The sequence below is a fragment of the Vigna umbellata genome, chromosome 4, assembly GCF_029865625.1.
Source record: "Vigna umbellata cultivar VRB3 chromosome 4, Vumbellata_1.0, whole genome shotgun sequence".
In the NCBI taxonomy this organism is placed as follows: Eukaryota; Viridiplantae; Streptophyta; class Magnoliopsida; order Fabales; family Fabaceae; genus Vigna; species Vigna umbellata.
In genome coordinates, this window is record NC_142168.1 from 9,430,324 (window position 1) to 9,497,614 (window position 67,291).

General features: G+C 32.0%; 8 protein-coding genes across 9 annotated transcripts in view; 2 read left to right on the top strand and 6 right to left on the bottom strand.

Annotated features, from left to right (window-relative positions):
- LOC148199207 (uncharacterized) overlaps window positions 1-20 on the bottom strand; it is a 3,285-nt gene extending 3,265 nt beyond the window's left edge. The window contains exon 1 of the mRNA XM_088113772.1: window positions 1-20. This exon is cut by the window's left edge and continues 115 nt beyond it. The gene's annotated coding sequence lies outside the window, so the exon portion shown is untranslated.
- A 3,359-nt stretch (window positions 21-3,379) lies between these two features.
- LOC148199208 (uncharacterized) lies at window positions 3,380-3,820 on the bottom strand. Its single transcript, XM_088112599.1, has one exon. It carries the CDS (start codon window positions 3,818-3,820, stop codon window positions 3,380-3,382), a length of 441 nt encoding a protein of 146 aa, XP_087968725.1.
- A 4,223-nt stretch (window positions 3,821-8,043) lies between these two features.
- On the bottom strand, window positions 8,044-11,224 carry LOC124822324 (uncharacterized). The gene is made up of 2 exons (XM_047294316.2): window positions 8,748-11,224; window positions 8,044-8,517 (listed from the first exon to the last, which is right to left on the bottom strand). Exons 1-2 carry the CDS (start codon window positions 11,053-11,055, stop codon window positions 8,141-8,143), a joined length of 2,685 nt encoding a protein of 894 aa, XP_047150272.2. The 5' UTR covers window positions 11,056-11,224; the 3' UTR covers window positions 8,044-8,140.
- A 7,789-nt stretch (window positions 11,225-19,013) lies between these two features.
- Window positions 19,014-22,167, bottom strand: LOC148199209 (uncharacterized). The gene is made up of 2 exons (XM_088114312.1): window positions 19,628-22,167; window positions 19,014-19,469 (listed from the first exon to the last, which is right to left on the bottom strand). Exons 1-2 carry the CDS (start codon window positions 22,095-22,097, stop codon window positions 19,093-19,095), a joined length of 2,847 nt encoding a protein of 948 aa, XP_087970438.1. The 5' UTR covers window positions 22,098-22,167; the 3' UTR covers window positions 19,014-19,092.
- Window positions 22,168-26,346: 4,179 nt separating this feature from the next.
- Window positions 26,347-28,765, bottom strand: LOC124837281 (MDIS1-interacting receptor like kinase 2-like). Its single transcript, XM_047312605.2, has 2 exons — window positions 27,027-28,765; window positions 26,347-26,867 (listed from the first exon to the last, which is right to left on the bottom strand). Exons 1-2 carry the CDS (start codon window positions 28,690-28,692, stop codon window positions 26,491-26,493), a joined length of 2,043 nt encoding a protein of 680 aa, XP_047168561.2. The 5' UTR covers window positions 28,693-28,765; the 3' UTR covers window positions 26,347-26,490.
- A 6,243-nt stretch (window positions 28,766-35,008) lies between these two features.
- On the top strand, window positions 35,009-39,173 carry LOC124837283 (GDSL esterase/lipase At5g33370-like). The gene is made up of 5 exons (XM_047312607.2): window positions 35,009-35,513; window positions 35,753-35,880; window positions 37,693-37,935; window positions 38,444-38,696; window positions 38,800-39,173. The coding sequence occupies exons 1-5, from the start codon at window positions 35,264-35,266 to the stop codon at window positions 39,036-39,038; spliced, it is 1,113 nt and encodes a 370-aa protein (XP_047168563.1). The 5' UTR covers window positions 35,009-35,263; the 3' UTR covers window positions 39,039-39,173.
- A 13,145-nt stretch (window positions 39,174-52,318) lies between these two features.
- LOC124837284 (beta-glucuronosyltransferase GlcAT14B-like) lies at window positions 52,319-55,356 on the bottom strand. Its single transcript, XM_047312608.2, has 4 exons — window positions 54,623-55,356; window positions 54,458-54,533; window positions 53,537-53,652; window positions 52,319-53,019 (listed from the first exon to the last, which is right to left on the bottom strand). Exons 1-4 carry the CDS (start codon window positions 55,209-55,211, stop codon window positions 52,505-52,507), a joined length of 1,296 nt encoding a protein of 431 aa, XP_047168564.2. The 5' UTR covers window positions 55,212-55,356; the 3' UTR covers window positions 52,319-52,504.
- Window positions 55,357-58,328: 2,972 nt separating this feature from the next.
- On the top strand, window positions 58,329-59,770 carry LOC124837282 (uncharacterized). Of its 2 annotated transcripts, XM_088114340.1 has the most exons (3): window positions 58,329-58,899; window positions 58,988-59,270; window positions 59,419-59,770. In XM_088114340.1, the coding sequence occupies exons 1-3, from the start codon at window positions 58,339-58,341 to the stop codon at window positions 59,421-59,423; spliced, it is 849 nt and encodes a 282-aa protein (XP_087970466.1). In that variant the 5' UTR covers window positions 58,329-58,338; the 3' UTR covers window positions 59,424-59,770. The 2 variants fall into 2 exon arrangements, with proteins under 2 accessions (XP_087970466.1, XP_047168562.2); XM_047312606.2 differs by having other exon boundaries at window positions 58,988-59,770.
- The last annotated feature ends 7,521 nt before the right edge of the window (window positions 59,771-67,291 follow it).

Sequence of the window (67,291 nt, forward strand, 5' to 3'; positions counted from 1 at the left end):
TTAAAATATTTCTTTCTTATACTTTTTAGTTATTGTGAAATTTTGAAATAAATTATAATAATAAATACAATAAAAGTAATATTAAGTAAACGATATTATAGTAATTCACTGTATATATATATACTAATTAAGATAAAATGTAATTATAGTCTGTATTAGTATGACTTCAATTTCTTTTTATATTTCACAAAACTTATTTGTTAGTTACGGTTTTAGTAAATTTAAAAAAAAAATCTATAAATAGGTTTAATAGATAGGTTGGGAAAATCTGGGTGTAGAGTAAAAGTTTGAGAGTATGAAGAGTTTGTATAATACTAACTGTCATGAATGGAATATTGATGAAAAGTTGATTCGGATGCATGTACTACTATTATGTTTTGATGGTTCAAAGAATTCCACAATGTTTTGTCAAAAGGACGGTGCGAACGCTTTGATCACTTTATTTTGGCTGACTTAAGAGTCGACTTTGAATATTTGAAGGCTACCATTTCTGCGTTGTTGCCTCTCACACAAACACGCGTAGGAATGTTTAGAAATGGTTGTTGCATATAAAGTATTATTAGAGATATCCACTACCTTATTTAGTTTTTATAGACATATTTATACATATTTTTTAATATTTTTTTTATTCTTTTGGTGAAGCACAAGATATCTTTTGTATTTTGCATCAATTGAATAATTATTTTTGTGTTCTTTAATATGGTATCACTAGTTATTTTATGATTTTTTTATCATGACTATTATGGATAATATGAATCCTTTCATTATTCTTTGAGGATTGTTTCACATCTTTTCTCATCCATCATCTTGCAAATCTACAATAAGAGACTGTCTCTGTGTTGCCATTATTGCACCAAGCTTCGCTGGGTTTTGGAATCTCTCGCTGAAATTCGCCCTTTGCATTCATGTACCTGTAGCGACATTCGTATTTGGTTTGATTTCAATAGAATGGAGTGCATCGTTCAAATTCTAATGACATTGTAGAACTATATACATTACCAGCGAAAGATTATATTTAAATTTTTATATCACAAATAAAGTTAATTTGACCCATCATTTAGTAAGCATATTCTAAACTTGATTTGGGTCCAAATTGTAATTGTAAAAAATAATTCAACAATTTAATTTTACTTCACCAAATATATTATATATGTAATCTCTAATTTTATAAATATCTAATAATACAATATTTGAGGTAAAAAATGATGCATGCAAAACAAGTCCCCGCTGTTAGATATTTCAGTTATGCTTACATGTTTATTCTTCATTGCAATGCAGTTGTGCCTCATATATAGTAGTAAGAAGGTCATTATTAGAAAAATGGTGATAAAAAGCATTATGACCAACTAATTTTGCCTTGCTTTCTTGTCATGAATTCAAGAAGGCTGGAATCTGTATTTGGTTTGAATATATGAAATGTTGTTGTATTCAAATTGTTGAAGGAAAGGTCCACATAATAGATACTAAGAAGAGGTAGAGGAATTGCTCCAATAAGATTATTGTAGCTTAGATCCAAACTTTTCAAGAATGGCAGATATATCCAACTGAGAAATCATATATATATATATATATATATATATATATATAGAATTTTAAAATGTTTGAATCTACTAAAAATCAAGAGTGGAATATTTACGACATAATGATTTGTACGCATGTAATTATTGTTTGTGCAAAGAATTCGAGTGTCTTGCCCCATTGACGGTGCAAACGCATTTGTCCTATTATTATTGCTTGACTTCAAAGTCAACTTTGGAGATTTTAATGCAACCATTTCTACGTTGCTGGGTTTGCTCTATCAAACGTTCCATGGATAGGAATGTTTAGAAATCATTGTCACCAATAACGTCTTTATTGGAGATATTTTAGTTAATTGTTATATGGAGATTTATAATTTTGTTATATATTTTAAGAACATTTCGTTAGTTGTTACTCATGAAGTTTTTTTTTTCATTTTTTTATTGCGAGAAAAGAAGTCTCATATCCGAAATAAAATTTATTTTGGTACTTATTTTTCATGATATAATTGGAGTGGAAGGTTTTTTCTATAAGGTATATAATATCTTCTTTTATTTTTTTCTATTATTTCATTGTTCTAGTGCTTGAGAAAGGACAATTGTGTGCATATGCTATTGAAGAAAAAAACCTATCAAAAGCCAAAACAAATTAGTTCCAATGTGTCAGAATTTTACATTTAATAATGACAAATGCGGTTTTGTTTTGGGTTTGAATTAAGGAGGTCTTGTCCAAATAAGCTGTGAAGATAGTGAAAGAAGCTGAAGAGCGTGAAAGGCTCTTTAAAATATAATAAAGTTGAAGAGTAGATCTTTTTCCAGTTTTAATTTAGGATTATGTTAACAATTTTTTTAATTTAGGATTATGTTAACAATTTTTTTAATTTAGGATTATGTTAACAATTTTTTTATAACAATTTTTTTAACCAATCACAAACTATATTGTTATAAAAAATTTATCAAAAAAAGTTGTTAAACAAATATTTTTCTTTAATTTACCCTCACTTTGGAAGCTGTTTGTTACTTTGATTCTGAAGTAACCGTCCGCGTTACAAAATCTCTCAGCTCCGTAATAACTAAGTTTACCTGAAAACAAATATGTTTTTTTCTACAAAACTTACATGTCATAAAATTCAACCATGTTTAAAACAAATATTTAAATGATTTATTTGTTCTAATTTACCAAGTATGAAAAAATAACTATTTCTTAATAAATAAACTATTATAATATTATCAAATGTTAATTATTATTTTTTATGAACAGAAATAAACGAGATAAAAAATGAGATCTTTATTGCTGAGGGAATGTTACGAGGGTAGATGAGTGGTTGGAGAAGGATTAACATAGAAATGATGAATTGGTCAGAACCGGTATCCAGAATAGACTTGTGGTAAAGGGCAGAAAAGCATAAATATTTTGTAATTTGTTTTTTAAATAAAATAATAAGACACAATTAAGTGAAAATAACCGCATGTATCATTGAAAAATTGGCTTCTTATACGGTGGATAAATGTAACTTGCATACCAAAAGATTTTGTTTAGAAAAAAGTAGTTCTTATTGTCCTTTCTCTTTAAATGTAAGTTGACAATATAATGTTATTTTGTCTAAAATAATGTGTTAAAAGCTATGAAAGTGTTCATTTTTAGTAATATCAATATAATTTGTATTGTAATTATAATTATTAACAATGCATATTATTATTAATTTTTTTAATACCATTATTATTAACATTAGTATTAATAATATTATTTTAGGCTTAAATGCTTACTTCGTCCTCATGTTAAGAGGTGAATTTCTGTTTAGTACCCGGTTTTAAAAATGAAGACATTGGGTCCTTATGTTATGAAAAATGTTTTAAAAATGTTAGATGTCGACCTTTACGAAAGATTTCACCAGCTCTGTTGCACGATGGAAGTACCGCAACAACTGTTCCTCTTTAACCTGGAAATCGTCGTTCATCTGTCCCACGACTAATTGGGAATTCGTCCGGCATGTGATCCTTCTAGCCTCCATGTCTCTGGCCAGTTCTAGGCCGGCTACCAAGGCTTCGTACTCGGCCTGATTGTTGGAGACCTTAAACTTGAATATCAAGGAATGCTCCAACAATAATCCGTTCGGGACCTCCAACACAATGCTGGCCCCACTGATCGATCTACCGAACGCCCCGTCGAAGTATAGGCTCCACTCGTCCTGGTTTGTGTGAGGCAATTCTGCCGCGAAATCAGCTAAGTGTTGGCCCTTGATCGACCCCCTAGGTTCGTATCGCAGGTCGAATTCCGACAACTCTACTTCCTGCGCCACCATGCGCCCCGCTAGATCGAGCTTATGAGGATTTTTGAGATGGGAAAGTCAATTCTGACGATCACTTTGTGCCTTTGGAAATATCGCCGGAAGCTTCGAGACGCGTTCAACAAAGCCAACCCCACCTTCTCCACCTGCTGATAGCGAGTCTTTGCATCCAGGAGGGTGCGGCCAACAAAGTACACCAGCCTTGGCTGGGGCCGTTCTTGTGTTAACATCGCGCTGATGGCCGACTGTGATACTCCCAAGAAGATATGCAAGTCTTCTCCTGGCACGGGACGGTTCATTACTGGCGGGTCAAACAGGATGGTCTTGACATCCTAGAACGCTTGCTCGCACTCGACATCCCATATGGAGTCGGCTCCCTTCTTCATCTTCCGAAGGACGGGTTTGACCAACTCGGTCAATTTTGGGATGAATCGTGACAACGCTGTAAGCCGACCGACGAGCCTTTGGACTTCTTTAAGAGTGGTCGGGCTTTGCATCTGCAACACCGCGTCGCACTTGTCAGGATTAGCCTCAATCCCTCTAGATGTAAGCATGAAGCCTAGGAACTTTCCAGTGGCCACCCCAAATGTGCATTTGGCCGGGTTCAGGCGCATCCCGAACTTCCTGACTTGACGAAAGACCTCCTCCAGGTTCCGCACGTGACTAACACCGTCCGCCGAGCGGACGACCATGTCGTCCACATACACGTCCATGCATCTGCCGATTTTCTCCCTAAAGATCCGGTCCATCAATCGCTGGTAGGTTGCCTCCACATTCTTCAAGCTAAAGGGCATTACCTCGTAGCAGAAGTTTGCCCTCTCAGCGATGAAGGCCGTCTTCTCCCGGTCGGGTTCGTACATCGGAATCTGATTATACCCGGAATAGGCGTCTAGGAAACTTAACATCTGATGTTCCGAGGTGTCGTCCACCAATGGTCTATGCTTGGCAGGGGGTGAGAGTCCTTGGGGCAGGCCTTGTTCAAATCGATGTAGTCGGTGCACATGCGCCACTTCCCACTGGTCTTTTTCACCTTACCACGTTGGCCAGCCAAGTGGTGTAGATGACCTCTTTAACAAAACCTGCCTCCTTCAGCTTCCCCACCTCCTCTTTGACGGCTTTCCTCTTCTCTTCGCCCATCCGCCGCTTCTTTTGTGCCACCGGGCGGGCCTCCTTGAACAGCGCCAATTTATGGGACATGACCGAGGGGTGGATCCCTGGCATGTTGGCTGATGTCCAGGCGAACAAGTCTCTGTTCTTCCATAGAAGCGACCTAAGTTCCTCCTCTACCTCGGGCTCCAAGCCCCGTGCCATGGTAGTCGTTTGGGAAGAATCCTTCCCTATTTGGATGGGTTGGGTCTCTCCCATCGGCTCCAGCCGGTCCTCCGTGTTCGTCCTCGGATCGAGGTCGGCCATCGCCACTTCAGAATTGGTCGCTCTCCTCTTCCCTTGTCGGGTATACATCTTTAGCCCGGCGGCAGCATAGCATTCTCTGGCCATTTTCTGATCCGTCTGAACGGTGCATAGGGTTCCCTTCTCGGAAGGATACTTCATTGTGAGGTGGGGTGTGGACACGATTACTCCAAAAGCGTTAAGGCAGGGCTGACCAAGCAACACGTTGTACAAAGTGTTGGCTTCAACCAGCAAGTATCAAACTCGCTTTTCCTCGCTAGACCGCCCGGTCCCCAATCTTGTGCGCAGCTCCACATACCCTCGGGTGTCTACCCTTTCTCCCGCAAAGCCCACTATCTGCCCGTTGTAGGGAACGATGAGGTCTTTCAAAATATCCACCTGCTGGAAAGTTTTCCAATAGAGAATATTCACTAGCTCCCCTAGTCCACACAGACTTTGCTGACACCGTAGTGGGCAATTTCAGCCGTTATCACCATCGAATCGTCTTGGTCAGAATTGGGAGCGTGGAAGTCGTCGTCCGAAAACATGATGGACGACATCGTGCGGCGGGACATGTCTACGGAGTGCACAGACTACAGAGCTCGTATATGACGTTTCCGTGCAGATGAGGATGACCCTCCCCAGCGAAGCCTCCGTTGATGGTGTTAATGTGCCCTCTTAGAGGACGCTAGCGGCTCCTACTACGGCTCTTGCTCTGTCGCCACTTTGAGCGCGGGCGCTCAGCCTGATCATTTCTAGACCTATCGAGTCTGTAAGCTTGTCTAAGGGTGGGCCGCTCTGCAGGTGCCTGAGGACGGTCAACCCGAATGTACTTTTTGAGCTGTCCCGCCCGGATCAACTCTTCAATCTTGTCTTTCAGGGTCACACACTCCTCGGTGGTATGACCCATATTTTTGTGGTAAGCGTAGTGTCTGCTCCCGTTCGCGCCTGATGGGGTAGGGCGCTTCACGGGTTCTGGGAGCAAATCCGTGCTTAGCACCTCCCAGAGGATCTTCTCTCTGGGGGCATTTAAGGGGGTGTATTGCTGGAAATGGGGTCCTCATTACGACTCCTTCTGTCTGAGGCCGCCCGGCTTTCCCGTCAAATTACCCGACTTTCCATCGTCCGCCCTTTCCCCCCTAAGCTCCTGGCTCTCCTTTTTATACGAAAACTTCATCTCCTCCACCCTAATCTCGTCCGCTGCCCTTTCCCGCAACTCTTCCATGGTTTTGGGGGTCCGTTGGCAGACGTTGTCTTTAAACGGTCCCGGCTTGAGGGCAGGGAGGATGTAATGTAAGGCCAACTCCGGGCTCAACGATTTTACCCATCGCATGGTCTTCTGATAGCGGTCCATAAACGCTCTCAGCGTTTCTTCCTTGCCTTGCTTCAGGGTGACCGATTCGAAGACGGTCAGGTCCTGAGTTCTACTTGCGGCAAACTACCGAATGAACAGGCGCTTCAAGCCGGCAAAATTCTCTATGGAATTGGGCGGGAGAGAGTTGAACCATTCAAGTGCTTCTTCCTCTGATGATAGCAAAAATGTCCGACACCAGATGACGTCATTGCTTGTCCTGAACGCCATCGCGTTCGAGAAGGTCTTGATGTGGGCCTTGGGATCCGTGGTCCCATCGTACATGTTGAATTGCGGCGCGATGAATTGTTCCAATATCTGAACATCCATGATTGGTTGGGCAAAGGGGAGCAATAGTGTAGACGAGGGCTCGGGCTTCACTACCATCCGTCTATCCTCCGCGACACTTTCCGCATGCATTGATTTGACTTTACTCCCTTCGGCCTCGAACTCCGTCGGCCTCCAGGTTTTATCGCGTCCGCTGTTGTGCTCAGTGTGATCCTCTGCGACGGCCTTCCCTTTCTCCTTCGCCCCGTTTGTCCTCACCTTCCTTCCTGGCAATCTCCCGGGCTATCTGGGCCTCACACTCGGTCTTAACGGCCGTGAGCTCGTCCTCATGACGCTGTTGCATCTCGTCCATCTTCTGTTGTAGCATTTTGATCATCTCAATGGGGTGGTCCATACTCATGTTTCTCGTGGTCACCATTGCGTTTAAGAAGTAACTCGGCCCCACGGTGGGCGCCAAATGTTTAGGTTGTAGGGGCTGAGTCGTTCAATGCCTCCACATCCTTCTCTTCTCAACTCTCGGATGTCCGACTCTCACTCCTTACTCCTCGATTTCCTCCTTTGCGTGCGGGTGGGAGACTTGCGAAAGATTCTCCGATGCCAAAGTCAGTTTGAGAGCAATGGCGTTTTTCGATAGAACAGTAATAAACGTGCAATAAATGCAACCTATCTACCACTCACTCTGGATCTGTATTTATAGTTTTTGCTATGGGCTTAGGATTAGTGAAAAGTTAATCACGACCCAAAATTCAGCCCAATAGCTTTTAACCACTACTTACCTTAAACTTGATTAATTAACGATGTGGTCGGCCGGTCTCCCAAAATTTGGCCTTCCGATCAGTCGGTCCCTATAGGCGATCTGGTTAGTGGGCAGTCTCGCATGAGTTGTAGTGTATCCGGATGGAGAGCGGCAAGGTCGCGTGATTATGAACATGAGGTCGTCCGGCCTGTTCGACGGCCGGTCCCTCCAGAGCGAGTAGAAGGATAGCGTGGCTGGCCCGTCGTGGCTATGTGGACGCCCGGTCTGTTTGAAGTCTGGTCCCCAGTGGTACAGTTTCTATTTCAAAATTTTAACATTTGTATTGTATTTACGAGAAAATGTTATCATTTTCTTTACAGTTTTTACTAAATAATGTCATTTTACTTTTTGGTGACATGTTTGAAAGAGTGTTACAATCCATATCAAACATAAAGCCAGTCTAAAAGAATATAATTTGAAAATGTTTTCTAATTATTAATGTGATAACAACTACAAAATTTTCATTGAAAGTTGTTATAATGTAAATTTCTCTTTAATGATTTCATAAAGTTTACAATTTCAAAGAGTGTCTGAATTCTTGACTCATGAGTTGTTGCAACGAAATTTGATGTAAAGGAATGTTTAATGGTTTGAGTTGACTAAGGAAACATTGAGAGATGTGTTTCATTGTTGGACGAGAACAAGGATTGGGATTTAAGCATGCAAAAGTCACAATGGCAACAACAACTATGTCTTGTAAAACTGAGAATGTTGGGTGTGAGAGGCGTTGATCCAATATATCACATAATTTGATGTCATCATGAATACAAGTTGATTGAAGTGATGAGAGTATTTCCTTAGGATGTTTTCCCATCAAAGTTTCCAGTGCCACCACTCCGTAGCTATACACATCACACTTTTCATTCACAACCATTGTATACGCGAGCTCTGCATTTTTGCAACATAGCATTGAAAGATCAGAAGAAAAATAATTGAAAATACAAGTGCAGAAAACTACTCCATTTGTTTGTTATATGGATCTTGATTATGCTTGATATGCATCAAACAATAAATAAATAAAAGTAGAGGAACATATAAACAATTTACCAGGTGCTATTAGGCTTGATATGCATCAAACAATAAATAAATAGAAGTAGAGGAACATATAAACAATTTACCAGGTGCTATGTATCCAATGGTTCCAGCAACTATAGTTCGATTGGATGAATCAAAGTTTAGAAATCGGGCAGTGCCAAAGTCGGAAACAATGGGCTCCCACTTGGAGTTAAGCAAGACGTTGCTTGCTGATATGTCTCTATGCACTATTGGAGGGACACAATCATGATGGAGATATGAGAGAGCATGTGCAGTTCCTTTCACTGTGTTAACCCTCTTTTTCCAGTCAAATTCTATTGCTTCCATGTCATAACGCAACACAGAAAGCAAGCTTCCTTTCTCCATGTACTCATAAATCAAAAACATTATTCTTTTGTGCAAGCAGAATCCATGGAGCTTGACTATATGTCGGTGCTTTATTTCCGATAATACTTTGGCTTCGTTTCTGAAACTCTCATCAAAAGTGGGGACCTCTGCTTCAAAGCCATGGAGTTTCTTCACCGCAACAATCTTTCCACTTGGTAATTGAGCCTTGTAGACACTTCCATACGCACCTGTTCCGATACAATATTTAAGATCAAAGTCTTCAGTTACTGTAATGATGTCTTCGTAGGCTATGCTTCCGTCGTAGTTCCATATGCAGAACATGTCCCCATTCTTAGATGTTTCAGTTATCTTTGCATGTTTGTTCTTGATTGCAATGCGGCTGTGCCCCAGATATAAAAGTAGTAAGAAGGCCATGATTAGAAATATGGTGATGGAAAGAATTATGACCAGCTGCCTTCGTTTCTTCTGGTTGACTGAACAAGGCTGAAATTGGTATTTGATTTGTATATTTGTATTGTTGCTGCATACATCCTTGTTCCCAATTAGCGCATATGGATTTACACCACTTGGAATAGGACCACTCAAATTATTGAAGGAAAGGTTCATGTCATAGATACTATCAAGAGGCATAGGAATCGCTCCGGAAAGACAATTGTAGCTTAGATCCAGACCATACAAGAATGGAAAATGTCCAACTAAGAAAGGTTCGAGGGAACCAGTTAGTAGATTGTGTGAAATGTCAATATTTTGAAGGTGCATGATGTTTGAAAGTGAAATGGGAAAGGTTCCATTGATTTTGTTGTTAGAGATTATTAGGGTCAATAGATTGGTTAGATATCCTAGTGACGAAGGTATTTGACCTTGAAGAGAATTGTGGGATAAATCAAGATAAGTGAGTTTTGAAAGATTTTCTAGTGATGGAGGTATTTTACCTTGAAGAGAATTGTGGGATAAATCAAGATGATGGAGATTGGAAAGATGTCCTAATGGAGGTATTTCTCTTTGAAGATAATTGTAAGATAAATCAATGTAAGTGAGTTGGGAAATATTTCCTATTGTTGGAGGTATTTTATCTTGAAGATAATTGTGGGATAAATAAAGATAAGTGAGTTTTGAAAGATTTCCTAGTGATAAAGGTATTTGACCTTGAAGAGAATTGTGGGATAAATCAAGATAAGTGAGTTTTGAAAGATTTCTTATTGTAAGAGGTGTTTGACCTTGAAGAGAATTCCGGGCTAAATTAAGATAATTGAGTTTTGAAAGATGTCCTATTGATGGAAGTATTTCACCTTCAAGAGAATTCCCCATTAAATTAAGATAAGTGAGGTTTGAAAGATTTTTTATTGATAGAGGTATTTCCCCTTGAAGTGAATTGAAGGCTAAATCAAAATAAGTAAGTTTTAGAAGATTTTTTACCGATGGAGGTATTTGACTTTGAAGATAATTGAAGGATAAATTAAGAAAAGTGAGTTTTGAAAGATTTCCTATTGTAAGAGGTATTTCACCTTGAAGAAAATTGTAAGAGAAATCTAGATGACGGAGATTTGACATATTTCCAATTTCAGATGGAATAGTACCTTTTAGAATATAGGAGAGCTCAAGATGTTCCAAATTCTTGAAAGCAGGGAGGTTTAGTGTTGCTAATTCAATCGGTTGTTTGGAATACTTATATGTTATACGAGTTACACTTCCAGCATCATTGCAATGTATACCATCAATCTTTGAACATATATGAAGTGACTGTGAATGCGACAGATTCCACCATCCGCTATTGATTACAGCGCTTGCTTCCAACTGAAGCTGCGAAGGTGTAGACGCGCATCCCAACTCAAAAACAGAGCCCATAAAAACAAAAACATAGATAAGAAGATGGAAATTGGAAACCAAAAGCTGCATGGTTTGGAAATAGAGGTAATAAATAGAAGGTATATTTATGAGAAACTCAAGTTTCACTAAATTATGTTCACTCAATACCATGCTACCTATCTGCTCATTCTTATAATACTGTGATAAGCCTTTTGCCCCGCCATTGACGCCATGCATGCAGGCATGTGTGACGGCATTGCTTGACTTGTAGAGTCTAATACGGAACCATTAGTGCAAACAATTCCACAACGTTTTACCCCATTGACGGTACCAACGCTTTAGTTACGTTATTTTGCAGACCTAAGAGTCAACTTCGAATATTTGAATGCATCCATTTCTGCGTTGTTGCCTTTGCTCACCCAAACACGTTCCACGGATAGGAATGTTTATAAATGGTTGTCGCACATAAACTATTATTAGAGATATCCACTGCTTTATTCATTTAGTTCTTAGTATTACAGATACTTTTATACACACTTTTTAATATTTGTTTTATTTTTTTGGTAATTTTTTTTATTTATACAGGAGACTCTCTGTTAGCCATTATTACACTAAAAAATGTTTCGAAATGTTTTAATATCATTTTTATTTTAGAGTTTTGTCTCTTTGTAATAAAGTAAAAGAAAAATAAAATTTTATATCACAAATAAACTTAATTTGACCCATCATTAACTAAGCATATTCTAAACTTGATTTGAGTCCAAATTCTAATTGTAGAAAATAGTTAACAATTTAATTTTAATTCACCAAAAACATATTATATATGTAATCTCTAATCCTATAAATATCTATTTTTCGGGTATTGGATGTTACGGATAGATTTATATATTTATTTTTCGGGTCTTCACTTATTCTTCTTATATTATTCATCCATTCCAATAAAACAAATTATTCAATTTCATTCTTATTTTATCATTTTCATTTTATTCTCTTTATTTTCTTTACTCTTTATTAATTTTGGTTTCTGGTGGTATCAATTAGTGGATATTCTCACAAAGCTATTACATCCTAAACCTTCTGTAAACACCAATTCTATTTCTGTCAACATATTAATACATTAATACTTGTATAAATAGTTTGTATTTGACTCCGTTTGTAAATAACAATTCTACTTCTGTCCATATATTATACTTTCTACATCGCAAATTATATAATTCTAAATCAATATATATCTCAAGATGTCACCGTTATAAAAAGTAAAACATAAAACAAAATCGATTTTGTTATGTAATTAATGTAAACAAAATTTAATTATTATAAATAAGCCAATATGATACATGCTCAAATAGAGTATGGGATGATAATGGAGGGCGTGAAGGTTTCAATATCTATATTTTCAAAATAAAAATTCAATCTCTATTACCTTTATCTTTAGGCATAAAGTTTTTGTTTCATTTTTATAATAACGGGTATAGTTAAACTTCCATTCTTATCTGTCTCTTTATTGTTCAAAATATTAACTAAATAATTTTTTCAAAAAATAAAAAATATATCAAATAAATTATCAAGTATTCAATACAAAAATATACAAACTTTCTCTCTAATATAAAATATTAAGAAAGAAATTAAAATTGTATAAATATGAAATAAAAGTAACAAATAACTAATTAAATAAAGATTAAATAATAACAAAAAAGAGTAAAAAATTATGAAATCTATTTTTTCTATAAATAAATTACGAAATTAATAACCAAGATTAAGTTAATACAAGTTTTTTAATTATCTAAAACATTAAAAGTGTTTTTAGTAATTTAAAAGAAGATGGACATAAGAACAATGATAGATAATGGAACGAGTATAGGAACAGGGACAAAACAAATATAAATATATTTGTTTGTGTTCCGTATCTAATTTAAAAAATTAAATATTAGTTATATCTATATCTATATACGGTCAATTTAAAAGTTATTCGTTTATTAACTTCATTTCTTGTCCCTAATGTAGTCTCAAAATACCCATATCCAAATTCTATCCATTAACCACAACAAAAATCTTACAAACCCACATTAAAAGCACACATATCAATAATAAATCCTAACAAAAATAAATATCAAACACTTATTGTGAATAATTAGTCTTCTTAACTAATGTTAGAAACTAATTTGAATTCTGACTTACAAACTAATTATGATTATTTTATTAATAATAGAAATTATTTTAAAAATTAATAATTTTTAATTTATAAAATAGTCTCTAATTTATTGATAATTACTTACTTTTGTCTCTTGCTATTTGATGATTTGCTATTATTTTATTAACTTTTTGTTGTTCCTAATGTAGTTTAAAAATATCCGTATCCAAATTCTATTCATTAACCACAACAAAAAAATAAGTACAAACCCACACCTCAAAAGCACACAACTACAAAAAATTAGATTTTTATCGGGGGTTATTTTTTTCGTTTCCAGCGATTTTAACCCCCGGAAAATATGTTACCCGCGGTTAGGAAAACCGTTGAGAAAATCTGCGTCGTTAAGTAATTACCGGTGGTTTTTTAAAAAACCGTCGCAATTAGCGGGGGTTTTGAAAAACCGCCGATAGTAGTGGGGTTTTTACTAAAACCGCCGGTAGTAGTGGATGTTTTACTAAAATCGCCGGAAATAACCGGGGTTAAGCAAAACCGCCGATAATTTGTGATGGTTTATGAAAACCGTCGGTACTTTTGAGGGTTTTTCAAAACTGCCGGAAATGTAAATAATTTAATTTTTTTATTATTCAAATTACTTTATTATCATTAATAAACCAAAATTAAATAATATGAAACCAAAATTAAATCTAAACATTAAATATAAACCAAAATATTATTATATAAATTGTAAACATTAGAAATATAATTAATGTTTCTTAAAAATTAAAATTAACATGTTATGAATAATAATTATAGTTTCGTACTTCTTCATTATTTTCATCATTTGGTACTTCTTCATTTTATCCATCATTTGGTACTTCTTCATTTTATCCATCATTTGATATGCTTCCTTTTTCAAATACCTACAATATAAAACAATAATTAGTTAATAATATTTTAAAAAAATTATTAGACGAATTTAAGAACTATTGATGGTTGAAAAATATTAAAATATGATATAATAGAAACTAAATCCAAGTATATCGATGAAAACAAAAGGTTAAGCATTATGGAAAGTAAGAGAAAAAAAAAACATAGATCTTGATCTTAATATCTTCATTTTAGCCAGATCAATAGTAAAGTTATTGTGAATAAATAATTTCACCACATTGGATACCTAACTTATTGAATGTGACAAGGAAATAGTACAACCAAAATAGTACAACCAATATAGTTCTTTCTTACTAATTAAAAATCTTTAATCTAGTCATTGGTAAAGTTATATTTTCACCTAAATATAACTGAACATTAATTATGTAAAGCTGACAATAAAATGATGAATCACTGAAACGTTATTAACAGTGTACTTACTTATGATATGCAAACATTATCCAAGGATCAAACTTCTTCATCTCACTAACAATTTAAAATTACGGAACTAGAAATTTGAACTATACTTAAACAACTAATTGCCACTAGTAGGATAAAGACAAAAGACACCGGTTAGATTTGGTTATATGCTTCGGTTTTATAACCGAGGCATATGTGAGCGAGGTAAAAAAGCCAAACTTCATGACTCGGTTACGAACCGAAATAAAACAAGATAACAATATGTCTCGGTTCTTTAAGAACCGAGGCAGTAGAGTGTTTTTTTTATTTGTTCAGATTTAGGACTCAATTCATCATACCAAACAAAACTTTCCAGCTAAAGAATCTAAGACAATCGAAAGAAAACCATACACGAATCAAACAAGAAACAACACACAATATTACAATAATGTTAAACCATTGATTGAAGAATCTAAAACAATCAAAAGAAAACCATACAGGAATCAAACAAGAAACAAAACACAATATTACAATAATGTTAAACCATTGATTGAACAGAGTTTGACAAGAAAAACCTAAAACTAATGAGAAGTTTGAAGGCGACTCGTGGCTGCAAACGCTACTGTCTAGGGCGGCGGCGACATTCGGAGGGTGAGAGGGTAGCAGCGACAAGCGCCGCGGCGGAGACGACGGAGGGCTCCAATCTGGAGCGGTGGATCTCGCCGATCTGAAGATCTACATCTGGAGCGGCGAATCTGCATCTGGAGCGTCGGATCTGGATCTGGAGCGGCTTGGCCCTTTTCTATTTCCGGTGAAGGCAGCAGTACAGAAGCAGCAACGACGGAGGCTCAGCGACGACGAAAGAGTGGAGTCGTTGGAGGAAGCACCACAGGCAGCAGCGGCGAGGCGGAGAGCAGGAGGAAGGAGAAGCACTGGCACGCGGAGAGCAGGAGGAAGGAGAAGCACGCGGAGAGCAGGAGGAAGGAGAAGCACGCGCAGAGGAAAAATAGGAGAGTAATGGAATGAGAAGCGCAGATTAGGTTAAGTCTGAATAAAGTGGAGAGGTATAGGCATCGGTTGCCTAGTCACCCGCGACATATACCTTGTGCGATAATTACAAAAATGCCACCGCACCAGTTTTAGGCATCGATTATTTTTGAACCGACGCATATACCTTGCGCGATAATTACAAAAATGCCACTACACCAGTTTTAGGCATCGGTTCTTTTTGAACCGAGGCATATACCTTGCGCGATAATTACAAAAATGCCACCGCACCAGTTTTAGGCATCAGTTCTTTTTGAACCGAGGCATATTCATTTGTGATAACTACAAAAATGCCACCGCGCCAGTTTTTGCTTCGGTTACAACTTAACCGATGCCAAATGCGCGAGTTAAAATCTTGTTTTTTTACTAGTGTGCTTTGTAGTTTACAATTGTATGCTCATTAGTAGGGGCACAAAATTTTAATACACGAAAAGTTCATTAAAAATTTTGAATCTCAGACTGAAGTAATAAATCAGTTAAAAAATAGTTTATTAGTTTTAATCCACAATGCACACTTTAACAATTTTACACTATCAATGAACTATAAAATGCCACCTTTTAGAATGGGGTTAAAAACTTTTACAGAAAGATCTTAATTATTACAATATATTATTTTAGTAGTGACAGAACACGGTAGTTTTACCAAGACAGCATACCATACTTGAATTAACTTTTGATGCACTAGAACATTCTTATATAACGATGTATATTTTACTTTGATCTCATTCAAGGTGTGCAAATGGCAAGTACCTTTAATATCGAAGAATGCTTGTTGATTGTGCTTGTGTCTCCACCAAATAACACCTCCAAACTGGAAATATAAACTGAAATTATGCATGAGATACAAGTATAAAACAGAAGAGTTCATATGTGTATTACAGAAAAAGGAAAACAATTTATACACAGTATTAGTTTCATAACATTTAAGAATTAAACACTTCTGGTTTTGGCTATATAAATAATATAATTTAAGGTATTAAATTTTTCTTATATAAATTTTATATAATTTTATTGTTGTTAAAAATAAAAGTAACTAACCATGCTGAGTTTTTCTTATACAAATTTATTGTTGTTAAAAATAAGTACTAACCATGCTGAGTTTTTATTCACATTTGCCCTGCACACACATATGAATTTATGTCAGTTAGATTATAAGGCCTAACTTGTTTGCAACTGAATAACTATCTTAACGTACCTGACTATTTGCAGCAGTATAATGTGCCCTAAGATCAAAGTGAGAGCTCACGAGGAACTTTTCTCACCATTCGGGTTAGATCTTAGGAGTTCACTAGGAGTGTGCCCTAAGATCAAGGTGAGAGTTCACAAGGAGCGTGCCCTAAGATCAAGGTGAGAGCTCACGAGAAGCGTTCCTCACCATTCGATTTATATCTTAGGAGTTCACTAGGAGCGTGCCCTAAGATCAAGGTGAGAGTTCACAAGGAGTGTTCCTCACTGTTTGGTCGACATTAGGAGTTCACTTGAAACATTGAGGTCGAAGATGCCAATGTGAGCAGTTGATAAGAGTTTTCTTAGTTCTTTTTAGAACCCTGATAACGGTTGATTTTACGTGTCTTTGTGTGTATATTTTGTGAATAATTCTTGGCTCTTGAAATGAAAAGCAAAGTCAAATTGTGTGCTATTAGAGGTAGATGAGAGAATGACACACCCTTATACACTAGTGTGCTTGAGTGAAAACACTTTTTCTAGTGAGGATTGGTTCCTTTGGTTGATCAATGAAAACATTTTTGCCATGATTGTTAATCTCTCATAAAGCATGTACATATATTCTTGTAACATTTTCATTGTGAGGACCATAGCTAAGGATTTACTACGTTACACATATTCTCTTTGGATTGATGATGAAAAAAGAACATTCAATGTTACCCGATTTGATTGTGTGACCTTGCTTCCTTGTTATTTGACCATTATTGATTAGATGTAGTTCAGTTCAGTTTAGTTTATATTATAGTTTAGTACAATTTAGTATAGTTCAGTTCAGTCCAGTTTAATAAAACAAAAAACAGTTCAGTTCAGTTTGTTAAAACTGTTTTATAGTTCAGTTCAATTTAGACAAATTAGTTTTTAGTTCAGTACAAATTTTAGTAGTGCAGTGTAGTTCAGTTCTATTTTTCCACCTATATTGTAGACGACATGGCTTCGTACCCAATTGCAAGAAGTCATTTTCATTTTCATCTTCATCTTCTTCTGCTATTGGAGACGTTCAATCCAGTTAGCAAAGTCATCAACACCCGAATTCCAACTTAATGCCCAACAATATTTTCAGCAAATGAACCTTTTACACCATCAAGCTTTCGAAGCCACAATACCCCCACGTTGACTCCTCCAATATCATACATAATTATTTCTCTCATTCCTCCCTCTTCTTTTCCTTTTCCGGATAATTGTTACATTCTTTATTTTTGTATTTTAATTAACTCTCTTTTTTTATACCTTTTATGATTTTTGTTTCTAATAATAATTTCACTTTGTTTACTGAAGTTATTGGGCTTAATTAATAATTTTATTTATTTCTTTTATCTAATCAATTTTTTATATCTTTTAAATAGAGTCAATTTGGTTTCATTTTTCGATACATTAAATTGGTTAAAGATAAAGTAAAACTTGGAAGGTAGTTAGTATTTTTTTCTCTCCTTCTTCTTTAAATGCATTTTGGTCTTCATTCTTCCATCTAAGCAACAAAGATATATGTTATGATTATATTTTATGTAAACTATAATTAATGAATTGTAGTATATTTAGGTATATGGTAAAAAAAGAAATTATGAGACTACGATTTACGATTTCCATCTGTAGTTTGTAGTTCATAATAGACTACAATTTCATTAGAAACCGTAACCTATAACTATTGTCAAAGAGAGGTATAGGTTAAGGTTTTTTTAGATAACTGTAGCCTGTAACACCACTTAAAAAATGCAAAAGGAGATAAGCTACGGTTGAATTAGATAACCGTATCCTAAAAGCTTCCTGAAAAATAAATTAAAAAAAGAACAAGCATAAGCTTCGGTTTTGAGTTGAACCGTAGTCTATAACTTTTTTTTTTCAATTTTTTTCTTCTTTGGTTTCTGCCTACATAATTTCAAAATCAAGATGTGATTATAGAAACATCCAAATACAACCAAAAAAAAAAAACAAAAATAAATAACATTTTTATAGTAAAGCAAGTACTTTACAAAGTGTTACATATAATGGTTATAAAATATACTAATTATTAAAGAGTACAAAGTATTGTACATATAACCTTACAATATATTATTATCACGTAACTTTATATACATTTCAATGATGTTAAATATTTAATGAAGTACCAATGTGTAAACGAAAGTAAAATAAGTTAAACTAATATCGTTTTGTTATAGTTTTTACAAAATAGTTTTTATTTTTTGGTGTCATATTTAATAATTCATACCAAACATAAAACAAGATTAACTTAAAAGAACATAATATGTTGTGCTTTTGTTCCGGATTGTGTGGTTCCTTAAAAGTGAGATTGTTTTTGTAGATTTTAATCATGAATTTGGTTTTATTTCCCATATGTTTGTTTAAAGTTTAATATAATTGATTATAAGATGACTAATGATAAACTTTCGGATTTCAGTACGAGATGTTAAAATTGATGATTCATAAGATGAGTTTTAAATCAAAAGAACATAATTTTAAAAAGTTTTCTAACTTTTCATGTCATAAACAACCACATAATATTTATTGAAAGTTGTTACAATTTAATTTTCCATTAAAAGATTTCAGAAAGATCATAATTTTAAACAATGCCTAAGTTCTTGACTCATGAGTTGTTGCAATGAAATATCACGTAAAGGAATGTTGAATGGTGTGAGCTGACCGAGAAAACATTGAGAGATACATTTCATTGTTGGGCGAGAGCAAGGGTTGAGATTTAAGCACACAAAAGCCACAATGGCAACAGCAACTATATCTTGCAAAATTGAAAATGATGGGGGTGAGAGGCGTTGGTCCAATATTTCTCCTAATTTGATGGCATCATCAATACAATTTGATTGAAGTGATGAGAGTATTTCCTTAGGATGTTTTCCCATCAAAGTTTCCAGCGCCACCACTCCAAAGCTATACACATCACACTTTTCATTAACATCCATTGTATAGGCAAGCTCTGCATTTTTACAAATCACATCAAAAGATCAAAACAAAAATAATTGAAAATACAAGTGTAAAAAACTACTCTATTTACTTGTTATATGTATTTTGATTAGGCCTAATCTGCACCAAATCATAAATAAATAGAAGTAGAGAAAAATATGAACAATTTACCAGGTGCTATGTATCCAATGGTTCCAGCAACTATAGTTCGATTGGATGAATTAAGGTTGAGAAAACGGGCTGTTCCAAAATCAGAAACAGTGGGCTCCCATTTAGAGTTAAGCAAGACGTTGCTTGCTGATATGTCTCTATGCACTATAGGAGGGGCACAATCATGATGGAGATATGAAAGAGCATGTGCAGTGCCTTTCACTATGTTAACCCTCTTCCTCCAATCCAAGTTAATTGCTTCCATGTCATCAAACAAGGTAGAAGACAAGCTTCCTTTCTCCATGTACTCATAAATCAAAAACATGACTCTTTTGTGAAAGCAAAATCCATGAAGCTTGATGATATGTCGATGCTTTATTTCCGACAATACTTTGGCTTCGTTTCTGAAACTTTCATCAAATTTGGGGACCTTTGCTTCAAAACCATGAAGTTTTTTCACCGCGACAATCTTGCCACTTGGAAGTTGAGCCCTATAAACACTCCCGTAGGCACCTGTTCCAATACAATAGTTGAGGTCAAAGTCTTCAGTTACTGCAACGATGTCTTCATAGGCTATTCGTTCGTCATAGTTCCATATGTAAAAATAGTCTCCATTCTTAGGTGTTTCAGTTATTCTTGCATGTTTGTTCTTGATTTCCATTTGATTTTTCCTCAAATGTAGAAGCAGCAAGAAGGTCATTATTAGAAAAATGGTGATAAAAATAGCTATGACCAACTGATTATGCTTTAGTTTCTTGGCTTGGATTGAACAAGGTTTGAATTTGTAAATGGTTTGGATATCCGAAATGTTGCTGCATACTCCCTCGTTCCCCACTAGCACAGATGGATGTAAACCATCTGGAATAGGACCCTGAAAATTATTGAAGCTTAGATCCAAACTTTTTAAGAGTGACAAATATTGAACTGTGAAGGGTTTTAGAGAACCAGCAAGTTGATTGTGTGAAATATCAAGATGTTGAAGGTTCCTAAGGTTTGAAAGGGAAATGGGCAAGGTTCCATTGATTTTGTTGTAAGATACATCTACAAAATTGAGATTTACCAGGAATGACAATTCAAAAGGGATAGGCCCCTGAATGTAGTTGTTAGAGATGATTAGGCTACTTAATTGGGTTAAATTTCCTATTGTAGGAGGTATTTCCCCATGAATAGAATTATGGGATAAATAAAGAAAAGTAAGTCTTACAAGATTTCCTATGGTAGGAGGCATCTTCCCATTAAGAGAATTGTGGGACAAATCAAGATAAGTGAGTGTAGAAAGATTTCCTACACTTGAAGGTATTTCACCTTCAAGAGAATTGTAGGATAAATTAAGATAAGTGAGTTTAGACAGATTTCCTACCATAAGAGGTGTTTTACCTTGAAGAGAATTGTATGACAAATCAAGATAAGTAAGTTTGGAAAGATTTCCAACTGTGAGTGGTGTTTCACCTTGGAGAGAATTGTCAAACAAATCAAGATAAGTGAGTTTGGAAAGATTTCCCATTGTAGGAGGTATTTCTCCATGAATATAATTGTGGGACAAATCAAGATGAGTGAGTTTGGAAAGATTTCCTATTGTAGGAGGTATCTCACCAAAAATAGAATTGTGGGACAATTCAAGATGAGTGAGTTTGGAAAGATATCCTATTGTAGGAGGTATCTCACCAAAAATAGAATTGTGAGACAATTTAAGATGAGTGAGTTTGGAAAAACTTCCTATGGTGATAGGTATTTTACCTTGAAGAGAATTGAAAGATAAATCAAGATATATGAGTTTGGAAAAATTTCCTGTTGCAATAGGGATTTCTCCATGAAAGTAATTGTGGGACAAATCAACATACGTGAGATTAGGAAGATTTTCTACTGTGAAAGGTATTTTACCTTGAAGAGAATTATTGGACAAATAAAGATGAGTGAGTTTGAAAATATTTTTTATGTGAGATATTTCACCCCAAAGAAAATTAAAGGATAAATCAAGATGAATGAGTTTGGAAAGACTTCCTATGGTGGTAGGTATTTTACCATGAAGATAATTATAAGATAAATCAAGATAAGTGAGTTTGAAAAGATTTTCTAATGTGAAAGGTATTTTACCTTGAAGAGAATTGTGAGACAAACGAAGACGACTTAGTTTAGAAATACTGCCAATTTCAGGTGGGATAGTCCCTTCTAGACTAGAGTAACAGACCTCAAGAGTTTCTAAATTCTTGAAAGCGGAAAGGTTTAGAGTTGCTAATTGAATCCGTCGCTTGGTATACAGATATGTGATACCGGTTACACTTCTAGCATCATTGCAACTTATACCATCAATCAATGAACAGATATGATTTGAATCTGAGTGCGACAGGTTCCACCATCCACTATTGATTATAGCGTTTGCTTCCAACTGAAGCTGCGATGGTGTAGACGACGCGCATCCCAACTGCAAAACAGAGCCCATAAAAAGCAAAGCATAGATAAAAAGATGGAAGTTGTAAACCAAAAAATGCATGGTTTGGAAATAGAGGTATATTTATGAGAAACTCAAGGTTCACGAAATTATGTTCACTCAATACCATGCTAGCTATCTGCTGATTTTTATACTGCGATAAGCCGTGTTGAATTCCAGAAGGCCATTGCTTGACTTAGAGACTAGTTTAAATAAATTTAAAATATTTCTTTCTTATACTTTTTAGTTATTGTGAAATTTTGAAATAAATTATAATAATAAATACAATAAAAGTAATATTAAGTAAACGATATTATAGTAATTCACTGTATATATATATATATATATATATATATATATATATATATATATATATATATATATATATTAATTAAGATAAAATGTAATTATAGTCTGTATTAGTATGACTTCAATTTCTTTTTATATTTCACAAAACTTAATTTTGTTAGTTACGGTTTTAGTAAATTTAAAAAAAAAATCTATAATTAGGTTTAATAGATAGGTTGGGAAAATCTGGGTGTAGAGTAAAAGTTTGAGAGTATGAAGAGTTTGCATAATACTAACTGTCATGAATGGAATATTGATGAAAAGTTGATTCGGATGCATGTACTACTATTATGTTTTGATGGTTCAAAGAATTCCACAACGTTTTGTCAAAAGGACGGTGCGAACGCTTTGATCACTTTATTTTGGCTGACTTAAGAGTCGACTTTGAATACTTGAAGGCCACCATTTCTGCGTTGTTGCCTCTCACACAAACACGCGTAGGAATGTTTAGAAATGGTTGTTGCATATAAAGTATTATTAGAGATATCCACTACCTTATTTAGTTAGTTGTTATAGACATATTTATACATATTTTTTAAGATTTTTTTTATTCTTTTGGTGAAGCACAAGATATCTTTTGTATTTGGCATGAATCAAATAATTATTTTTGTGTTCTTTAATATGGTATCACTAGTTATTTTATGATTTTTTATCATGACTATTATGGATAATATGAATCCTTTCATTATTCTTTGAGGATTGTTTCACATCTTTTCTCATCTACAATAAGAGACTCTCTCTGTCACCAAGCTTCTCTCAGTTTTGGAATCTCTCGCTGAAATTCGCCCTTTGCATTCATGTACACGTGGCGACATTCGTATTTGGTTTTATTTCAATAGAATGGAGTGCATCGTGCAAATTTTAATGGCATTGTAGAACTATATATACATTACCAGCGAAAGATTGTATTTAACAAGCTGATACTAATTTTTCCAACACTCTTTCTTCAAGGGCTAATTAACTTAACTTTAAATTGTGTTCTTACCATTGCAGCAACAAAAAAAATTGGTACTCAATTTGGACATAAGGAAATTAGGAATTGAAAATATAATAACAAAAACCTGGATAAAAAAATAGTAAAAGCCAAGTTTGACAAGTCTAATACACAAATTCTTGATTAGATACGAAAATGTAGGGAAAAATTCCTAGCACAGAAATATTTTAACTTTTCTTAAAACTATTTGTCCCTTTTTCTAAATTCTAAAATATTTTAATACCATTTTTAACTTAGAGTTTTGTCTCCTTTTTGTAATAAAGTAAAAGAAAAATAAAATTTTTATATCACAAATAAAGTTAATTTGACCCATCATTTAGTAAGCATGTTCTAAACTTGATTTGGGTCCAAATTGTAATTGTAAAAAATAATTCAACAATTTAATTTTACTTCGCCAAATATATTATATATGTAATCTCTAATTTTATAAATATCTAATAATACAATATTTGAGGTAAAAAATGATGCATGCAAAACAAGTCCCCGCTGATAGATATTTCAGTTATGCTTACATGTTTATTCTTCATTGCAATGCAGTTGTGCCTCATATATAGTAGTAAGAAGGTCATTATTAGAAAAATGGTGATAAAAAGCATTATGACCAACTAATTTTGCCTTGCTTTCTTGTCATGAATTGAAGAAGGATGGAATCTGTATTTGGTTTGAATATATGAAATGTTGTTGTATTCAAATTGTTGAAGGAAAGGTCCACATAATATATACTAAGAAGAGGTAGAGGAATTGCTCCAATAAGATTATTGTAGCTTAGATCCAAACTTTTCAAGAATGGCAGATATATCCAACTGAGAAATCATATATATATATAGAATTTTAAAATGTTTGAATCTATTAATTAATACTAACATACGACATAGCGGTACTTTAATATAACTTTAAATTTATTTTTATATAAGATTGCATTGTTGGTGCAAATTGTGGAGGATAAAATCACAAGTACACAAAAACTAAAATGTAGTAAGATAGGCAAGGTTGAGAAAATGGCTAAATAGAGTAAAAGTTTGAGATTATAAAGAGTTTGTATAATACTAAAAATCAAGAGTGGAATATTTACGAGATAATGATTTGTACGCATGTAATTATTGTTTGTGCAAAGAATTCGAGTGTCTTGCCCCATTGACGGTGCAAACGCATTTGTCCTATTATTATTGCTTGACTTCGAAGTCGACTTCGAAGTCAACTTTGAAGATTTTAATGCAACTATTTCTACGTTGCTGGGTCTGCTCTATCAAACGTTCCATGAATAGGAATGTTTAGAAATCGTTGTCACCAATAATGTCTTTATTGGAGATGCTTTAGTTATTTAGTTAATTGTTATTGGGAGATTTATAATTTTGTTATAATTTTGTTATGATTTTGTTATCGATGAATTTGTATTCTTTTTTTCAAGTTTTTTAGTATGAGAAAAGAAGTCGGATATAAAATTTGTTTTGGTTTATTTTTCATGATATAGCAAGGTTTTTTTTAATAATATATATAATCTCTTCTTTTATTTTTCTATTATTTCATTGTTTTAGTACTTCAAAAAAAAATAGAGAAACTATTGTCCATTATATGTTTTTTTTTTCTTTCTAATTTTAGTTAAGTTATTATGTTATTACTCTAATATCAATCAATGTATTATGTTATTACTCTAATATCAAACAATGATATCAAAGCTAGGTTCTTGATTGTAGAAGAATTTTGAGTATATCATGTGATCACAATTAGTCTTATATTACATATGAAGAAAGTTATTCTTGTTACAGGATAGAATATGATAGTTTGAAATTTCATGTCTAGAAAAGTTAAGGTAAGAAAATACTTAGTATTTTCATTAATGGCCCACCTGTTATTCTTGATAACTTATCTTTTGGTTCACGGTTTACTTTGTTTGTTTCAACAATAATAAGTCAGTTTTCATGACAATAAAATATAAAATAGAAAGGTTTAATAATGAAATAAATTTTTATTGTAAAAATTGAAGATAAGGTAATTTTAAGAAAGGATAATTGTGCATATGCAATTGAAGAAAAATCCGTGAACATCATACACCAAAGGTGAAAAGAAATTAGATACAATACTATTGCAAATTTTGCATTTAGTAATGATAAATGTGATTTTATAGTATTGAGACTCTGAAGGATATTTCTACTACAATAAAAAAAAAGTCATTTAGCTATCAAAATAACACAGTTACAAATTGTGACTGAAATAGTCACCGATTTCAATTAGTTTCAAATTAGCCACAGTGACCAAATGATTTGTCAGTGAAATTAGTTCATATGATGACTGAAATAATCATAAAATAATATTTGTGACAAAAATTCAATTACTAATTTAGTAGTTGTGAAAAGTAGAATAAATTGTTCGATTTAAACTTCAACTTCAAATTAACCACGAAATAAAGTGGTGTCCTCTCATTTATTTATTCATGCAAAAAAAATTATTTATTTATTTTAAAAATCAACTAATTTTTAAAATAATTTTAGAGATGTATATTATATATTAAATTGATTAACAAAAAGAATTTTAACTTTAGATGTAAGTGACCTTCTAGAGATTAATATGAAAATTATAAATTTAAGAAATTATTAATGTTATATAACAACTAAAACATTAGTTTATTAGATATTAAATGATAGACTTGAAATATATTTTTACTTTTACAATAAATCAATTTAAAAACAAATTGAATCGATAAAAAAGTAAAATAAATTTTTAAAAACATGTGATAGAAAAATAAATATGAATAAAAGTTAAATTAGATTGAAATACTAAAAAAGTAAATTAAGTTAAAATATATTTCTATTTTTAGGGCAAAACAGTTTAAAAATAAAACAAAAAAATAAAATAATAAAAAAACTCTTTACACATACATGACATCAAAATAAAAATAAATAAATAAATAAAAAATTAACAATGTCAAATATTATTTATTTTGGTGTCACATTTAAGAATTACTATAAGTCATAAGAACCGTAAAATGAAAACTAGTTTAATTCAAGAATATATATAATTTGAGAATGTTTTCTAACTATTAATGTAATAAACAACCACAAAATTTTCATTGAAAGTAGTTACAATCGAAATTTCTTTCAAAATATTTAAGAAAGTTCACAATTTTAAGGATTGTCTGAGTTCTTGACTTATGAGCTGCTGCAATGAAATAAGACGTAAAGGAATGTTGAACGGTGTAAGCCGACTAAGAAAACATTGAGAGATGCGTTTCATTGTTGGACGAAAGCAGGGATTGGGATTTAAACATGCAAAAGCCATAATAGCAGCAACAACTATGTGTTGTAAATCTGAAAATGTTGGGTGCGGGAGGCGTTGATCCAATATTTCACATAATTTGATGTCACTATTTGTAGAAGTTGAATCAAGTGATGAGAGTATTTCCTTAGGATGTTTTCCCATCAAAGTTTCCAGTGTCACCACTCCGAAGCTATACACATCACACTTTTCATTCACAACCATTGTATATGCAAGCTCTGCGTTTTGACAACATCAAATTAAAATATCAAAAGAAAAATAATTTAAAATACAAATGTAAAAAGCTACTCCATCTACTTGTTACATGTATTTTGATTAGGCCTCATATGCACCAAATCATAAATAAATAGGACTAGAGAAAAACATGAACAACTTACCAGGTGCTATGTATCCAATGGTTCCAACAACAATAGTTCGATTGGATGAATCAAGGTTGAGAAATCGAGCTGTGCCAAAGTCGGAAACAGTGGGCTCCCACTCAGAGTTAAGCAAGACGTTGCTTGTTGATATGTCTCTATGAACTATAGGAGGAACACAATCATGATGGAGATATGAGATAGCATGCGCAGTGCCTTTTATTGTGTTAATCCTCTTTTTCCAATCCAATTCCATTGCTTTCATGTCATCAAACAACACAGAAAACAAGCTTCCTTTCTCCATGTACTCATATATCAAAAACATTATTCTTTTGTGCAAGCAAAATCCATGGAGCTTGACTATATGTCGATGCTTTATTTTCGATAATACTTTGGCTTCGTTTCTGAAACTCTCATCAAAAGTCGGGACCTCTGCTTCAAAGCCATGGAGTTTCTTCACCGCAACAATCTTGCCACTTGGTAGTTGAGCCTTGAAAACACTTCCGTACGCACCTATTCCAATACAATATTTGAGGTCAAAGTCTTCAGTAACTATGATGATATCTTCATAGGCTATGCTTCCGTCATAGTTCCATATGCAGAACAAGTCCCCATTCTTAGATGTTTCACTTATCCTTGAATGTTTGTTCTTGATTGTAATGCGATTGTGCCTCAGATATAGAAGTAGTAAGAAGATCATGATTAGAAATATGGTGATAGTAGGAATTATGACCAGTTTCCTTCGTTTCTTCTGACTGACTGAACAAGGCTGGAATTGGTATTGGATTCGTATATTTGTAATGTTGCTGCATACACCCTTGTTCCCCATTAGCGCAAACGGATGTACACCGTTTGGAATGGGACCCTTCAAATTGTTGAAGGAAAGGTCCACATAGCGGACATTATGTAGGGACAGAGGAATCCCTCCGGTAAGACTATTGTAGCTTAGATCCAGAGTTTCCAATAATGGAAAATATCCAACTAAGAAAGGTTCAAGGGAACCGGAGAGTAGATTGTGTGAAATGTCAAGATTTTGAAGGTTTGTGAGGTTTGAAAGTGAAATAGGCAAAGCTCCATTGATTTTGTTGTAAGATAGATCAATGATAGTAAGATTCTTCAAGAATGACAATTGAAAAGGAACAGGGCCTTCAATGTAGTTGTTAGAAATGATTAGTGTGGATAGTTGAATTAGATTTCCCATTGAAGGAGGCACCTGACCAGAAATAGAATCGTAGGACAAATCGAGATAAGTGAGATTGGAAAGATTTCCTATTGTAAGAGGTATCTCTCCATGAATGGAAGTATGAGATAAATCAAGATAAGTAAGTTTGGAAAGACTATCAATTTCAGATGGAATAATACCTTCTAGACTACAGAAGGAGACCTCAAGATGTTCCAAATTCTTAAAAGCAGAAAGGTTTAGATTTGCTAATTGAATGGGTCGCTCGGAATACAGATATGTGATACGAGTTACACTTCCAAAATCATTGCAATGTATACCCTCAATCAATGAACATATATGAAGTGACTGTGAGTGCGGCAAATTCCACCATCCGCTATTGATTATAGCGTTTGCTTCCAATTGAAGCTGCGATGGTGTAGACGACGCGCATCCCAACTTCAGAACAGAGCCTATAAACACCAAAACATAAATAACAGGATGGAAATTGGAAACCAAAAACTGCATGTTTTGCAAATAGAGGTAATAGAAGGTATATTTATGAGAAACTGAGTTTCACTAAATTATGTTCACTCAATACCATGTAAGTTATCTGCTGATTCTTATACTGTGATAAGTCATAAACATGAAATTCCAAAAGACTTTTGCCCCCATTCATTGCATGCATGCATCTGCACGCCATTGCTTGACTTAGTCTACTCTGAACCCATTTCCACGTTCCATGACGGAAATGTGTTGAAATTTTTGTAACTAGATAGATCACACGTCTGTACAAACAAATTAACCATACGATCGATAGATAGACAATTGTTGAAAATCCCACATCGACTAGAAATAAGATCAATTCTTAGTTTATAAGTGGGTGTAAACCTTATTTTATAAGTTAATTTTGTGGGGTTGAGTTAGGCTTAAAACCCACTACTAGCACAATCATTTTCGAAAAATTAAAACTAACCATTTTTTTCAAAAGCATTAAATACAAAATAAATTCATATTTATCCAAATTTAAAATGTTCGAATCTATTAGTTAATACTAACATATGAAAAAGCGGTATTTTATTATAACTTTAATTTTATCTTTATAGATGATTGTTCTGTTGGTGCAAATGTAAAAGATAAAATTACAAGTACACAAAAAGCTAAAACTTAGTAAGATAAAGCCAAGGTTGGAAAAATGGCTAATATAAAAGTTTGAGATTATATAGAGTTTGAATAAAATATCAAGAGTGTGGAATATTTATGAGATAATGGTTTGTATGCATGTTTTTGTCACGTTATTATTACTTGACTTCAAAGTCAACTTTGAGGATTTGAATGCAACAATTTCTTTGTTACTCGTCTGCTCTGAAACGTTCCATGGATAGGAATGTTTAGAAATCGTTCTGACCAATAAAGTGTTATCGGAGATATTTTAGTTATTTAGTTCGTTTTTGTAGAGAGATTTATAAATATTTTTTATATTTTATGAACATTAAGTTAGTTGTTGATGAATCTATATTTTTTTAAGTATTTTTATTGTCAGAAAAAAAATCTCAGCATTGGAAAAAACAATTATTTTAGTAATTAGAAGAGGAACACAAGGTTGTTTTAATAAGATATTTGAAAATATTTTCTTTTACTTTTTTTATTCTTCCATTTCTTAAATTTTTGAGAAAAAAATTAATATAGAAAATATTATTGTATATTGTATTTCTTGTTTTACTTTCAATTTTAGTTGAGTTCTTATGTTGTTACTATGGTATCAAAGGGGATGATAATAATATATGCAAGTCCGTGGATAAAATGAATAGTTGATATAAGTGGGTATCCATTATTATTATCCGTTTATAAATAGGTTTGATATGGATATCATATTATCTTAAAGTATCTATTACTCTAAAAAAGTAAAAATAAAAATTTAATTTATATTTTATTAAATTTAATTTAATTAAAATTAAATTAATTTATATTTTATTATATTAAATTTTATAAAATTAAATTTTAATTTATAGTTAATTTAATTTAATTTATATTTTATATATTTTTTAACTTTATTTAAATTTTATTTAAAAAATTATAAAATACTTTTTCTTAAATATTCGTAAGTATTTATAGATACCGCAAATACTTTCTAAACGAGTATCCAACAAATAACAAAACAAGTACCAGCTACATTTTTTTTTGGATCAAATAACGAATACTCATTATTCGTGTCGTATCCCACTTGTTGTCATGGTATCCAAGAATGATAACAAGTTCTTTATTGTAGAAAAATATGAATATGTCACGTGCTTACAACTAATATGATATTTCACACTAGAAAAAAGTTAATCATATTATTGGATACACACATGAAAGTTTATACCTAGAAAACAGAAAGAAAACACTTAGTATTTAATGTGTTTCCAAGTGACCAACCTTAGTGGATGTAAAAAGGTTCACATTTTACAGACATTGTTTCAATAAATATATTATTTATTCACAATGAAAAGTGTACAAGTTAGTTTTAAAACTATGAAAAAAAATATAAGATAAAGAAATTTAATAAGAATAACTTTTTTCTTATAAAAATTGAAGATGAAAACAATTTTGAGAAAAACCAATTATGCACATTGAATTGAAAAAAATCTATAGATATCACAAATCAAAGGTGGAAAGAAAATAATTATAATATTATTGCAAATTTGCACTTAGTATTAAGAATGATACAATGATACATGTGGTTTTATCAAGTATAAAGGAGAAGACTACTCAGGAAAAATATTTTTGGAACACTCTCATCAAATTATAAAATTAAATCACTTTATACAAAAATATTATTAAACAAAAAAAAACTCGATGCTCTTCGAAAGAAAGAGTCTACGTGAATGGTAGACCACATCAACCACCTGACACTAGTACAGAATTGGGCTTTAACGTCACTTCGTACACGTCGGATCACAAAATAACCAACGTAAATTATTGACCGGTGATATTTTCTTAAATAAGTGGGCATATAGACGTCGGTTAGTATGGGCCCCGACGTCTATAATATTATAGACGTCGGGGCCCCTCGTAACCGATGTCTTAGTGCCTAACAGGTAGGTGAAAAGTCATTTTCTTCCGCCTTAGAGACGTCCGATCCCGTCATCCCGACGTCTATATTTGATTATAGACGTCGGTGCCCCTCTTAACGGTCGTGTATATGTCTGACAGGTAGATGAAAAGTTATTTTTTTCCGCCGTACAGACGTCGGATCACGTCATCCGACGTCTAAATGGCCTGATGAAAAGTTGTTTTGGACGTCATATTAGTGTGGGCCCCGACGTCGGGGCCCCTCCTAACCGATGTCTTAGTGCTTGACAGGTAGGTGAAAAGTCATTTTCTTCCGCCTTAGAGACGTCCGATCCCACCACCCCGACGTCTATATTTGATTATAGACGTCGGTGCCCCTCCTAACGGTCGTGTATATGTCTGACAGGTAAATGAAAAGTTATTTTTTTTCGCCGTACAGACGTCGGATCACGTCATCCGACGTCTAAATGGCCTGATGAAAAGTTTTTTTGGACGTCATATTAGTGAGGGCCCCGATGTCTAGGCCAGAATAGACGTCGATTCACCTGGGGAGCCGACGTCTAGTTTGCTGTTAATCAGACATCCAACCCGCTGTTACAAGCACTTCATCGTCTTTCTTCTCGTCTTTTCTCTTTGCCGTATTGCTTTTCCAGGTGCGTTTTTGTCTCTTTTGAACTGTTTAAACGTACTTTTATTCCGATTATATTAGTCTTTGGTTGATTATCTTTCATTTGAACCGATTAAAATGAGTTTTTATTGTGTTTTGGTGCAACTTTTCTCGTGTCTTTGGGTAGCGTTGTACCGCATTCTCCCTTTGCTAGTTTCCTCGTAAGAAAAGTTTGCATCTTTTGGATGTCTTATAGCGTTTCAACCCAAAACTGAACTTCGGTCCTTGCCTAGTTCTATTGTCACCGTTCGTTTTCATTGGCGATTTTAATAGAACTAGGCAATGACCCAGATTCGGTTGAAATGCCATAAGAGATCCAAAAGACGCAACATTTTTTTTTGACGAAACTAGTAAAGGAAGAAGGTGCTACTACGCTACTCAAAGACACGAGCTGCAATAGACGTCGGTTAATGCAATGTCCGACGTTTATGGAGCCCTTTAGACGTCGGACATTGCATTGTTCGACATCTATGGAGCCCTTTAGACGTCGGGATCATGCAGTAACCGACGTCTATAAAGACGTCGGGCCTGTTTGAGTCCGACGTTTGATTAACGTCACCCACAAAGATGTCGGTTCTGAAACTAACGTTAAAAGACCAAAATAACAGACGTTAAATGCTCTTTCTACACTAGTGTGAATATTTGTCCAATTTTCGTGACAAATTTTAACATAATTTAAAATAAGCACCTACTATAGAGTTTACCTAATTCACATCAATTCATCATCAATGTAACACATAACAAATTTGGGTTGTCACGGTTCTTAAATTTGGAAAAAATTTGGATTTACATAGTTTGAAATGTAATAAATTACATAGGACAATTTAATGTTAAATGAGCATTTTACATCAATAACCAGGATTTTAAAAGTAAAATACTCATTTAACTAATTCTCCAACATAGTTAACCAGATTTCAAACTATATGTTAATCCAAATATTTTCCAATCTAGTTCAATGATGTAATCCATATTCTTCCACGCAAAACCTAACAAACAATACATATAAAAACATCTCGAAGGGGTTCATATCATTTTTATATCAGTCACCATGATTCTCTAAATTTGCATTTTAGAGAAGTATTCAGCCCCTCATTCACTAGACTTCATCTCCATAACTTCAAGTTAATTATCCGCCGAGAACTTGAAAATGGGATATTTTTGTCCTTGTTTTTCCTTCAAACTTTTTTCTATAACATCCCATATTTCTATAGTAATGTTCTTCCTGAGAATAGTGTCAAGGACAGTTCTATCAATTGATTGAAAGATAATTCTTTGCTTTTATATGTTTCAACTTCATCTCATCATTTTTCTTTTGTTGCAGTTCTGTTAGTATTGTCCCGCTTGTTGGTGGAACATATCCAAATCAATCAGCTCCCTATATTTCTAAGATCCAAAGAAATTTTCCATTAACATGATCCAATGATCATAATGACCATCAAAACTTGAAATAGTTGGTGAAACTCTCTTCTATAGTCATTTTCTTTGCTGTTGTAAAATGTCAAAGATGGCAGCTTTGTATAAGGCCTAGCAGAGGGATCTGATACCAGATTTTTCAGAATAAAACTGATAAGAGTATCACAACAAACTATACTGAAAATTTCTCTAATTTTATTAACTGCAATATTGACTTTTAAGAAACTTCTACTATGTGTAGCTAGTACTGGATGTTATTATAATATATGTTAATGAATTCGTTAAAATTAATGAGTTTTGTAGTGTCTGATTTTGGATTTGGGAGTTGCCTTGCAACTCATGTTTACATTTACTTTGATGTCATAGATCAGAAAGATGCGAAAACTACACACATAGGAGCTTCAGCTTTTAAGACAGAAACTCAAGTTTCAAAGGTTACCAAACACACTGATCCTGGGTTTTGTTTGGAGGAAAAGGTTTCCATTAAAACTAGCTAGTCTATTACTAGTCTTAAATAGTTTTATTTAATGACATGAGCCTTGCGTGGTTATTCTGAGAAAGATCTTGACCATCAATTCGTTTTACTATTTTTATAAATATGATTTTCATTTTAAAAATAAAAATTTAAAACCAAAAAAGTAGATATATAGAGTAGTTAAATTCCAAGTATTGACCACTTTTTTTGTCTTTATTTCATCATGTTTACTCAGTAAAGTGGAGAAAGAGATTACATCATTAATATAGTTTATTAGCATTTTTTTTTCCAACGTTGGTAGAATTTTAATAGCCTCATAAGTTGGAAAAGAAGAAGTGACTAACAATTTATTAAGTGGGGTAACAAACTGACGTAGCACCGTAGACTTAGCTCAATATTAATTCCTGTTACAATTACTATGAAGGAAATCTTTATTGTGCAAGACCATCACCAAACATTATCATAAAAAAATAGTGTATATAAATTAGTTAAAATACATTTTAATTCTTGTAAAATAATCAAGTTTTAAGAACGTTAGTTTCTTTAAATGTAAGAGTGAGCAAAATGTATCCATATAATATTAAGGAAATAATAATTTTATTTCAAAAGAATTAAAAACAGAAAAAAATTACACAACTCAAAAGGAAAATATACTTATATGACCAATCTAAAATCATCTTAATTACCACTGCTCCGAAGGATAGTTGAATGTGAAAGAAAATTTTACGTGACTCTCAAATTTCATGCAGTCCAATGAAGATATAATGTTCTGTTTGACATAATAGTAAGATTGAATCACTTTTGTAATCTGAATTTTTATCTATAATATTTGGAATATATTATATACTCAGCGTGGGGTTGAGAGGAAAATGTAATTAATGTAGCATATTTATCACAATCTGTTATAAATCATGTATAAGCATCAGAGTACGTACCCTCCAAATACTTCATTTATCAATATATATTTTGTTTACTGATAAAAAAAATATTTTATCCTTTTAAGTTTTTATGCCTCAATCAAATTGGTCAATGAAAATTAATAAGTGCCAAGTCTATTGAAAATAAATGCCTCAAACAAAACCTTTAGCTTTTGTAAACAAGAAAAACATAAATAAATTATTGTATTGGTAATATAATTAATTAATTATCTAAAAAAATGGGTATATTTATCCATATCTCACCCAAGGTTGGAATCAAAGTCAAAAGCAAGCATAGACTTGGAAAGTGGAAGCACATTGTTGTTGCGTAATGCCACCAACCCTTCTGAATGAAGCTCGTAAAGTTGCCACAATTTTAGTTCTACTACTTAAAATCTTCAATAAAAGAGCATCCAAAATCAGAAGCCCTATTCTCATGCAATGATCCTATTTATGATATTTACGTGCACAACCACATCACTCATATCCCACTCATATCCCAGGTAACAGCCTCTCCATCCCATTTCTAAAACAGACTCTTCAGAAACTAAGCCAATTCAAAGGTTCATTACAATGACAACCTCGTCAAGTTCTGTTCTTATTGTAGTTCTAGGTTTAGTTTTAGTCTTAGGAGTAACTGTCCCTAAAAGTGAAGCCAGGCCAAGAGCATTCTTTGTATTCGGAGATTCTCTAGTTGACAATGGAAACAACAACTATTTGCAAACCGTTGCTCGTGCCAATGCCCCTCCTTATGGAATTGACTACCCAACTCACAAACCAACCGGACGCTTCTCTAATGGATTCAACATTCCTGATTTTATCAGTTAAGTTTCCCAAAACCAGTTTTTTAGTATTACTCGTCCAAATACTTGTTTATGTAACTGCTACCTTTGTCAGAGGAAACATGTCTGAACCACTTTTTGTACTGATTACTTTTTTTTCACACAACTCTTCTTATATTTGTACTCTGTTCCTGTCAATAGTAAAGATATTATCACTCACTGGTTTTAGCATCTTGAACGTTAGAATTGATGTATACAATGAGAGGTGTTGCCGTTTCAGGTCAAGAACTTGGTGCTGAGTCTACAATGCCATACTCGAGCCCTGACTTAACAATAGAGAATCTATTAGTTGGTGCGAATTTTGCTTCGGCTGGAGTTGGAATCCTTAACGATACAGGAGATCACTTTGTAAGTACTTGATAACTCATACCAGAAAACTTCACTTGGTTTTGATTGTTGCATGATAAGTACAATGAGTATTAACATGCAACACATTTTTTAATATATTATATATCTTATTTTTATTGAATTTAACTATACTGGTAGAGTTAATTTTACCGGATTGAAAATAGAAAAATATTCTTTTGACACACATTTATTTATTTGACATTATCTTTATATATTTTTACTTTATTTTTTAAAAAAAATATATATAAAAATTTATACTTTTATAATTATTTTATTCTTATATTCTATTTTAAATTAATGTAAAAATGTGTCATGTGAGCGTGCTCCATCGTAAATAGACGTAGGTCTGCTTTTTGAACTTTTTTACGTTGGAAAATAGCTATTAATTTCTAAGAATATCAATATCAATATCATATCTATCGAGTGTTGGTTCTCATAAACATATAATATAGCAAATAAAAAACACATGTTTTGATTTCTGGAAGAGAAGTGTGTTTGTACAATATTTTTATTCAACAAAGAGAAGGTATCCGTTGAAAGAGAAAAACCTTATTACCTCGGTTCAATCCAGGCAAAAACTTCTTTCTCTTTTCTTCTTTATTATTTTAGTAATTAAGAAATCGAATCAGAAAATTTCAATTTATTATCTCAATTAGAATCGAGAACAAAAGTGCATCATTTTTTATCTCGTCAGCATATATCTCAGTTTCGGTTCAAAAATTGTTACATATTGTAAAAAATAATTGTTGTTATTTCTCTTCATTGCACTAGTAGATTCAGCCTTTAAAATGCAGTATGCAAATGTTTTGTTGCTTGTGCCAAGGGATAAATTTTGAAAAGCAAAATCCTACAATTGTAATTAGTAGAGTAAAAAGAAGATTATGAGTGTATCAAGAATGAACATGACACAGGCATAGCCAATAGAGTAGTGAGTACCTTTAAAATAAATTGTAAGTAAATATCTTCAAATATACTGTCATTTGATAATTTACTTTTTAAATTTCTCACCTTCTTGATAATTGGCCTCCGAATTTGTCCATGTTAATTGTAACAGTTTCAAATTTGGCTAATTTTTGTCAAGGAAGGAGTGGGAGCTACAATTTGTGATGAGCAAGTGGGTATTAATTAAATTGTATATAGGTAGAGAACAAAGCATGTGCACCTTTTGAAAACGGACTGATATATGTCTAGTCTGTTGTATGCACCAAATCTATGACCTGACTCATAATTAAGACACATTTATTAAAATAAAGTCATAATTTATTTTTTTCATATGTTGAGTTCGACTCTTAACAAACTCGTTTATCTACTAACTACATCAAATTTTAAAAATAAAATTGTAATTATATTGACAACTAATTACACCTGATGTCGGATAGCATTATGTTAAAACGTTATCAATTATTACTGGAAAACTCTATAGTTTCACATTCATATTTCTGTTCTTAATTTTTGTTTTTTATTACTAATTTTTGACTAGCATAAGATTAACCCATTTCCTTTTCAATCATAAATTTATACCATTTGAGAAGTGAAATGGATGATAATAAATTGTAGTAAGTACTAGCCCCAGAAAACATGGAACCATGAACCATGGAATCTATCTGGATCTAAGACAGGGTACTTAATGGCCCTCGGCATTCATTAATGGTCCAACACCAACATATTATAGAGGGTGGAGTGAAACATACTTGTTCATATTTTTCTCTCTTTTTCCTTATGAAAAGGTGTAAAGAAGTACAATACAAAATTGAATTTCTCTGACATGCAAACAGTTGTAGTTGGCGATGCTTATTAATGCAAGCTTTGCAGATGAACATAATTAAAATGCATAAACAATTAGAGAATTTTAAAGAGTACCAACAACGAATGAGTGCTCTGATTGGTGTGTCGAGAACCAAAAGACTGGTGAATCAAGCGTTAATTCTCATCACTGTTGGTGGGAATGACTTTGTGAACAATTACTTCCTGGTGGATTCTACTGCAAGGTCTCGTCAATATCCACTCCCAGACTACGTCAACCTTCTCATCTCTCGCTACAAAAAGCACTTGCAGGTATATACAATCATAAACTTTTAATGCAAGTTCTTACATTTCACTTGTTGAAACACTAGTAAAATATTGACTTTCTAAGTCGTTGTGGATAGTAAAAAATAACTATGTTAAAACGTGGATTATAAGTCTAATTCAATCCCATAAAATCGACTTGTAAAATGAAGTTTGCACTCACTTATATATTATAAATTGACTTTATTTTTAGTGGGATTTCTACCACACCTCTTCACGTCGAGGTATATATAGACATCATCTCGTGCATAAGATTAGACATTTATGAGTGGTCCGATAGCAGGTGGAACAATATGTCTAGTAAAAACAAATATCACTAGGATAAACTCTACTGACTCAACCCACAAAACCGGCTTATAAAATAAGATAAGGTCAATTTATAATACATAAGTCGCAGTTGTTTATTTTGTTCACTGGTGAAAAACAGATGTATATATATTAATGTAAGAAGTTGTATTAAACATTAATAAAATAATAATGATGGTGATTAATGCAGAGGCTGTATGATCTTGGAGGCAGAAGAGTTATTGTGACAGGGACAGGACCGATAGGTTGTGCTCCTGCAGAATTGGCTATGCGAGGCAAAAATGGAGAATGTTCTGCTGATCTACAACGTGCTGCAGCATTATATAACCCTCAGTTGGAGCAAATGATAATTGAACTCAACAACGAAATTGGCTCTGTCATTTTCATTGCTGCAAACACAGCACTGATGCACAATGACTTCATCACCAATCCCAAAGCTTATGGTAATTACTTTCTAATAGTAGCATGTATGCAATGAAGATTATTTTCCTGTTTGATATTGTTAAAAGAAAATCTAATAACATTTAACGTTGTGAAATTGGATAGGATTTAATACATCAAAAGTTGCTTGTTGTGGACAAGGACCCTACAATGGTATGGGGCTATGCTTGCCAATTTCCAACCTATGTCCAAACAGAGAACTGCATGTTTTTTGGGATGCGTTTCATCCAACTGAAAAGGCAAACAAACTTGTTGTACAGCAAATTATGTCAGGTTCTACTAAGTATATGAAGCCAATCAACCTCAGTACCATTCTCGCCATCGACCACTTTCATCAAGATTAACAAAACCCTAATCGACATTGTTTTATCACTAACTTCGTCCTCAATGCTATGCATTATTGGCTTTGTTCTTTTTATACAATCATTTCTGTAATTTTTATAATTTCAAGTTATTAATTATTTTATTATTTTTACTTAGTTAACAATTGCAATGCAGGTTGTGGAATAGGAAATTATAAGTTATACTAGGACAAGCAATATTGTAATTAATAGAAAAAATTCGTTACCCCTTGCTTCTCTCAAATGTATAACAAGTTAAGTTATGTTATATTATATTATATTATATTTATTTTGGTTCTATCAAAGTTGTTAATTAAGTAGCTCGAGATTTCAGGATGGCTAAGGTTTAAAGTGAAAAAGTAATCCCTAGTTAACATTAGCTTCGTTAACTTTACAGCTTCAAATAAAGACTTGAGTGTCTGATGGAAAAAAAATAATAATAATAATAAATATCAAAATATGTTACGGAAATATGTTTTACAAATTTGCAAGAATTTAAGCATCGATAATAGAAAATAACAAGGTAATAATCACAAAAAATATTATTAATATTTTTAAGGTAAAAATACTTCTCAATATAAAAAGTAAAACTTTATGAACAACATTTAATCAATTAAGTTTTACTAAAATAAAAATAGTCAAATCAAATTATAACCAACCAATTAATAAAGCAATAATGTTGTCATATATATGAAGAAAAGAAAGAGAAATATAAAAAAAACAAGTGTGCGAAACTAATTTATTTAATCATAACCTTTTAATTGACGATCAAAATGAACAATTATATATTTTGAACCTCTGTTAAGATGTTAATTCGATCCAACGTTGAATCGAAGCAAAAATCTCAATTTTATTGAAATAGTTAAGTGAATGTTTTAATATTTTCTCTCTTTTATTTATTTCAAAAACTTTGAGAATAAAATTTTATCTTGAAGACATAAAAAATCGCTCAACTTAGGATAAATGAGATAAAATGATAATTTGATTAGAACATATAGTTAAAAGTCCAACCTAATACTTAAATGCTTGGATATGAAAATTCAATTATTCTCTAAACTTGTTTTTGTATTTAGTATGGTTAAAAAACTAAGTATTACTTCAAGGTCTCGTATTGAATATATAAAAAAAATGAATAACAAATAAGAAAAACGTTTAATCTTAAATAAAACAAGTTGTTAACTCAAAAGATTCGATTGAATGTTTACGCTCATGACATTACAAAATTTATTAATATTATCGACGGATTTTTACCGACGAATATATATCCGTTGATATATTTTAATTTCCAACGAATTTATTGACTTTTTTTTATTTTTTTATAAACGGTCCAAAGTCTTCGGTAAATTCGTCGGTAAGTAAAATGCACATTATCGACGGATTTGTTGAAGGCTTTTGATCGTCGTTAATGTGTATGTCACTTACCGACGGATTTACCGAAGGTTTTTGGTCGTCGGTAAAAAGAGCGGGAATTTTCCGCCCATTATTTCACTGAGCGACGTTACCGACGGATTTATCGAAGGCTTGTGACCGTCAGTAAAAAGAATAGAAATTTTCCAGCCCGAATTTCGCCTCCAATGCCAATATATGTGACAAACATCACACTATTTTCTCCTTCTCATTTCTCTCCATCTTAGTGTACAATTTCTTCCCACCGGCAGTGCCACCCTCCAAGGTTTGGTCACCGGAACTTCTTGCCACCACTACTCATTTCTCCTTCTAATTTTTGCTTACCGTCACGTAGTCTCATCCCCATTGCTCTTCACCATCGCGGGCTCGCTACTGTTGCAACCCACCATTGTCCCCTTTTCAGTCTTTCCGACAAGCTCAACTTTTCCGGTGAGCTCAACTTTTCCGGCGAGCCATTGTAAAGTTGATCTGTGCGATTAAGAACATCACCGGTCCTAATAACATCTTCTTTCTCTTACAAATATGAGAATTGCAGAGAAATTCTCTATGATTTTAACTATTGAAAATAAATTGGTTGTTTGATTGTTTGGAAATGAGTTTGTTATTGGCGTGATGCTTTTTTTGGTGGCGGAATTCGTGAAAACGAAAAAAAAATGACACGGAGGTAAGAAGGAAGACGAAGAAGATGAACCAGATCGCGGTAATTATCGACGGATTTCCCGAAGGTCACAAGCCTTCGGTAATTATCGACTAATTACCGACGGCTGAAAAGGCCGTCGGTAAAGGTTACCGACAACGGTTTTACCGATGGCATTTTGACCGTCGATAAACCGTCGGTAAACGACAATTACCGATTTTATACATTACCGATGAGTTACGACCGTCGATAATATCAATTATTCTTGTAGTGTGATGTATTCCAAACAATTTGGATAGAGTGTCGAAAATCAATTATTAACTACTTTACATTTATAATTATCTTATATAATAGGGAAAAAATTATTTGAAAGCTAATTAAAATAATATAAAATTAATTACTTACATAATATAAAGTAACATCACCAAAGTTAATAAATGACTCATATTACAACACTAAAACCATCAACAACACTATAAAAATATTTTTGATGAAAATCATCATAATTGTATCTTGCTAATATATGAACTGCATATGCATTATCCAGTCTAAAAGAACTTGTCAAATATAATAAATAATCAACAATCTCAAAATATTTACCAGAATAAACACATTCACTTAAAAGAAAAATTGTTTAATTTACTACATAAGTCATTCATGAGTGTAAATAAACTTCAAGCCAAACTAAAACAAATAAGAAAGGGTGTTGCTCCCTCCACCACCACACCTTTCTCCCTCCACCTCCCCTTTACTATTTTGTCCCTTAGTAAAATTTTATTTTTAGAGTTATTATTCTTTAATTTTACCCATTCACAATCTATTTCATTAATAATCTATTATAGTCTCGTACATGAGTAAAATACTTTTCTTTCATTTTAACATTATATATCTTCATCTCTTTCTTTCGTCGTTGTGAGATACTACAAGTTGCAAAGGTTGGTGGTGGTGGAAAGAATTATCAAGCAGTCTCCCTTTCGTGGTGCAGTGCGTGGAGTGCTTCCTCGTATTCGAATAAACCTTGAAATAAAACCCTAAAATAAAAAACGTAACCTTTAAACGGAGGTCAACATCCTTCAGCGGATGTCAACATCCTTCAGGGGATGTCAACATCCTTCAGCGGATGTCAACATCCTTCAGCGGATGTCAACATTCTTCAACGGATGTCAACATCCGTTTAAGGAAAAACGGATGTCGACATCCATTTTACCTTAAACGGATGTTGACATCCGTCGAAGATGTCACCTCCCATTTTAAGGTTACGTTTTTTATTTTAGAGTTTGTTTTATTAGGGGACATCCGTTGAAGGATGTCACCTCCGTTGATGTATACTTCCTCACGCTGGTTGATGCTCTAGATGTTCCTCCACACCACGGCGGCAATGAAAGCTTTCAAACCAAAAAAAATACTGGGAAGAAAAAGGAATGGAAGTGCGGGAGGTGGGGAGGTGAAACGAAAATGGGGAAAGAGAAAAAGAGTTCCGTGGATGAGTGCTGGAAAAGTAAAATTAGGGTTTCAAAGTATTTAAAATAGGGTCAAAGTAAAAATCTTTTTAACTTAAAGATATAATTGTATTTAAAATAATGTGAGGAGGTGGAGGAAGTATAGGGTGATGGTGGAGGGAGCAACACCCAATAAGAAAATGGTTATTGATTTTTTACCCTCACAATTACTAACTGCACCTCCACACTAATGAAAAACCTTAACTCCCTTTCATCATTGCATCACAGCACTTCTCTGTCGTCACCTTCCATTATAATTACTAATGCAGAGAAAGAAGAAAAAAGATAGAACAATGCAAAGGAAAAAGAAGGAAAAGAAGAAAAAGAAGAAAAAGAACACAAAACAGCTCATTCCAAAACGTATTTCAAGTGTTCCACAAAGATTTTTCCAAATCACATTTCATATATTCTGGAATGTTTGTTTCGAAAATCTTGTACCGAAATGTATTTCCCGCGTAAAGGAAATTCTATTCCAAACTTTTTCTAAATAATCTTCAAAACATATAATCCAAAAGTTACTTTTACCTAAGATAAAATGGTTATTTTAAAAATTTAGCAAGAGGATAAAATGGTTATGTTAAAAATTTAGAGGGTGCCCAAAGTACTTCTGGAGTGCAGGAAGTAAAAGCCTAAGAAAAATTCAATTAAGTTTTATCAACCCACCACACCCTTATGGACTTCCTAGCAATAATTTTCTCAAGTTTTTTTTTTCTTTTATATGTTGCAATAAATCTTTTGCTAAATAAGACTTTCATCTTTTCTCTCTTATTTTCCTTTCTAATTTTTTAGAATTTCTGTTTCAAAAAGGCCTTCTTATTGATATATGCCATCACTGTCAGCATTCTTATGTACTTGTTTCAGCGAAAAGAATAGGGTGCTACACTTCTTTTTTTACAGTTATAAGAATTACCTTCTTATCATTCTTTTTTTTTTTATTCATGGATTTTCGTTAAAATTATTTGTTTAATATCTGTTACGTATTTTAACTGTAGATATTGTAAGTACAGTATTTTTTTTTCATCTCTATTTCGGACTATCCTTTTCTCCACGCACGCAAGTTACTCTCTTTTTTTTAATTGGGTTAGGGTTTTGTTAATAATGATGGAAATGAGAGATTAGCGGTTGTGGCATGTTTGGTTCTAAATCTATAGAGCTTAACTGAATTGAAATGTTTGTCTAACTAATAGTTGTGGGAGCTGCTCTTCAGGTCCATGATCCTGCTGATGTTAATAACCCAAAAGCTTGTTTTTGTGTAATTAATGATTATGACGCGCAAAATAATATATTCTTTGAGAATTTTTCCAAAACCTTCGTCAAGAAAACTATATGGATGGAATTGTGAGACAACTAATCAATTTCTTTGATCCTATTAAAAAATAGATTTTTACTCTAATTTATCCTCACAAAATTGATTGGTATAAGATGAGATTTACATCCACTTATAAATTATAAACTTTAATTGATGTAGTATATTCAATACACTTGTTCACTTTAAAAAAAAAAATATATATATATATATATATATATATATATATATATATATATATATTGAATATGAGATTAAACATTAATAGATAATTCAATACCTATAATGGCATAATAATCCTTACAAATAAAATATTTTTGAATAATAAGTGACACAATAAATTAAGCAAATAACAAATATTACTAAAATAGTCTTTTTAACTCATGGTTTTAATATTGTTTGCTGCTCACCCTCCTAAAATATCATGTACTTTTTTCAAACTTTCTTTTTAGTCATTTTTGCAGTTAGAATAATTACTTTGTTTCAGTGATAGTTTCGTTTACCACGGTCGTTAGAGGAAGATCACAAGTTCTTGACTTAATTGAAGAACATAGTTATGGAATTTGTCAAGTTCTTAGAGATTTTGCATTAAGTAGATATAAAACAAATTTACATTGTATAAGTTGGAAATCCTGTTGATAAATTTAAAATATATAAATAGATATAAATATGTTTTTATAAGTTGATTTTATAAATTTAGATTAAGTTTAAAGTTTATTTTTTAAATTATATTTTGTAACAAAATGATGTTAATCATGTATTTTTTATTAACAAAAAATATATTAATATATATTAAAATATTTGAAATACTCCAACTTAAGTATTACAATTAAAATAAAATAAAATTAGAGTATACAATAAGCATTTATCTTACTAAATTAAATATATAAGTAAATATAAAATCTTACTTTACAGCTTAGACTTTAGGATATTAAAATTAGATGAAAAGGCCTAATTTATTGGTTTTGAAATATTGTGTAGTTATAAAATCGTCCAAAACTCGAAATTGAATAGGACAATGTTGAATCATTCAATCGCAAGGGTCAATTTTTCAATTAACCGATTAGCGTGGAAAAATATACGCTAATTTCTTTTAGGTGGTGGAACCAACCATTAGTGATTCCAAAGTGTAGGAACAGTTAGGTTTGTGATAGTTGGAACTCTATGTAATGAATTTTAAAGCTTTTAATGTGTTTATGATTTTAAATTTTATCTTTCACTTTTATTCTTTATATGTTGCGAGGTTTTGGGATAGTTTTTTTATTATTATTATTATTGAAAAATGTTATTTTAATCTAGAACTAGAATGAAATAATTAAGAATCCTTGTGTTTTGATAATATTTTTTTAGCCATTTATTGTTAAGGATTATTTATCCAAAGAAATAATAATTAACGTTTCTTGGTGACTTTGAAAAAACAAAATACAAGTCTCTTCGTACAGTTTATTTTATGTTGAAAGTCACATAATCCCAAGTAATTGATTGGATAACTAAAACGTCTTTGAATTGTTGGATTGTTGAACTAACTAAGGAATTAAAACTTAATAATTGAATTTAGAATTTGAGATTAAAGGATTTGAAAAGACTTGTGGAGTAATGCTATTTTACGTACACAAACTACTTTAGTTTATTTCTCACAGACTTTTTCGTGTAGTCTTTGAAAGCGTTGAAAAAGACTGACTTACTTATATTTTATTTTTAGGTTATAATGAAATTTATAAATATATTTTAGATTGGATAATCTTGATTCTTAAATTTAAAAATACATTATAGAGTATAAAATTTGAAAATTTATTATAGATTATGAAAATATGTTTTGAGTTTTTAGATTATATAATTTGAAATTTACTTTTAGATTACACAGTTCAAAAATATATTTTAGAAATATATTTGAATTACTCCATTTAACAACATATTATAAATTTTATAATTTTTACATAATTCAATAAATATACATATATATATATATATATATTAAATTATATAATTTAGAATTCTACAATTCAAATACGTATAATCTATAAACAATTTAGACTTTTCTTGCACTTTTAGAATCAACAGCAAAAGTACGGTAATGCTGAGAATAATTATCACTTCTTGTTATGTGGTTGATACATGATGAACAGGTTTCATGGAATATAATGCAAAAGAAAAAATAATTATCCTATCCCAATTTTTAATCAGTTTTTTTAAAATGGAAATTTTAAGTATAATTTAACTATATAAAATTAGATAAGGTGTGTATTTATTTATATATTATAAATTTATCTTATTTTTTTATTAATTTGTGATTTTAATAGATCTCATCACATAAAAACGCATACATTTCAAGTATAGATTAAATACTAATTATGATTGGTGATCAACAAATCTATTAATATAGACTTCAAATATTTCTTATTTCTTATACCAGAAGTGAATTTGAATTCTAATATATCCATATAAAATTTTATAACACATTTTCTATTATTGGTATAAGATCTCCAAAACATTTTAAAAAAGGTTGTAGTTAATGAGTTTTTGTTAAAAAGATGACTTTCAGTGTAATTCAACGACATAAAATCATTTTATAAGATAAGGTTTGTATCTATTTATATATTATAAATTTGTTTTATTTTTTGTTAACGTGATATTTTAACACATCTCGTCACATAAAGACACATACATCTAAGTATGGATTAAACATTAATGATGATTCAGTGATCAACAAATCTTGTTAATATAGACTTCAAATATTTCTTATACTATTTTAAAAAGTGAATTTGAATTTGAATTTATTTTTATAAAATTTTGTAACACACATTTTCTATTATTGGTATACGATCTCGAAGATATTTAAAATTGTTGTAATTAATGTGATTTTGTTAAGAAGTGAACTTTAAGTCTAATTTTAAATTGGTCTTACTTCTAGTCGATGTGAGATTTCAAACTCAATTCCCTCATGTCGAGATATATACACATTAATAGATGATCTGATAGAATCCGATAACAAGTTGAATTATATACTCAACAAACAATGGACAGTTCAATAGCAGATAAAATAATATGTTTAACAAATAACAAATATCTCGACACCGGATGACACATAATAGATTAAACAAATAAGAAATATACTAAGATAAAAAATATTAAAAAATTGTGTTTAAGTCTAACTCAATCCCAGTTTTTTTGTCATTACGTAACACTCTTAAAAAATGATAAAAAGAAACTCAATATTTGTTATTTGTGCAATTGGGTATATTTGCAACCACTTGTTGACCTTCGACTCGGCAAGTGTCTGTGCAGAGAAAGTGAGAGAGAGGACAACCTTTTACACAGTAAAGTTAGAAAGAACCAATTTTCTATTTTTTTTATTTTTATTTTCGGTACATATATGCCTTTATTAGCCAGAAACACAAACCAGAAGAGTTGACCGGCATTGCCAAAGCCTTTATAGAAACGTCATACATACGCCACTTCGCTGACCTAATATTATTATTACTATCAATTTTATTATCATTATCATGTTTTACTATTATATTATTGTTATTAATATTGGAATACTTTTCTACGTACTAACTAGTAACATAAAACGCCGAAAACTTGTTCAATGATTATGTGAAGACAAAAGGTCAACAACATTGTGGTTTTGAATTTTTCAATTGACCCAGTAACAAGATCTGTGGAACGAAGAGAATAATTATATTTGCATTAGTTGCGATGTGTGAGAAATGGACCAACCAGAACGAACTGCCAATTAGACCATTCAAAACTTTGGCTTCAAGATTAACCCCTTCTTTCATTATCATAATAATAAGTTTTGTCTTTTACTTTGAAAATTCTAAGTGTTAAAAAGATAGAGTAAAAAGGGTTATGGTTTGAACCAGCTAACTTAAATATGAAAATTTGTTATCTCTTAAATATTGTATGTTTTGGTGTTTAAAATTTAAAATATATATATATATATATATTAAAGTAGAAATATATGTGGAATAAGTAAATAATAACTGAAGCAGTGTGGTGTATGCCTTGTTTAATAAATTCATAGCAAGAGGACACTGGGTTTCAATTGAAACATTCAAGTTGACTTGTCAAAAGAATTTGTTGGTTTACCCCACCAAAGTTAATGGCAACTTCTTGAGCAATTAGTATGGGTTGAGAACCATGTGTCGGCAATATCTATATATTGCTTATGTTTTGGCAATGGAGTTTGTAAATTAAGAATCGAAAGGAAAAGAGAAAATAAGTGGTCGAGAAAATCTTGTCGCAGGAGAGATGACATTGTAGATGCATTGCAAAGTTGCATGAACTGCAAAAACATGTAATTAACCAATGTCATTCTCATGCGACACGATTTCCTTCGACCACTTTCTCGTAATAATGCACTTTCTGTTTCTGTTTCATGAAAGAATAAGAAAAATGCAGCAGATTTTGAACTTGTGAGCTACCGAATCCAAGGTAAGTTAGCAACTGTGTTTTTTTCTTTTCTTTTTTTTACTGTTTATGTATCTTTCTGTGCTTTGATTTTTCGTACTTTGTAAAAAGTAGGACGTTATTAATGTAATTCAGAAAAAGAATTGCATCATGGCCTACTTTATAAAATATTGCTTTTATTCTTTTTAAATATTATGTTTGTCGAAGAAATATATATATACGGCTTTTTATACAGCTGAGTTAAAATCGCTTCGCAAAACGACTTCAGTGGTGATTCAAAAAGTACGAATAGATTTAATAATGGATTATCTGAGTTAAAATCTTTATAATAAAGTCATTTTTTGTTAATTGATAAAAATGATGATTTCTTAATTAAATGAAAGTTTAAAATTTTAAGTGAGGGCTATTACATTAACAAGAATTATATAAAAAATTGAGTTATTAAAGATTAGGTATTTTTAATTGAATTTACGTTAAAAAAATTATTCTATTGAATATTTATAAGTTTTATATTTTTCATTTATGAATATATATATATATATATATCATTTGATTTTGTCGTCAACTTGGGTGATATGGTTAGTTGGATAATTATTGTTTATTATTTATGTATCTCTACATAAAATAAAAGAAAAGGACATTATTAAATTTTAAGTCTCTTATAAATCTAAACTCATATTGAAAAACTTTATTGTATTAAATATTCAATATATATATATATATATATATATATATATATATATATATATATATATATAAGTATTTTTAATTGAATCATTATATTTTGATTTTGTAGCCAAGTAGAGTGATATTTTGATTTTGTAGTCTCAAATACAACATTATGAACTTGGTCAACAATAAAAATGAATTTCTACAACACTAATTATTTTGATATTGTTCCATTTTTTAAATAATACTAAAGAAAAAATTAAGCCAATAATGTGAAGATGCGAAACAAATTAAGATTCAAATGCTTCATTTGTTATTGTTTGAATTTATGATGTCCTTAAAATTGTAAAATCAATTTGTCTTGTCACAAAGCGAGGTGATATTTTGATTTTATAGTGTCAAGTAGAATATTACAAATTTGGTCAACAATAAAAATAAATCTCTATAACCTTAATTATTTTGACATTGTTCCATTTTTTAAATAATATAAAAGCAAAAATTAAGCAATTATAGGGAGATACGAAATAATGTTGTTTGGTAAAGATAATTAAGATTTCAATGTTTCACTTTTTTATTATTCAAAATTGTAATGTTCTCCACCAAGCAAACGTAACTAAAAAATATAAATATTTTAGATATTCAAGAGAACAAATCTTTTTAATGTAGACATAATTGAAAACATCCAAAGGAAAGTTAAAACTTAATTTTTTCTACGTAGTAACACATAAAGAACGACTTTGCAAAGCAATGGTTATAAAGTCCAATTAACAACAAAATAAAAATAAAATGTAATTAAAAATATAAAAGTTTTAAGCACTCAATAAAACAATGTTTTTTAACAAAGAACTTAAAACTCAAAAAAATATAACAAAATTATATATATATATATATATATATATATATATATATATATATAATTATACATCTTTATATTAATTTATAATAAGTTTTTTTTAACTTATATTTCGGAATTTGATATTATTTTCATTGACTTATATAGGATTAAACATGTATTTAGTCTTTAAATTTAGATAAATTAAAATTTATTTTTGTCTTAAATTGTGATATATTTTAATTTTAAAATTTTAAAAATAAATGGGTATAGCCTTTTCAAATTAAGAATGTTAACTTTTTTGGGTTTGTTAAATGATGGTTTAGTCTGACATTTGAGTTAGAATTTGTCAAATTGATATAAATAACTCAAACATAATCTTGAAACGTTTTTTCATGTAAAAACAATTTAAATAATTAGATTAGATGCACATTATTTACTCATTTTTAAAATATGATGACATGTAAAATCATATTTAACCAAATTATATATTACATATCAATTATAAAAATAATAGTACATATATTTGTTAAGACATTGAGAAGTATATCAAATCAAAAGTGAAAAGTTGAGATATGATTTTTCAAAAAAGACTTCTGTAACACTTAATAACTATAGCAATTCATATTCAATTAATAAAGTTCATAAAGAAACTCTTTTTATATTTGGTGTGCAGTAGAAATTTAACATACATTATTTACAATTGTCAAAGCTAGATTTTTATTCACTTTATTCTCATGCATTTACAAACATCTCAATGTCATGTTAAAATCAACTCACAATAATACTCAAATCACATTCCTGATGACTTTGATATATTAATTGTTAACTCATCTCGTTCCAATTCTTTGAATACTCAATATACAATCATCAATTAAGTTCAAGAGTCTTAAAATTGCTAATAAATATCCTTAGATAAAAACTCGATTAGGTACTTAATTTCAGTTCTAAGTTCAAAAGACATTTTCCAACACTTAATGAACCAAGTATCAAGCTATGGGTAGTCAAACCAAATTTTACGACCCATCTTCCTCCTTAATCCAAAAGGGGAGAAACCTTCATGGATGAAGATAAAACCCCAAATAGGAGAAGTTCAAAGAGTCTCCCTCCACCAGCTTAGGCGATTTCTAGTTGTGGAAACTTGAAAGATTGTGAAACTCTCATGAAGACATGTTTAAAGACACAATTTCACAATGCACACTCATTAAGCGAATTTGACAAAATTGACTGAATTTGAAAAATATACTTAAATAAATTGTAATTAAATGATAATCTTGATTTATTATTCAATATTATGAGAGTTTCACTTATAACAAAATATTACACAAATAACATTTAAATACTTATTTTTTTCAAAATTATGTAATAAAACCTTAATTGTCTAAAAAAACTAATAATAAGAATACCAATAAAAAGATAAAATATTTGTATTTTCAAAATTATTTAATAAACCTTTAATTATTTAAAAAGATAAAAATAAAAATACTAATAAAAGATAAAAATAAACATAATAAAAAAACATGATAGTGTCAATTAGTAAAATAAATATATAAAATTAGCATAATTATTAAAATTTAACTAGATAACATAATAGAAAATATAAAACAGCAATGTATGTCTATTCTTTAGTATTGATAAAAAAAATTCAGAATAAAAAACAGTTATAGGTGGAACAAAAATGGCGCAATTGTTTCTTATGCAAAATTGAGCTCATTTGCATGTGTTACTTAAACAAGGAACACATCCTAAAATATTTGACTGCCACACAGTCCACCGATTCAATTACTAGATTACTTAGGACCTCTTTTCATTCAATTCCAAGGTGGAGTCATCAAACTAACAAAAAAAGTAAAAATAACCCTTTATAATTAAACGTTTTCTATTAAATTATTAGTTTGATACAAAATATAATAAACAATATATTAAACATAATTATATAAAATAAAAGATAAAGCCTTTCTGTCCACTAGTTATGATAATAGTTATAAAAGAATGATGTTGAAGTGGGGGACTTTAATCTTAATTGGAGAGCACCTAACCCTACAATAAATGCATACACTTTCTGCATTATTTTTTCTTTTATCTATATTGCATTATTAATTATTTTATTTAACATTTTTCTCTCTTCATTTTGCTGTGCCCCTCCTTTTTTCATAACTTTATTACAATTTTCCATAATAACACAATCAACATCCACCTTGTTTAAACCTGTTAAACTCAACCATCAGGAATCAACTTACTCTTCTCAGTTGTATGCAACACCTACAACTTTCAGCACGTGTTGTTCATTGCTCCAGTCAAGTAAAAGGAACAAATAAATAAGCATATATGTAATATCTCCCATTCACAATAGTCTGAAGTCAGATTTCAGCTCTCACCTTCTACACACCTACACTACCTCACACCAATGTCAGGTAACATGCACCAAACATTATTAGTGGTTCTGTGGTCAGTTGTTTCATTCATGTCACAAAATTGCAGAATGTGATCTAGCTCTGCTGTCAATATCATGCCACCACATAGCTTCAATTCTTGTCAATATATAAAAAAATCGTGTTTGTGCTTTACAATCGCAATATTTACATTTCCTACTGAACAGGTGTACATGAATTCACCCTTCAGGTTAACTAAGTAGAGAAAAAAAACTGAAGCAAGTGGCAAGCGACATAATGTCAAGAAACCACTGCTGTTAGCAGTAGGCTTTTGTCATACACACTGTTTTGGTCGAAAATTTTCATCAGACAACATTGAACTGATCAAAGTTTGAAGCCTTTTAGAACCTGGGCCAGGCCTAAGGAAAGTAGTATTACCAACTACAGAACAAGGATCGCTCCCATTCTCCCTGCTTCCTATGCACCAGCCACCAGGAACAACCATCCCAGGACCTCTGGACAAAAGCTCTGCATCGATTTTGTCCAATACTGGATCGTCTCCGTGGAACTTCCTCGCGAAGGGGGCGTTGCTGTCAACCATCTTTTTCATGTAATCGAGAGAAAGGTAGTGGGGATGTTGTCTGGGAGGATTGTCCCAAGAAATGAAGTGAAGATCACTATTAACAGTTGTGTTCTTGAACTCTTGAGCATTACAAATGACAGTGTGGAAGTACCCTTCAGGGGAAGATACGAAATTTGTGTAGTACATGAGAGCAGTACGAGGTAGGTTGTCCCATCCCCATATACAGTAATCGATGAAAGATCTTGATAGTACCATCCAAGCCGAACCTAACATGAGGAAAAACATCTAGGCAATCATATATTTGTAGGTTCTTGGGCACATAACCTGGATAAGAGCACTTACGTTGTCCTATGTCCTCTTATCCACAAATGAAGTCCATCCAATGGCACAGTAATCACCTAAAAACTATAACAACTAAAGCTTTCTTCCCTACACAAACAAGACTCTTAAGCTCCAACAACTCAATTAATCACAGTAAGTCCAAACCAAAACCTTGCTTCTGATGAAGAAAACCCCGACTCCGGAGCAAGTTACAACCCATAAAATTGAAACAGCAACCAACAAGCTAGAACATATAATTGAAATCACAGTCACAATTTCGCTGCAATTCTTGTCATTATAGAAAATTGCAAACAAATGAAGCAACAATTATTATGATCACATTGTGATGGCAAAGAGTACAAAAAACTTGACGTCATGGCCAGATGCAGGTCATTTTATGAAATGTTGGCAACCCACATAAAATCCAGAGAACAAAAATAGACATAAGAAATGGATGAACACCTGTGAAAAGTTTGAAGGCCGTTGGTTTACTTCTCCTCTGTGTTATCCAAAACACATCTTGCTTCTTAGTCATATACAACCCCGGATCAATAATTATAGGCCTTGCCCGTTGATGACTACACATAAGGATAACAATGCTTTAAAATAAAACGCATTCATAGGGTTTCACATGAAAAACAATCTATTATTAAAAATATACTTGATTGAAATTTCAGTTCCTGAAATATGTGATTGTGCTATGTGTGCCTCCTAGATTCCAATTAGCGCGTGGTATCTTTCATGTTTTCTCTCATTCACAGTCAGGTTCTTCTATCCTCATTCCATCCAATTAAGATAAAATTATAACTTCAGCAAATGGAATCTAATATTTATGCAGCCCGTAAAAAATAATAGTTTGTAATCGGATGAAAATGTTTGAATCATCTCACCACAGAATATTTACTCCTGTAAATAAAAGAAACTCAAAGGAAAAGGACCGCATTGATGCAATAAGAACTTGAAAGTTCAAAATGTACATTCACACTACTTCATACTAAAAATGCAGTTAAGTATTAGAAAATATGTTTAATTACTAATTTAGTTTCTATATAAGAAAAAAAATCTCTTTATCCCTACACTTAAAAACATCCCTTTTAACCCCCAATAATGAATCAGGAGTTCCAATTTACAAGGATTATTATAATTCTAATTTCTTCTATTTTAACTTCAGCTTATACAGGTGAATGCGTATAATAGAATGTGGAAGGATTGAAAATTGGATATAATAGTGTGTGTACGGAATAAAAAGATTAAAAATTGTATGTGTATGAACTAAAAAGGAATGTTTCTTCAGTATACAAACTAAAATAACAAGACATTTTCTAACTGTACAGAGCAAACTAATAAAAAAAGGGGAGAATGCATTTAGTTAAGTAAACTCACTCTTTCCACCCAATGTCACTTGTATGATCAATGAAATTAAGATCCCGTGGGAATTGCGACAACGCGTGCAGCAGATCTACCCAATCAAAATATAAAAAAAAAACCATTCGGTTAAAGAAAGAAGAAGAAGCATACCAAAGATAGAAAGAGTTTGAAGTGACGAACCGTCTTGGGTAACGAGGGGGTAATCGGAGGCGCTGAGGTTGATGAACCAATCCCAGTAATGGGTGTCGGAGAGGGCGATGGCGGCAGCGTGGAGGGTGTTGGCGACCATGGTGGGGCCGCGGTAGGTGATGAGGTTGGCTTTGGAGATAAGGCGGACGTTGCGGAAGTGTCGGAAGGTGGGGTGGCGTTCGATGTGGGCGGCAAGGAGGTGGCGTTCCTCGGGGGAGGAATGGCGGTCGAGGTGGAGGATGTAGCGGTTGCGGGGATGGTAGAGGGCGGATAGGGCTCGGAGGAGGGCAGGGGCGTCGCCGGCGGAGGCGGAGATTAGGTAGGCGAGGACGGGGGGAAGAGGGGATGGGGGAGGGAGTGGAAGAGCGTGAAGCTTGGACTCGACGAAGGGGGATGGGGCAGAGATGACGGCGGAGAGGGGGAAGGGGAAGATGAGGAAGGCGTCGGGGGAGGTTAGTCTGAGGGCGAAGAGGAGGAGGGAGATGAGGGAGATGAAGGAGACGATGGTGATTACTGGGACAATGTACTTTCGTTGTTGTTGATGATGTTGTTGATGGTAATAATGTTTTAGTTTCTTCATTGTTTGGGTCTGGGAATTTTGATGCCTATGTCAGAGATTATTGAACAGAGTCTGAGAAGAAGAAGAAGAAGGAGAAGAAAAGATGTTGGTGAGTGATGAGAGAGGGTGAGAGTCACGACCACCTTCACTCGATCACGATGATGGTAGATGGACAAGTTCGATGGGATGATAGTAACTTGTTTATTGATGCTTTAATTTTAAAAATAAAATAATTTAATATTAAATACATTGAAATAAAATTAAAAATCACCATCTTTAATTTTTGGACAGAAAAATTACACATATTTTCTTTGATTTAGATTATTGCATTATTAATGAGAAGTGTCTACTTTTTCTCTACAATATATAAAAAAGACATGTGGTTTGAAAAGTCGTTAAGTTATAGCTATTATTTTATATTCATAATTAATAAAGAAAGAAATAAAGAATCAAAATAATTTTTTTAAAAAAATAATAATGGGAATAATAACAATAATATGAAGAGAAGCGGGATTTGAGCTAATAACAACATACTAATTGGTACGTTAATTATTCATCCACTATTTTGTTTTAAGAATAAAGTTAAGGATAAACTTAAACTATATATTTAAAATCGTTTTAACACAATCTAATGTTTTTCATATTAATTTCTTTAAAAGTGAAATTTTAAAATAGTTATATATTAATAAGATGAGATAGGTGTAAGAAGTGAAAAAGTAAAATAAGGTAGAAAGAAAATAATAATAGGCTATGAAATAAAATGGAAAGAAAAACGTGAAAAATTGTTCATTATATAATTTATCGTCTACGGTTTCACGAAATGAGCTGCTCACGTGTCAGGCCACCCTGGATAGAGAGAGAACAATATCACAACATACAACTATAGTTATAGTACACACTCCAAGTATATTTGCTATCTAGGTGTCACATTTTGTAGGTGATCCATCAATTGGGGTTGATGATTAAACTTCTAAGATAAGATGGGTAGGGCTAGGTGAATATGTAAAGTGGATAGTTACATTTTTGTTACCATTATTTTTTACACGTAACTATATTTTGTTATTACTGTAAATTGCTTTTTAATTAATTATAAATACTTTTAGTAAGTTATTAATGTAAATATGAAATATCATTTAATCCTTTAAAAAAATTAACACTGTTTATAAAAACTAGATATAAAAGTTAAACTGTATCAAAATTTAAAATATAAATAAATTTTAATTTTATATTAAAATTTAATAATTAAAAGTATATTTAATCTTTTTTTGTCTTCATAACTTAATATATTAAATGCAAAAAGATGGTTAATCATTTTATACCATAAAATTATCGTCATCTATCTTGCTATTTGCACTAATTTTCAACGTCAATTATGAATTGATGATGATGAAAATCACATCCTACAACTGTTTTAAAGTGTGATGTATAGTTTCAAATGGAAGTATATGACGATGCTAGCTACATACAACAATGTAATAATCAATGGAAAAAATATCTCTTTTTAATATGGTTGATGTTTTGGTAACACCATCTACTTCAAAACATTTCAATATCATTAAAATGTTATTAAACATGTACAATAACATACTCAATGTACATGTAATGAAAAAATAATAATTACATGTGTTATAAATATCTATTTATTTCTAACTTCTGACTAAAAATTTATTTGTCCATTTTTTTCTTATCTCCTTAATTGCTTATACTAGCAATAATTCTTTACACAAATTTATATATATATACACTCTTCTATTTTTTTATTATATATGTAAGGTTTAAATTTTGATTACACAAATAATAAAACTATTAATTTTTGTGATTTTAAATTGTTTTGGGTGTAGGATCGTGTAAGTGTTTGATAAAAGAGAAACGAAAGATCTCCACAGAAAAGTATAATTGTGAAAGAATTCAAGTAAAAGTATATTGAGTTACAGTAGAAGCAAAGAATATCTCTATTAGATCAGAAGAAGAGATTTGTGAAGATCTCTATCAGATGAGTAACTCCCAATAACACACTTTCACACTTTGTTCTTTGCTTGCTCGGATAACTCTTTTCACCTTTTGTCAAATTCATTTCTTGTCAATACTCCAAATCGTTTGGGGATACCTGTCAAAGATAATCTGATACTTAGTTTGAACGATAATGAGAGTAAAGTCTTAAATTTATAATAGATGTGATTACCTATATCTTACCTTTGACCTCTATTAATAATTTTTTAGATGAGTTACAAACCTTAATTACGACACAATCCTGATCCAAAACCTACTAAGTAATACTTACCTCTAATCTAGCTACTTGTTTTGCAGACCGTTTAGCTGATCACATCGTCATATCCTTCTCATTGTATCGGTTCTTATTGAGCGATTGTATGACCATACGGTGTATAAATAAATCTCTTAATTTTTTTCAATAATATCCTTATTATTTTGGCACCTTTTTTACACAGAAAAATCATATATTATTTTTGTTTGAATAAATCATTGTTTTCTCATCTCAATTAAAATAAGTAAATTAAGGTATGCTTGATATAGAACGATAATTACTGTAATTTAAATATAAAAAAAACATAATTAAAAAGGATCAGAGGAGTGTGTATTAACAAATAACAGCATAAACTTATATTATAATTGAGTTGTAACTTAAAATAATTTTTTAAAACAAAATCATATGAATATACAAATTATCTTTAATAAAACAAATTGCGTTAGTTGTTTGTCGTTTTGCTTTATTCTAAAACAATATTTATATATAAGTTTAGGGTTTAGGTTAAGAAAACAAATTATGAAAATCTAACTGTTAACTTTTTCTTAGAAAAATATAGGGGAACAATCAAAGTTGGTGCCACTAAAAATTGAAACATCCTATCAATTACTTGATGGTTGATACTTTTTAAAGCAAAAGCCATCCAAAGTAGTCGAAAATTAATTTAAAAAATTTGCATGGTTGATGAGTTAAATCCAAGTAACGAAAACTAGTTTTTGACAGCCACTCGTTTAGTTTTGCAGTCTAATTTTACCCGTAAAATCCCATCATTCATAAGTAACATGCAAAACAAACATCCTAAAAGTCGCTCCTTTTAATGTGCGCCTAATAAACGAATTAGAAAGTAGGAAAGTGGAGAAGAAGAGGCAGAGAAATTAAAGTGGAATGGAGGTGTTCGAAAAGGCACAGGTGGTGCGTCTGAGGAGTCGCCATGACAAATATCTGTTGGCAGACACTGACAAAGAGGGCGTTTACCAAGATCGAAATGGGATATACAAAAATGCTAAATGGAGCGTGGAGATCGTCCAGGGTACCAACTGGATAAGACTCAAGAGTTGCTATGAAAAATACTTAACAGCCTCCAACATGCCGTTTTTGTTAGGCGCCACAGGTAAGAAAGTCATCCAGACCCTTCCCACAAGGTTAAACTCTTCTTTGGACTGGGAACCCGTAAGAGAAGGTTCCTACGTCAGGCTTAAAACACGTTATGGACAGTTTCTTCGTGCCAACAAAGGCTTACCACCCTGGAAAAATTCTATCACCCACGATATCCCGCATCGCACGTCAACCACAAATTGGATCCTCTGGGATGTCGACCTCGTACAGCTTCGACCACAACAACCTCCCAAACCGATTTCGCTCCATCCTCCCGTCTTAGAATCTCCTTCTCATTCTCCACCGGATGATGCCTCCTTCAGTATATATCTCAAGTCTCCTTCAAATCAGGTCTAAAAATCTATTTAATCTTAATAGTAATCAAATTAATGATTTAGAACCAGGAGCCATGGTTTATAATGGGTTCGGTTTTATGCAGGGTGAAGATTTTGTGGAGGCCAAGTCACCGATAAAAGATGGAAGGATTGTATTTTATAACGTGGAACATGGAGATGCTTCTGATGAGAGTGAAGAAAAATTCTTCTCGTTCCAAGGAAGTAGCGTGGAGGATTTGAAGGAGAAGTTAAAGGAGGAGACAGGGCATGATGATATTGTTGTGTGCTGCCGCAACCCATTCAACGCCGAACTTCATCCCCTTCGTTTGCAATTACCTCCTAACAACTCTGACATGCACGTTGTTGTAATTACTCCTTCTTGCAATGGTCAGCATTTTTTTACCTCGAGTGGTTTTGCCAAACTTCTTAAAAATTTAATAACGCTTGGTTTAAATGATAATGAAGTACTCGTATTTAAACTATTTAACCATGCATGTGCATTCTTAATTTGTTATACCAACTTTTGTTCTTTTAGCATAAACAAAAAATGAAAAAGATGTTGAGCATTAGCAGTTCATCCATTGGTGGAAATTCTTCGTGAAAAGAAGGGTTCGACTTAAAATCCGTGTTCTCATTCCAAGAAGAAAAAGGGGCAGTGAAGAGGAAAACAGAGAAATCGAAAAAGAAAAATGGCGTGGACGTTCGAAATACCATGAAGAAGTAATGTTAGCTAGTCTCCTTACATCTTCGGGATTCAATATTCTTTGTTCTGTAATCTGTAATTTTCTTCCTCACGCATATCCAATTCTTGTACATATATAAAGAAAATGTAAATGATTTTTCGTTTAATGTACAAAAAGATAATTTCAACTATTGTCTCATTTTCAAATTAACTTCTTTCGTATATTTAGCAATTCTCTTTTTTTTTTGTTGAAATCAAAGTAATTAAAAATGTTATATATATTCATTTAAGAATAAAATAAGAACAATATAGTTTGTTTGTTTTTTCTGTTTTATATGTTCATTAAGATAAGATATGAATAATTAAAAACTTATATGTGAGTTTAAATTAATTTGTAAATAAAGGTTTGATGCTAAAAGTCTAAATGAGTAAAATTGGAAAAAGGTAAACTAATTTTTTATATTTATCTTAATAAATTTCATTAATTAGAATTATCATTAGGAATAATTTAAACCTAATTCAAAAATAAAAAATAAAATATTTTTTTCAAGAAAAAATACATGTAAATAAAAATGTGGAAAATATTATATATATATATATATATATATATATATATATATATGTGTGTGTGTGTGTGTTTTTATATATATTTCGTGTTTGAAATCTTATTTGGATGAATGATGTTTGAAATCCAATCCTTTAATTAGAGTTGTTAATTTGGTTCAATTCAAAAAGTTTGGTTCTGATTGAGGTGAGTTGTTGAAAAAATATTCATATACTAAATCGTTTGTCATTAAAAAAAGGGGTGTTACTCCCTCCACCGCCACATTTTCTCCCTCCACCTCTCCAATTCTATTACATATTTTTTGAATTACAAAACTAACATTTTATAATTACACAAATAACCTTTTTTATTTATTAATCCTAATTATTTACTTTAACCTTAAAATCTATCTTTCTATCCCTTCTCACCCACCTCCCAACCCTTCAGATTCTCACCTAAACTCCATCAGATTTGTTTCTCATCTTCCATTTTTTCTCACAGTGTGGTGGTGCTTCAAGGTGCTGGTTCAGAGGCGTGAGAGGTTCAGAGGCGTAAAGGTGCGTAACAAAACCTTAAAATATAAATCGTATAATCTTTAAAAGAATGTGAGCATCCGTCAACGGATGTCAACATCCGTTTAAGGGAAAACGGATGTCAACATCCGTCGACGGATATCGACATCCATTTCAGATCCAAACGGATACCCGACATCCGTTTTTGGCCTGGTTATCTTCTTCCTTTCTCCCAACACACGCACACAGCAAAAAAACGCAGAGCACAACACAACACAGAGCACAACACAGATATATATGCATTGCATTTAAAAAAAATTAAAAATATCATCACTAACCTTGTGAGGAAAAATGGAAGATGAGAAACAAATCTGATGGAGTTTAGGTGAGAATCTGAGGGGTTGGGAGGTGGGTGAGAAGGGGTAGAAAGATAGATTTTAGGGTTAAAGTAAATAATTAGAATTAAAAAATAAAAAGGTCATTTATGTAATTATAAAAAGTTAATTTTGTAATTTAAAAAATATGTAATAGAATTGGAGAGGTGGAGGGAGAAAATGTGGTGGTGAAGGGAGTAACACCCTAAAAAAAGTTCTAAGCCCACAAAAATTCCTATTGGTCAAGGTAAGTATATGGCCTTTTTTTTAGCCTGGATCAATCCAAATCGACTCAACAAAAATTTAGTTGGATTTATCATTTTGAATTGACTTTCAAATTTGCATTACAGATTGTATAATTTAAAATACAAATTTGCAAAATGATATAATTCGAAATTTAAATTTATAATACATATTGCCCAATTAAGAATGTAATTTATATTATAGACTGCACAGTCCATAATATAATTTTTCATTAGGGATGGCACAATTCAAAATATTTACAAATTCTATAATTTGAAACTATAATTACAAATGGATATAATTAGAATTTTCAAAGATATGGAGGTGACAGAAAGAAAATATGGGGGTGTTGGAAGAAATTTCCATATATTTTTAATACATTTTGGATTGAATTTTTTGAAATGTATTTTTAGATTCCGAAATAGTTTGTGGAATATCCAATCTGAAAAATTTTAAGAAAAAGCGCTGGAATTTTTATTATGTTTTTAATGAGGGTTACTTTTGGCATTGCAAGTTTTATGGGGTGTGGGAAGAAGAAAAGATGGTCCAATAAAGACTCCAATATCTGATCAAAAAGTTGTGAAAAGAAAAGGTCCAATGATAAGAATCTCATAAAAACTATCAAGAAAAATATAAACTAATTTATTTTCGAAATTTTATAGAAACTAATTTACGAAATGTATAAGATAAATACAAGTAAATAGTCAGTTGAGCTGGATTACCATATTAATTTATAAAATTAAGAAAAAAATCTGAAAATTTCATAGTTACGTATACGTTACTAAAATTATTATATAATTTTTTACTTTAGTCTCTAATCCAGGAACTTAACTGAAAATAATAACAACCAGAATGAAAAAAAAAATCCCAGGACTCAAGTAAAAACTTTAAATAATTTGAGAGATATAATTTCAAGAACATCATTTATTACAAATGATACATTATAAAAACATTCATAATATACTAATACATTAATAAAGGACGGAAAGTATTTTATGTGAATATTAAGTTTATAGAAGAAAAAAGTTTGAGAGTTGGGAAAAAAGCAGGAGAGTAATATAAATTATACCTTTCTAATAGCGTGGATAGTTCTAAAATTCTCCTAGTTTCACAATATACATTTTTGTCCTGTCTTCATAAAGGTAGAATGTGGAATTATATTGCATCAAAGGCTAATAATCTGTGTTATTTCCTGAAAAGATAAAGACTAATCCTTGGAGAGCACAATCTTAATCCTTATCACATAACACCGTTGTCCTATGGCCTACCTTTAATCGCAATCTATATAGCATTCCATAATCTATTGAATCGCTAGTTGCAAACTCTGAATTTTCTCAACTAAAATTGCAATCCCATCACAAGCCTTTATATTCAAATATGAATTTAAATTTTACATTTAATAAAAATAAAAGAGTGAACAATTTGAAAAAAATTCACAAATTACTTATTTTACAATTATATTAATTTCGTGGATTGAACTTTAACTCTCATTTATATTATATTTTTTCGGTAAATGTGGTACGATAGAATATTACAATGTGATGCCTAACAATAAAAATAAAGTTTCTTTTAAAGTAAAAGTATACACAAATGCAGCATTAACTACTCCCACTAACGATTACGACACCATGCACTTATGAAAAAAAGAAGAAGTATATTATATAAAGTTGTTCCAATCATCCTGATGTTTACACATGATTGCATATTTTTTATTGAACTTATTATCATTTAAAGCAGTAAAATGCTTATTGTTATAGTGTTTTACTTTTAAATGTTATGTGTTTATATATATATATATATATATATATATATATATATATATATATATATATATATATATATATATATATATATGTGTGTGTGTGTGTATGGATTAACCCTTTAGGTTGTGTTGTATAGTTCAAAATCTAAATGATGTAATATAAGTGTTCTATCAAATAATCTAAATTGTTCAGAGAATAGTTAAAAAAAATATTTTGATATCAAAGTTAATTCAAAGTTAATTCAAAGTTAGCTGTTAACAACTTTTGATTAATATTAATTTAATTACGTTTCAAATATGAGTAATTATATTTTACATTTAAGTTGATCAACCTTAATATTAATCTCCTGACCGTTCGTATCGATTGATTTAATTTACAATTGATTGGTTTGTTTGATGATCGATTTGGCTAGACTCACTGGTTAATAAATTAAGATATTACGAATCGTCTAGTATGTGACAAATCAAATGTCATACAATATATAATTTGAATCAAACCAGTTTAATAAATTAAACCATTAGTTTTGGTAAGTTGTTTATAATTTCACATTTTGAACCAAGCTAATTACAATTGATTTGTTGTTTTATTTATCTTTTCTAAATTTTAATCAACCCACACTAGTACAATAAAGCATAAAGGCGCCGGTTGTAAATGTGTATAGACCTCGGTTCTACAACCGAGGCATTCGAAGGCGAAGTAAAAAATTTAAGGTTTATGCTTCGGTTATTGACCGAGATAAATAGAAACAAAAATATGCCTCGGTTATCTAAGAACCGAGGCAATATCGTGTGTGGTTTTTTTTTCCAGCCTTTCCTCGTTCTCGTTCATTCATGCCAATCAAACTCAATTTCCCATTCAGCTCCAGAATCTAACACAACCAAGAACAAGAAAATCATAGCAGAAATCATGAACTCCATCTAACTGAACCCAGTATTACAACAGATGCAGCAGAAAATCAATAACTCCATCTAACAGAAAATCATAACAGAAATCATCTAACTCAATTTCCCAGTATTACAACAACCAATAATCGTCAACAATCTGTCCAAATTACAACCCACAAATTACAATGAGAAAAAAATCAGATTCAGAAACTCAGATACAGAGATATGAAGCTTAAGCTGAAGAAACTCAAAAGCAGAGACGAAGAAACTCTGAAGGTGACCTTCGCTGTGGCCTCCTTCCGCGAATCCTCCGTCCACCGCCACAGATCCGCCCTCCGCCCCTCCATGCGCGCAGATCTGCTCTCCGTCCACCGCCACAGATCGACGCGTCCTCGCCACCGCCGCGTCCTCGCCGCCGCTGCGTCCTCGTCGCCGTTGCGTTCGCGGTGTGACCTAGCCGCCACCTCGCCTCCACAAAAACCACCGCGATTCGTAGATCGATGAACCTCCCACCAAACACCTTAGATCGCGCCTCCCCTCCGCTTTCGACGCCGGCCACCATCGCGACTCCCCTCCGATTTCGAAGCCGGCCACCATCGCGCCCCCTTCGCTTTCGACGCTGGCCACCATCGCGCCTCTCCTCTGCTTTCAACGCCCGCCACCATCGCGTCTCGTCCTCGCACCGTGGCTGTCAAGTGGGAGAGGAGAAGAGAGATCAGAGTGGGAACGAGAGGGGAGATGAGAGTGGGAACGAGAGGGGAGATGAGAGTGAGATGAGAGTGAGACGAGAGTGGGAACGAGAGGGGAGATGAGAGTGGGAACGAGAGGGGAGATGAGAGTGAGATGAGAGTGGGAACGAGGAAGAACGAGAGTGAGACGAGGAAAGTGAGACGAGTGTAAGAGGAAAAAGTGAGAAAGTGGGTCAGGTGCTGATTTGACCGGGTAATAGACCTCGGTTTTACCTTTAATCGAGTCAATAGAGAGGAATACAAAGGGGTTTAGGCACCGGTTTCGTAGCAAACCGAGACAGTAGTTACGTTATGCGCACCGGTTTTGTGTTAACCGAAGCAATATGACTTTTGGACTTCGGGTTGGATGGAGACCGAGGTATATAACCTTATACGCTTCGGTTTCTCAATAACCGAAGCGTATGTAGAGCGTTAAAATCTGCTTTTTTACTAGTGCCATTAAATCGAACAACAATTTTTAAATTTTTGTATTAATGCATTTTAGACTTTTAGTACTTAGAATTTTTAATATTCTTTTATTTTTTTTATTTTTCATATATTTATGATTTCATCAAGCTTTTTATCTTAATTTAGTTTACTCATCATGTGATTTTTATTAGGTAACAAGTTAAGTAATGACTAGAAAAAGTAGTAAATATTGAGTATAAAACATATTACGAGCTTACGTTTGGAGAAGGTAATTAAGGTATGTCGGCTTTCCCCTTTTGGTAACATCGAAAGTGTCAAACCAACTTTTTTGAAGTAACTTGATGAGTTAAACTGTGAAAAACATGTTGCCCAATCCAAATTTTTTACATATTATCCCTCTTCGACCTTTATTATTGGTCCACTGGGACAAACCATAAAGTAACTAATATTCTATTCAAATTGCGTTAAACAACTGTATGGAGCCAAATAGATAAGGTAGTCAGTCATTTGAAGTGATCCTGTTAGATCAGACCAAATTAGATCAGCACATTTCAGAACAACTCAGAATGAAAACATTACTCGTATACTACATATTTTTACTAATTAGTACTTTTTAATTATTTTATTACTATAATAAATAATACATCTATAATTAATTATGAATATCACATCATCAATTATAATCAGAAATAAACAATCATTTCTTCTTTATTCTTGTAATATGATACATTAAATTACAATTTTGCTAAACTTTTTCTTTTTATATAGTTGCACGAAAAGCTTTTTGACTCCATCCCTCTTTTCTCTCTCTTTTTCTACCACCACTTTTGTTGATTTGTTGCCATGGATTACTACCACCACTTTTGGTTGTTGAAAAAGGTGGAAACTCACTCATTGATTGTTTTCATTTATTTCCTAATTGCTTGCTATATTTTTTTGTTTCTTTGTTATCTTTATGTTTACGTGTGGGAAACAACTTTAGCTAGTGATTAGAGAGAAGTGAGTGGGTTAAAAAGATCAGAAAGACCATTACACATCACTTCTTTTCCTATCCACTATGAATATAACTAAATTATAATTGAATACGATCTAGACTGCATGGAAATCAATCATTTCATTATAAATCAACCTGAATTTTAAAGGTGTTAACTTTAAAAGACTTTAGAAAAACAATATATTTGTATTAATATATACATCCTATATCATGTTTTACAAATATCTTATATATATATATATTGTCAAATTTAATTTTTATTGTAATAAGATAATACTTATACTAAGTGCTTTTTTATTGTTATAATTCATACAGTGTATGATATAATTGTTGTTTTTTCAACTTTTATTTTGATGAAAGATTTTATAACTCCCAACATAATTAATATTATTTAGTTAGTGATTGAAATATTTATGTTTAATACAACAAAATATTTTTTATTTTTATGATTTAAGTTTTAGATTTTATATCATGAACAAATTATGGAAGATTTCATGTTTTTATTTAGTTGATGATTATATATATGTATATACAAAAAATAGTTCTTTTTCCTTTATTTATCAAACTAAACCTTTTTATTGTTTAGGAGAAAACTTTTGAAAAGTGAACAATGCATAATTTAAATCTCTAACTTTCCTCCTAATTTTTTCAAACAATCTTTACATAATACAATAAAGTCACCACCTTTTGTCACAATTATGTTGGTAATTAAAGAGAAAATGTTCAATCATATTTAGAAACACCTAATTTTTTTTTAAATAGTTAAGTTTAAACTCATCATTTTAACTATTGTTCAAGTGAGATTCATTGAACTTTAACTAAAATTAAAATTATTGATTAAAATCAGATTTTAAAACATTGGTAGACTTTAAACGTTTTATAAAAAAAACCATTACATTGTTTATATATATGGTCTAATATGTTCAACTTAGATGACATGGTGGACCATCAATAATCTGAATTTTTAATGATATTATGTAATGCATAAAAATTTTGTATAACTAAAATATAAGCAATTAGTTCGTATATTATTTATAGCTGATACAATGATAAATAGTCTAATAGGACAAAGTTTTGTATTTTGCGTAACAAAAATATATAAACAAGTTCATACATTATTTTATAGCTGACACAATGATAAATGGTCTAATAGACCTATGGACGATGTTAACAAATTAATTTTGGGATTTTTTTAATGACTAAGAGAAGTTAGGATTATAAGTTTAATGAATAAATAAAGTGTTTTGAAGATTTA

Coding starts and splice junctions, on each gene's coding strand:
- LOC148199208 (XM_088112599.1), bottom strand. CDS start 3,820: ATGGTGGCGCAGGAAGTAGAGTTGTCGGAATTCGACCTGCGATACGAA.
- LOC124822324 (XM_047294316.2), bottom strand. CDS start 11,055: ATGCATGGCGTCAATGGCGGGGCAAAAGGCTTATCACAGTATTATAAG. Junction 8,518..8,747: donor CATTGGATACATAGCACCTG/GTAAATTGTTTA, acceptor GCAAAAATGCAG/AGCTCGCGTATACAATGGTT.
- LOC148199209 (XM_088114312.1), bottom strand. CDS start 22,097: ATGCATTTTTTGGTTTACAACTTCCATCTTTTTATCTATGCTTTGCTT. Junction 19,470..19,627: donor CATTGGATACATAGCACCTG/GTAAATTGTTCA, acceptor GTAAAAATGCAG/AGCTTGCCTATACAATGGAT.
- LOC124837281 (XM_047312605.2), bottom strand. CDS start 28,692: ATGCAGTTTTTGGTTTCCAATTTCCATCCTGTTATTTATGTTTTGGTG. Junction 26,868..27,026: donor CATTGGATACATAGCACCTG/GTAAGTTGTTCA, acceptor GTCAAAACGCAG/AGCTTGCATATACAATGGTT.
- LOC124837283 (XM_047312607.2), top strand. CDS start 35,264: ATGACAACCTCGTCAAGTTCTGTTCTTATTGTAGTTCTAGGTTTAGTT. Junction 35,514..35,752: donor CAACATTCCTGATTTTATCA/GTTAAGTTTCCC, acceptor TTGCCGTTTCAG/GTCAAGAACTTGGTGCTGAG. Junction 37,936..38,443: donor GCTACAAAAAGCACTTGCAG/GTATATACAATC, acceptor TGATTAATGCAG/AGGCTGTATGATCTTGGAGG.
- LOC124837284 (XM_047312608.2), bottom strand. CDS start 55,211: ATGAAGAAACTAAAACATTATTACCATCAACAACATCATCAACAACAA. Junction 54,534..54,622: donor CCCCCTCGTTACCCAAGACG/GTTCGTCACTTC, acceptor TTGATTGGGTAG/ATCTGCTGCACGCGTTGTCG. Junction 53,020..53,536: donor GGCCTTCAAACTTTTCACAG/GTGTTCATCCAT, acceptor TCCTCATGTTAG/GTTCGGCTTGGATGGTACTA.
- LOC124837282 (XM_047312606.2), top strand. CDS start 58,339: ATGGAGGTGTTCGAAAAGGCACAGGTGGTGCGTCTGAGGAGTCGCCAT. Junction 58,900..58,987: donor TCAAGTCTCCTTCAAATCAG/GTCTAAAAATCT, acceptor GGTTTTATGCAG/GGTGAAGATTTTGTGGAGGC.